Source organism: Acomys minous (genome assembly GCF_964271855.1).
Source record: "Acomys minous genome assembly, chromosome: 20".
Lineage (NCBI taxonomy): Eukaryota > Metazoa > Chordata > Mammalia > Rodentia > Muridae > Acomys > Acomys minous.
The window spans coordinates 1,261,895-1,333,286 of NC_140502.1; the positions used below are offsets into that span (position 1 = coordinate 1,261,895).

The 71,392-nt window shown below is 45.6% G+C and overlaps 1 protein-coding gene, 1 long non-coding RNA gene and 2 pseudogenes across 5 annotated transcripts; 3 read left to right on the top strand and 1 right to left on the bottom strand.

Moving 5' to 3' along the window:
* The first annotated feature begins 2,847 nt into the window (after positions 1–2,847).
* Positions 2,848–5,426, top strand: LOC311590827 (F-box/LRR-repeat protein 19-like; annotated as a pseudogene). Its single transcript has 3 exons — positions 2,848–2,854; positions 4,424–5,352; positions 5,410–5,426. The product of its transcript is annotated as an F-box/LRR-repeat protein 19-like (transcript).
* Positions 5,427–5,579: 153 nt separating this feature from the next.
* LOC311590828 (F-box/LRR-repeat protein 19-like) lies at positions 5,580–6,452 on the top strand (annotated as a pseudogene). The gene has a single exon. The product of its transcript is annotated as an F-box/LRR-repeat protein 19-like (transcript).
* Positions 6,453–7,928: 1,476 nt separating this feature from the next.
* LOC311591335 lies at positions 7,929–53,981 on the bottom strand. 2 transcript variants are annotated; one of them, XR_014777062.1, is made up of 5 exons: positions 53,869–53,981; positions 52,483–52,575; positions 12,260–12,474; positions 9,364–9,442; positions 7,929–7,942 (listed from the first exon to the last, which is right to left on the bottom strand). It is a non-coding gene; the product is annotated as an uncharacterized lncRNA (long non-coding RNA). The 2 variants fall into 2 exon arrangements; XR_014777063.1 differs by lacking the exon at positions 7,929–7,942 and having other exon boundaries at positions 8,922–9,442.
* On the top strand, positions 33,125–52,312 carry LOC311590746 (uncharacterized protein). Its single transcript, XM_084770016.1, has 6 exons — positions 33,125–33,263; positions 38,385–38,415; positions 39,024–39,078; positions 39,676–39,771; positions 40,804–42,449; positions 42,546–52,312. Exons 1-6 carry the CDS (start codon positions 33,129–33,131, stop codon positions 52,262–52,264), a joined length of 11,682 nt encoding a protein of 3,893 aa, XP_084626142.1. The 5' UTR covers positions 33,125–33,128; the 3' UTR covers positions 52,265–52,312.
* Positions 53,982–71,392: the final 17,411 nt, after the last annotated feature.

The following is a 71,392-nucleotide window of genomic DNA, read 5'->3' on the forward strand; positions in this document are numbered from 1 at the left end:
CATGTGGAGAAACAAAAAGCCCAGAATATAAAAAACAATCCTATACAATAAAAGATCCTCTGGAGGAATCCCTATACCTGATCTCAAGCTGTACTATAGAGCAACAGTAATTAAAACAGCATGGTACTGACACAGCAATAGGCTGATGGATCAATGGAATCGAACTGAAGACCCAGAGATGAATCCACACACATTTGCTCACTTGGTTTTTGACAAAGAAGCCAAATCCATTCAATGAAAAAACAATAGCACCTTCAACAAATGGTGCTGGTCTAACTGGATGTCTGCATGTAGAAAAATGCAATTAGACCCCTATTTGTCACCATGCACAAAACTCAAGTCCAAGTGGATTAAAGACCTCAACCTAAAACCAGAGACATTAATCCACTTAGAGGAAAAAGTGGGGAAGAGCCTGGAACATATTGACACAGGAGACAACTTCCTGAACAGAACACCAACAGCCCAGGCCTTAACGTCAACAATTAATAAATGGGACCTCATGAGGCTGAGAAGCTTCTGTAATGCAGGAGACACTGTCAAGAGAACAAAGCGACAGCCTACAGACTGGGAAATGATCTTCACTAACCCTTCATCTGACAAAGGTCTAATATCCAAAATATATAAAGAACTCAAGAAATTAAACACCACCAAACCAAATAACCCAATTGAGAAATGGGGCTCAGAACTAAACAGAGAATTCTCAACAGTGGAATATCAAATGGCTGAGAAACACTTAAAGAAATGCTCAACCTCCTTAGTCATCAGAGAAATGCAAATCAAAACGACACTGAGATTCCATCTTACACTCATCAGAATGGCTAAGATCAATAACTCAACTGACACCACATGCTGGCGAGGATGTGGAGAGAGAGGAACATTCCTTCTTTGCTGGTGGGAATGCAAACTAGTACAACCACTTTAGAAATCTATCCGGCACTTTCTCAGAAAAAATAAGAATAGGGCTTCCTCAAGACCCAGCTATTCCACTCCTTGGAATATACCCAGAAGATGCTCTACCACACAACAGGGGCATATGCTCAACCATGTTCATAGCTGCCTTATTCATAATAGCCAGAACTTGGAAACAGCCTACGTGTCCCTCAGGAGAAGAATGAATAAAGAAACTGTGGTACATTTACACTATGGAATGCTACTCAGCTATTAAAAACAATTTCCAAAATTTGTGGACAAATGGATTGAACTAGAAATTATCATAATGAGTGAGTTCACCCAGAAGCAAAAAGAGTTAAATGGTATATACTCACTTATATTGAGGCACTAGTCCAAGGGGTACATCCTCATGAAAAACTTTACCTACCAGGAAAGTGGCTCAGAGGGGAGGACATCCTATTGAGACTTTAGGTGAGAGAAGCCTGGGAGAATGAGGAAATAGAAGGATCCAGAGGGTCCTGGAAAACTACAAGAGGAACTGTGTGACAGGTGGATCTGGGCCCTGGGGTCCTCCTCAAACTATGGCACCAGCCAAAGAGAATATAGGCAGTAAACTTCAAACCCCTACCTAGACTAGCCTATGGACAGGACATTCTCCACCATTAAGTGGAGAAGGAGATCTGACTTTCACACAAACTCTGGTGCCACATATTTGACCATGTCCCTTGGATGGGGAGGCCTGGTGGCACTCAGAGGAAGGATAACAGGTCACCAAGAAGAGACTCGATACCCTATGAGCATATACAGGGGGAGGAGGTCCCCCTCAGTCACAGTCATAGAGGAGGGGAGTGGGGGGAAGCGAGAGGGAGGAAGGAATGGGAGGATACAAGGGATGGGCAATTGAGATGTAATATGAAAAAATTAATAAAAAACACACAAACAAAATAAAATAAAATAAAGGGTATTTGAACTTTAAAAAAAAGATTATGAATAAAAAGTAACTTAGTAAAAATCATTAAAAACAAATGACAAGGGATTGGGGCATGTATACCTGTAAGAAGCCACCCTTAGTGGCTCTTGGCCTAAAACATAGGCAATTCCACCTTGCCTGTATGCTCCATTTTCTACACCTCTGTTTGGCATGTAGCAAGCTGAAGGTCAGCCCGGGGCCACACCACTCAGTCCCAGTCCGGAGAAACTGCTAATTTACCTTATCTCTGCAGCTGCATTCCTCAGAACCTATCCCCCCCATCCTTGAAGTTTTTACTACTGAGATATATAGCAGAGCATGCCCATTAGCTCCTAGGAACCCACTTGCTTATCAGCTACATTCTCTCAAAGTTTACTCCCTTATCTTGAAGTTTTTACTACTGGGCTAGAGAGCAGAATAGCTGCCATTAGGTTTCAATTACAACCCAGCCCTTGCCTCTCTGAGACCCTACAAAAACTCTGTGAAATTATTTTTCAATAAACGGGGTTTGATCAGGATCCAGACTTGCCCCCATTTCCTCATGTCTTCCTGTCCTGTCTCTTTTTCAGCCTTGCATCTCCCTCCCAGGTTCCATTTGAAGACCCCGCGGGCCGGGGCACTTCTCTCCGTTTTAGGCCCCTTCCTTGGCTTACTAATACTATCACTAGGTCCCTTTCTCTTTAACAAACTCATGGCCTTTGTCAAGCAACAAGTGGACGCCATCCAGGCCAAGCCTATACAGGTCCGTTATCACAGGCTGGAGCTTGCACACTAAGGCTATTCAGATGAATAGCAGGCCATACCTCAGGTGACCCCACCTAGGACAGGGCCAGGGGTCAAAAAGCTACCCTTGGACCCAATGACGGGCTATAGAGGGCACCAGGGGATTCAGAGCTACTGACGGGATTATGCACAATCGGGACTGTATCCAACCTAAGACAGAGATGTCAACCAATTTTCAAAAACATCAAGCTGTTGGCCTCTCGATGACGGGTAAGGGACAAAGTCTGATGAGATTGATGCAGCCTAAGACAGGCCTGAACCACACATCTAGCTTATATATATTATATAGAAAAGGGGGCCTGTAAGGGGCCACCCTTAATGGCTCTTGGCTTAAAACATAGGCATTTACACCTTGCCTGTAGGCTCCATTTTCTACATCTCTGTTTGGCACCTAGCAAGCTGAAGGTCAGCCCGAGGCCACATCACACGGTCCCAGTCCCAGGAAGCTGCTTGTTTACCTTATCTCTGCAGCTGCACTCCTCAGAACTAACCTCCCTATCCTTGAAGTTTTTACTACTGAGATATGTATCAGAGCATCCTCATTAGGTCCTAGGAACACGCTTGCTTGTCACCTTTGCTTACTTCCTTATCTTGAAGTTTTTACTGCTGGGCTAGAGAGCAGAATAGCTGCCATTAGGTTTCCATAGCAACCCTGCCTTTGCCCTTCTGAGATTCTATAAAAACCCTGTGAAATTTTTGAATAAACAGGGCTTGATCAAAATTCAGACTTGCCCTTATTTCTTCGTGTCTCCTGTCCATCTTTCACTCCGACTCCCACTCCTAGGTTCCGTTTGAAGACCCCGCGGGCCGGGGCACAGCATACTTTAGGATGCAGTGATCTATGATGATGTGCATGTGAGCTTCACTCGGGAAGAGTGGGCTTTGCTGGATCCTTCACAGAAGAGTCTCTACAAGGATGTGATGCTGGAGATCTACACAAACCAAGCTGATGTAGGTAGGACTGAATTATCTTTTGCTTCTTATAGTCACGGGAGAAATGTTTTTGTTCTTCTGTAATTTCAATTGAGGATGAGGAAGAATGAGGTCAATAAATCAGGCATGGTTCTAAGAGACTCTGAATATAATAATTTCATTTTTTTATAATTTCCAATAATATATATTTTTCTGGTACTATATTTTAGGCTACAATTTGGGAGACCATAATATTGAAGAACATTGTCAAGATCTAGAAGACATGGAAGGTAATATTCATGTACAAGCTGATAAATGTCCTGCAGAAGAAATTTTAATGTGCCCTGCAAGTTTTAAAGAAAAGCAACAGTTAAAAAAAAACGACACCCCCCCCTGCAAACTCTGTCTCTGTGGGTCAGGGAGCTGCAGCACAGGGGTGGATCCAGGGGAGGGTGGCAGGTTGCAGCAAATGCCCCCCTCCCTGGGAACCAGCAGTGGGAGGGGTTTGAATGCCAGAAATAGTGGGGGAGCCCAGGGTCTTTCCCTGGGTCCCTAGGCAGTTGGATGTGGGAAGGGGCCAGTTAAGGGTCAGGAGCTTTGGGGAGAGGTGGGGGTGGGGTGCTGAGACTCGTACCTAGGACTGAATGGGGCCCAAGCAGAAGCTAAGCAAGCACCCTGTGCCCAAGGAGACCCCCGTTGGCCCTCAGGGCAGCTGGTGGGAGGGCCTTGCCCCCAGGCGCTCCCAACCTTCACTGGCTTTTGTCGCTGCCTCTGCTGGAGGGAGGGGCTGAGCACCCTGGGTTGAAGGGGCTGTGGATCCCAGCATTCTGGGTGCCCGTGCCATGCCTGTCGGGAGCTACTGAGAAGGGAGAGATGGCTCCTGGGACACGTGTGAACCCTTGGTGTTGTTGTTGCCCCCAATGTCGTCGAGCATCCGGGGGTGGGACTGGAGCGTGTAGATGTGGAACCCGCTGCTGCCGCTGCCAGGCCCGTGTGCAAACTGAGTGTGGGGACTGCCATTTCTGTGGAGATATGAAATGGGATGGTGGGCACATGAAGCAGTTGTTTCTGCTTAGGCAGTGCACTATGCCTGTGCTCCCACACACAGCTGTATCCCTTCTGTGTGGGGAAGCTGGGAAGGACAATAGGGTGGATAAAGAGGAAGGGAAGTTTGGTTCGAGCCTCCGGGAGTCTACAATCTGTAACGAGATCATCCACCCTGACCTCCTGAAGATGGGAAAGGCTGGGGGTGCTATCAATTCAGAGATCCCCAACGGCTGGGCGTGCCCGCGATGTACCCAGGAAGGACAGACAAGCGAGGATGCAGGTGAGGGTCCAGGGCGCCACGGGGCTGACAATGGTGAGGGGGTGGATGGAAGCTGACAGTGGAACCACCACTCCACCTCTATCCAGAAGAAAGGGAGGCTTACTTGCCCACCTTCTCCCTTCTGATGGGCCCTAACCCTAACCCTGATGTGTCTGGGCCCCCAAACGGAAGGAGTGAGAGGAGGGGAATAAGACCCCCACCCCAAGGAAAAAGGTGAAAAGAGGCCAAGAGAGGCACTTGAAGAAGGTGGGTAGAGATGCCTGCCTCCTCCAAGGAGCAGACCCAGGCAACCCTGGCCTTCTGCCACCGCCCCCCCCCAGGGTTCTGAATCCAAGCCTGGCATTCTCATCCTGCCACCCTGGGCTCCCTCCCAAGAACTGGGAGAAAGCCAAGCCACCTATGGCTTCTGCTGAGGGCACGGCAGTGTCATCCCCATCACCACAGAGGGAGAAACTTGAGTGTTTCAAGCGTATGTGCCAGCTGCTGGAGCGGGTGCCTGATACCTCTTCTTCCTCCTCGGACTCAGACTCAGCGGGCACATAGCTTAGTAAGGACAACGCCCCTGGCGAGGCCTGGAATGGCCTTTGGCCAGCCCAGGGCAGCTGAAGGAGAACCATGGGAGGCAGTGGACTGTATGCCCTGGCAGTGGGGGACCACTGCTCAATTGTCCCCTGGCCCTGCCCCACCTCTCCTTGAAACCCCAAGCCTGACACTCTGCCTTTGCTGCTGCCTCGAGCTGCTTGTCTCCATGTCTTCCAGCACCTTGGACCCCAAGAGCGATGTGTCTGCATGCTATTCTGCCAGACTTGGAGCTGCTGGTGCTACAACAAGTGTCTGTGGCCTTGGATGGACCTAAGCCTGAAGAAGTTGCTGACCCCACCCATGTTTAATGGGGTGGTTTGCCGCCAGCCATGTGCTCTGGACCTCAGCTGGACAGATGTCTTCAAAAAGCTTCATGTAGCTTCTGAACCAACTGCAAGGCTTGCAGGAGTTGGTATTTTCTGGGTGCTCCTGACTCTCCATCTCTGCTCTGGGCTCCGCCCCACTGCCAGCACTGTGACTCCTGGACCTCCACTGGATTGAGGATGTTAAAGACTCCCAGCTTTGTGAGCTGCTACTGACTCCACCAGACACCAAACTGGGACAAATCGAGAGCCTAGGCTGACTGCAGGGGGTGCCATAACTTCTCCCCGCAGGCCTTGAGCTCACTGATGCCTCCCTGAGTCTCCTATTGTGCCATGCTCCCCAGCTCAGTGCCCTCAACTTGAGTAACTGCGTCCATGATAGAGACCCCAGTGTCCACCTCATTGCAGTGCCCACAACCCCTCTCCAGGAAACGCTGATGCACCTCAATCACTCTGGATGCCACCACCCAATGGACCACTGCCTTCCACTGTTTCATCGCTGCCCAGGTCTTTGCCACCTGGACCTAAGCTCCTGCTGCCAGCTCTCACCCGAAGCTTGTTCCATTTGGCAGCCGCTGGGCCCCCTACCCCCTTCCGTTGCCCAGAGTAGAAACTACTTCTTAAGGATAGCTCCTGGACCTCTTGCCTTCTTTTCACCCCCTGATGGGAGGCCAGGTTATTTTCTTCATGAATTGACATCCCTCAGTTTAATATCTTGGAGTTTCTGCCCAGGGACATGAGCCAGCCTTCCCTTTTCCCACCTACATTGATGTCTTTGGGAATCTTTGCTTCCTGTCTCTGCCTTCCACCTGCTTCATTGTCCATCCCCTTGGGGGCATGGGTCAAGAGGTATGGGGGAAGTCTGAGCCAAGAGGATGGTGGGAGGGGTGGTGAAGGTGCAGGTCTTGAGCAGGGAAGGGTGAGAGGGCAGTATACTGGGAGCCACAGTGCTGTGGGAGGTGATGGATGGGTGCGGGGAGGGCGGAGAGCAGACCAACAAGGGTTCAGGGAGCAAAGACCGGTTGGGTGGCATGGGGTCCAAAAAGAGGAAACCAGAGCAGCAGTTGGGATTCCAGGTGTCAGGAAGGGGGCTCTACAAGCCAGGAAATGCCAGGACTGGGGACTGGGACAGGAGCAGATGTGGGGCTCGTTCCATCTCTGGGGTTACCCCTCTCCCTTCCCTCTGCTAGAGTTCAGTTCTTTCCCTGACCCTGATTCCTTGAACGTCATTGAAAATGGCAGCTATTGCAAGGGGTCGGGGACTGCGAGTCAACCTGCTGTTCAGCTCATGGCCCAGGGGAGTGATGACGGGTAGCCTAGACTGCTGCCTGGCTCTCAACACAATACTTGAACATGCATCTGTACTGAAGTGTTACTTGAACCTGGGGAATCTCAGACCTAGGGGACTGAGATGTGAGGCGGCCAGCTTGACCTAAACTGGGCTAGTGCTCTCGGGCATTACTGTCTCCAACAGCTCCACCACTCCGACCTGGTGGGGGGATGTCAGCTTAAAGATGGGCAAGATGGGACTCCTCCAGCTTGGCTCATCCCATTCTTTCATCTTCATGGAAGCTTGTTTCTCATTTGCCCAGGGAACTGCCACTCTTGGTTGCCATGGAAATAGCAGCCAATGGACACCTCTGGGAACTTAGTTAAAAGACTCTTGGTACCTCCCCTCTCCCCACATCTTTTTATCTTCCAGTGTAGGGGTGGGGTCTGTAGAGCCTGAAGGAGGAATCGGGTCCAGATCACACTCAATTTAGGCCAGAGGGAACTGGATTGTATCACATGGTGGTGGGGAGAGGGGACTCTATCCACTTTCCTCAGGTAACAGGAAGGTGCTCGGGTTGGGAGTGGGGGCTGAGCAGACCAAAGGCAGGTGGGGGGAGCTGGGATTGGAGAAAGGCTTGACCATGAGACTGCTTGAGGGAAGGAAGAAAGCACCCCGGCAAGGGGCAAATGTGGGACCCAGCTGAGTTGGATCCCTAAACCCCCAAGTCTGTAAAATACAGGGTACTATAAAACTCAGGATCTTCTAAAAACAAAACAAAAAAACAAAACCCCATTGCTTTAAGTTCAGTGATGATTATTACGTTCTCACAAAACCACTCACCTCAATGTCAGGAATCTGATTTGTGTTCTTAAGGCGTTCATCTAAGAATGGAAACAAGGAAACAGTGACTTAACTGATGTTACCGTTTGAATCATGGCCCCATTAGAGCTGTGCTGTAGAACTGCCAGTCAGTTTAGTTTCATACTACTTAGATATTGCAAAAGGAATACACATTGAATATGTGATAGGTATATGCCCAAAACCTTCTGTAAGCAAAAAGTCCACAGCATTGCTAGTGCTAGTCATAGACTTGTAGTAATGTTGCTAAGATCAGTGAGAGGACAGTTTAAGATAATCATGAATGTTGTGGAGAAACCCTAGTCTCATACCATGTCTATGAGGAACAAGAATCAAGCTGAATCCAGTGTGGAAACCTTTCATATTTTATTCTTAATGGGTGTATCCTATGTCACAAGGGATACAAGCCATGTGAGCATAGGGATATTGAAAGAAGCCACATACCTCTCTCCAGAACAATGAGAAGATATGTAGGAGTTCTCACTTTGCTTAGACTTTATGAATGTGATACAAGTTTACAATTAATTTGTTTTCCAATGTCACTATGAACATCCACAAACTCACACTACAGAAAATCTCTATGAGTACTAAGAATGTGAAAATTCTTCTGTTTGTCCTGGTTCACTTTTCAAATGTGGTATGACTCACACTATAGAAAAATTTGTGAATGCAGTCAGTGTGATTAAACTCTGAGTTCTTCCGGTTCTCTTCAAATATACAAAAAGCATCATATAGAAAAATGATGCTATAAATGTGAGCCATGTAATAAATGCTCTCACTACCATAGGTGTCTTCAGAGACTCAATACATAAAGAAGGGGAACACCATGAACGTAAACAAAGTGATAAAACCTTACAATCTGGTTCCTCTTTACCATTAGACCCAATTGTAAAATTAATTCACAGAGAAAATTAATTCAGTGTAGTGAATGTGGGAAAGCTTTCACATGCTCTAGTTATCTCTGCAGGCATGAAAGAAGTCACACGGGAGAGAAACACTCTCTGAATATTCTCAATGTGGTAAAAGCCTTCGCACATCAGAGCCATCCTCAAAAGTATGAAAGAATTCACTGTGGAGAGATGCTCTAAAGGTATTTAATATGGTGAAACCTTTGCACATCACAGTAGTTTTCAATATCATAAAAGAACACGTACTAGAGAGAAACCCTATGAGTTTAATGAATATAGTAAAGCCTTCACATGTCCCAGTCATCTTCGAAGGCATGAAAAAGTTCATACTGGAGAGAAACCCTGTGAATGTATTTAATACGGTGAAGCCTTTGCACATTTCTGTAGTCTTCATCATCGTGAAAGAATTCATACTGGAGAGAAACCTTATGAGTATATTTAATACGGTGAACCCTCTGCACATTTCTGCTGGAGGCCAGCTTGAACACTACAGGGTAAACTGAGGCAGGACATAGAGTTGGTGACTGATCACTCACCAGACTTTTCTCTGATGGGATCTGGCTTGATTTACTGGAGCCGGTTCTCCCTTTGGCCAGCAGCTGATGGCCAGTATTGCTTGTGAATAGCAAAGAAGAAAAATAAAAAAGGAGGGAATATTCACACACACACACACATTTGGTGAATGAAGCAAAGGAAGCTCCAACAACTTTATTTTTTCTCATAGCTTACATATCCCAACAAACACCTTCCAAGCAGTATAAAAATTACAATTTGATTACATTCTATTTTTCTTTTAGTGAATGGTCATTGAAAAACAGTATATACCCCAATATTTTTACACGAAAAACTTTTTACACATTACAATTGAAGAAAACAAATTATTCCCAAGAGCCCACATACATTCACAACTAAGCAATGCATTATAGATCAACAAAGTTTAAGCAAGCAAGGTAATTTTTCAGCCACTTGCTTCTTTTTACTGACAGACTGCAATTTGTGATTACAAAGAAAGGATCAATTATCTAAAAAAGTAATCTTTTTAATAACTTATTTATTTTTATTTCAATGTTCATTAGTGTTTTGTCTGCATATATGTCTGTGTGAGGATGTTAGATCTTTGAGTTACAGACAGTTGTGAGCTGCCATGTGGGTGCTGGGAATTGAACCAGGGTCCTCTGGAAGAGCAATCACTGCTCTCAACCCCTGAGCTATGCTGTAGAACTGCCAGTCATTATAGTTTCATACCAGTTATGAACTACACAAACTCTTAGAAGAAAAGGTAGGAATGGCACTGGGAATATAGCTCAGTGGTAGAGCAGTTGCCTAGCACACACAAAGCTCTGAGGTCAACCTCCAATAATGAAAGAAAAAAAGGGCAGGGGGAGTCAGTCATCAGATCATACCTTGGGTAATGGATTAGAAACAAAGGGAAAAAGCAGATGAGGTAGACGTCATCACTGGGCATGGCAGTGCAGTGATCTCAGCATTCAGCTCAAGGCCAGCCAGCCTGAGCCACATAGTGAGATCCAGGTGAGCACAGACAATAACAAATCCAAACCAAACAAATACAAAACGTTTAAGCCTTGGGGCCAGCAAGATGGCTCAGTAGGTAAAGGCACTTGCTGCACATGCCTGAGGTCCTGAGCTGGATCGCCAGGACTCAGGAAAGGAGGGAACCAACTCTAGAAAGCTGTCCTCTGGTCTTCACACGTGCAACACATGCAGCACACTCAAACACATTAACAAATGTAAGGGCCAGAGAGCTGTCAGCAGGTAAAGGCACCTGGTGCCATGCCTGACAACATCAGTTTGACCCCTGGATCCATGTGGTGGAAGAAGAGAACTGAGCAGTCATCTGACCTCCACACAGGTCATGGTTTTCATTCAACCCCTACCCCTACCCCCCCCCCACCATGCATGCGCAAAAAAGTATGCATTCGTGCACACTAAATTGGTCTTAAAAGTGAAATAATAGGCTGGGTAGGTGGCTCAGCATCTAAGAACAACTGTTGCTCTTGCAGAGGACCAAGGTTCCATCCCCAACACCCACATGGCAGCTCACTACTGTAATGCCAGTTCTGGTCCCTCACTGGGCAATAGGCAGGCACATTATACACAGACATATGTACAGGCAAGACATCCATACACAAAAAATTGACAAGTTTTGTGCTTTAAAGGGCACCATTAAGAAAGTGTAAAGAGGCTGGAGGGACAGCCCAGCTTCTTGCTCCTGCAGAGAACTCAGGTTTGATTCGCTGCGCTGGCTCACAACCATCTGTAACTCCAGAGCAGGGAGGGGACTGATGCCCTCTCCTGTGACCTCTTCTGCTGCAAGCACCAGGAACACATGGTTCACACACACACACACACACACACACACACACACACACTTATGCAAGCAAAGTACTTGCATTTGTATAATATAATAATAAATCTTCAAAGAAAGGGGGGAAACATAAAGAAAGGGAGGGCATTATATACAACTCATAAAGGCCTTAGAGTTATAATACATAAAGAATTTACAACTCAACAATCAAAATCAAACTTTTAAGTGGGCAATTATGCAAATAAACACTTCCCCCCAAGGAATACACGTAATCAACTAATAAGCAAATGCAAAGATACTCAACAGATTAGCCATCAAAGAAACACACACTGAAGCAACCAGGGCGGCTGGAGCAAAAAGAGAAAGTAGCAAGTGCTGGCTAGGATGCTGAGAAACTGGCATCCTTACGCACTGCTGGCAAGAATATGTAAAAAGTCCCCTGGAAAATCCTGTCTGGTCCTCTAAGGTTTGACCGCATGATCCAGCAGCTCCACCACTACTATATACACTAGAGAAATGGAAACACGAGTCCACCTGAAGCTGGCAAACAAATGTTAATAGCAGAAGCACTGAGAAGTGCACCAACGCCGAAGAGATCCCAATGCCGTCAACTGATAAGTGGATACATTTGATCTGCCCAAACAATGGATCATCACCAGCCAATAAAAAGTTAATGCAGCACTGATGCAGTCTGCAGCATGGACAGCTGTCAGACACTAACGTACGTGGAAGAAACTAACCTCTAAGTCCACTTCTAGGAAATGCCCAAATCTGGAAATCTGTAGAGACAGTGCTGTCTGGTGCTAGAGAAGGGAAGGAGGTTACGAGGAAGGAATGGGCAGTGGCTGCTGATGGGAGCTAGGCTTCTTTTTAGGGTTATAAAAATGCTCTAAGAATATGATAAGACGGTAACTCTGAATTAAAGCACTCAATTATTACTCTAACTAAATTCACGGCATGTAAATGATCGTGTCTACAAAATTGTTAAGCAGAGAGTGACACGGCACACCTAGTTTTAACTCAAAAAAAAATGCTTACCAAAATTATTTACTAATGAAGCCATGGTATTATATGATTCCCCCGAAAAAGCATTTTGACTTATACACCACGTACCTTGCGTGTGACTTTCCATCAAATGTGTGTTTCCGCCACAGAAGCAACTGCTACTCTAAGCTGTACAGAACAGCTCAGATAACTTAAAAGATCACAAGGAGCTGAAGTAAGTAAGGGGGCAACAGACTTACGTCAGGCTCGAGGGTCACACGGTGCTGGAACACCTTCACCGAGCTGCCATAGTCTTCCAAGGCCAAGTAGATGCAGCCTAGGGAAAACCAAACCCCAAGATGCAAAGATCAAAAGTCAGAGTTATTCAAGCACAGACCACACTTAGAAGCTACAATCTGAACAGATTTAAGATACTATGGAGGAATACATGGCTATGCAGAATTCAGAACTATATAATATTTGCCTTGTGTTAAGTTTAAATGTAGGAAATTTAGTGGAGATGAAAATGTCAAAGCACTTATAGCAATGAAAGCACTGCAATGTTGATATCATTTATATGCTCGGTGTTAGTTAAAGGTAACGGGCAGCTTTTCTTTTTAGGCCTTTATATTTGGGTCTGGTATTCTACACCTGGAACTGATGATGTAAAAAACCTTTACAAAGTATCAGCAGATTTACAACTGTTTGTGTACCACAAACACAAGGACAGAGTTCTGCTTTCATCCTTCGGTCCCACAGAAAACCTCCACTATTCAATCAAAAACAACCTCCCTAGTATGTATCTGTGTAGGCACGTCTACAGAAAACTTGGAAAACATACAGTCCTAATCTGGCTGATATTTGGAAAACAGGTAACTAGTTTCTTTACATCACAGGGTTTCCCTAAAAATCTAACAGACCCTGTCAAAGGAGCTATAACTGGTAAAAAAAAAAAAAATCAAGAGCATTAGTCAGGAACCCTTGTTTTCCTTTTCAGTCACCAAGCCCTCACAGATGGAAGCCTACTTTCTTACCGACTGAGCACAGAGCAAGGGAGAGCTCTGGGAAAGGGATGACACACTCCACAACTGCCCCAGCCTCTCCCAGGACAGGGGAGGAGCTACCTCCAGTCCCTCCTCCCAAACCTGCCCCACAGACACCTGTTCCACAGGGAGGGCACAGAGACCAGAAAGTTCTCTAAGCAAATAAGGATTGTTGGCTGATAATTAGAGATAAAGGCTTCCAAACCAAATGTCGCAGAGCAACTTGACACTTCTCAGAATTCACAGGAGGCTGCCAATGACCACCAAGGGCTTCCTCTATGCAGAACAGATTTGGTAGAGGCTAGGTGAAGGCTGCAGGGGTGGTGTGCATCTGGTGGGGGGAGGGGCAAAGAGACTTGCTGGAACCTAGTTCGCTGCCCTGAACTATGGCTGAAAGTCAGCTCACCCCTCGGCTTTCACCTGGCTATTTATAGAATGAATAAAAAGAACCATTCAGGGAAAAAACACATTCCCTGAAGTGACATAGTTTAAAAGGACCCAAGCGCTGCCCTAACCTATGTGACAATATGTAAAACGAGTCCCTGCCACCCAAACATGTTCATCCTTGAAGTCTTCATTCGTTGCATCAGTTCTAGGGCACACCCTTGCTTTTAACATCTCCAAAACAAAGACATACCTGGTTTTATTTGTTTACAGTTATTTCTGTACAAAATGCTACAAAATGCCGGGGCCCCTTCCAAGACGGCAAGTTAGAGACAATGAATTCTAAGTCACTTGGAATGAGGACTATCTCACTGAGACTAAATTAAGAACACTGCAGTCTCCTGCCTGAGCCCCAACAGCAATACATAGATAGATAGATAGATGATAGATGATAGATAGATAGATAGATAGATGATAGATAGATAGATAGATAGATAGATAGATAGATAGATAGATAGATAAAACAAATATTCTTCCTCACATGTTGATATAAAAAGGAGGCTGTGTAAAGTCAAGATACTAATGAAAAACCTTATTTTTCAGTCTTTCAGAAAAGATCAGCAAATACTGCAAATAACAGCACTTACAATAGAGCTCTAACCCATACTGGTCAGGTGAAGTTTATTACCTACCTTTAAATTTTAAAACTAGCTAATGTTACCAGCCAAGGACCATACAGGCAGTAAACTTTAAACCCCTACCCAGATCTAGCCAATGGACAGAACATTCTCCATAGTTGAGTGGAGAGTGGGGTCTGACTTTCACATGAACTCTGGTGCCTCATATTTGACCATGTCCCCTGGATGGGGAGACCTGGTGGCACTCAGAGGAAGGATAGCAGGCTACCAAGAAGAGACCTGATACCCTATCAGCATATACAGGGGGAGGAGGTCCCCCTCAGGAACAGTCATAGGGGAGGGGAACAAGGGGAAAATGGGAGGGAGGGAAGAATGGGAGGATACAAGGGATGGGATAACCATTGAGATGTAACAAGAATAAATTAATAAAATAAATTTTAAATTTAAAAAATAAAAATAAAAATAGCTAATGTTTTATACTTAGCATATTAGAAAATATTAATAAAAATTTAGATATATGACTTAATATAATATAAAGTATTAATATGGTTCTGTTATCCTTTACCTTTGCTTATTTTTTGCTTTGTTTTAGTAATTTGCACGGAACAAAATCCTATGATCAATACCAGGTAACCATGAAAGGAGAGGCCTTTAAGCATGCCATCCCTTGGACTCACAAAGCTCTCATTTTTAAACTTACAGCTGACTCACTACATCCTCTTTATTTTTTATTTCTCAATTCAGGGTGTTGGACTTTGAAGAACTGTGTACGATCCTTGGCATCTCTTTTACTTTATATTCAAGCTATTACTTAAATTACCGTTATCAGTAATGACTGATGGGGCCAGCGCGATGGCTCAGCAAGTAACAGCCCTTGTCCCACAAGCCTGACAACCTAAGGTGAGTTTGATGGCCAGAAACCATGTCAATAAATAAATAAATGAATGAAAGAAAAAAAAGAAGCCAGATGTGGTGGCACATATCGATAGACTAGCATTCCAAGAGGCACAGCCAGGAAGCTTGTAAGCTAGCTAGCCTGAAACACTCAGAGCAGCAGTGACAAGAGACTGCACTGAAAGATGAAATGGAAAAATCGGCTCCTGCAAGATGAGTTAGTTACACATGTGTGAAAACACACACACACACACACCAGCACAATGCATATAATAATGAAATCAAGAACCCTCAAAACTTTCACACAAGTCCTTAAAACACAATTGAGTTCTTGAAGCTCCAAGATCACTTTACTTTGCCCAGAACTGTCAGGTGAGTAAGAGCATAGCTTCCTTGCATGTTCTAGTGGTACATTTTTTAGTTCATTTTAATAATATTTAAATCTAGATACCTAAAATGAGACTGCTTCAACATGCTATTAATATATAAAATGCTTGACCTATTTTACATCCATCCTCTTCCTACTAAGCCTTTTAAATTTGATGTGTGTCCAACGTCTTTCAGTATCGCCTCCGAGCAGACACATGCTGTTGTCTCCTCCCTTTAGAGTTACTCCGAAGACCTTGCTAAGGGGCCATCCCTCAGGAAGGCAGGAGCAGCTCCTGGAATGAGAGCTTACCTTAAGCATACTAAGGGCATGGGGAGAATAAGAGACCTTTAATGACATACAGAATCCTATCCTATCCACAAATGAGCCATGACTTATGACAATGCCACTCTTGCTACCAGTAAAGAAAGAAGGGAGAAAAATAGCGCATATAACATGTACTGGGGCACCCAAGAGGTCCGCTCATTTGCTTTCTCCTTCACCTTCAGACCCCAACTGGCTCCTTTCCCCAGAGCCATGCAGATGCACAGAGAAGCAGCAACAAGGAGATGGGCGTGGCCAGCTGGAAGGAAGAGCTAAGATGGTCTGGCCAAGAATGGAAACCACTGCTGGGCAGAAGCTCTGTTGAGATTTCTATAGAGCTCACATATCTGGGGCAAGCCAGAAGGCCACTGCCACTGCTGGCCAAGACCTGTAGAAGCCAGAGTCCAGTGTGTGGGTGCCAGTGCAGAAACACAAAAGCAGAACGATTGCTTGTTTTGGATGAAATAGTGCTTTGTTTATTTACTTTTTAATTTTTTAATTTTAATTTTGGTTTTTCAAGACAGGGTTTCTCTGTGTAGCCTTGGCTGTCCTGGACTCACTTTGCAGCCCAGGCTGGCCTCGAACTCACAGTGATCCGCCTGCCTCTGCCTCCCGAGTGCTGGGAATAAAGGAGTGTGCCACCACACCCGGCACTAATAATGCTTTATTTAAATGATTGCTTAAACATTTTAAGTTATTAAGGAAGAAAGAAGAGTGAGTGAGAGAGGGGGAAAGGTGGAGAGGGATGGGGAGAGGGAGAAGAGAGGGAGAGAAAAGAGCCACACAGAACAAAGGAAGTGAGAAGATGTGGCTGACTCAGGAGCTCTGAGCACCTGTGTGGCTTCAGCTGCAAGACTCCATCTCTGAGTCATGGCCCTGGGCACTAAGGTTGGGTGGGTGGGGTGGGGTAAATCAGGCTGTAACTCCAAGGCTCTGAGATGCCCCAGAGGTGATAGGGTTCAGAGGTGCACTGGTGCCATCTAGTGGTGGGATAAATACACTGGTCACACAAAGGATTCAGAATCAGCAGGCTTGAGGAGCTCTAGGGGGAGTTCATTCAATTAGAAAGGAAAATTCTGTTTCTCAAATGGAAAACCACAAAACCTCAGACTATTGCATAAAGAGATGTTATCATGTATCTGAAGGTTATGTTAAATATTGCTAATTATGAATTACATGAATGAAATGATTTTTAAAAAAAGAAATAAATTCAAAAAAAACCAAGAGAAAGTCACGGCCTAGAGAGAAAACAGCTCACTCAGCGCCTCACGATTATTAGTTCCTGGAGTGCAGTGACTACAGTACTCCCCAGACTTCAGCACCTGAAGTGGAAAGCAACCACTGAGGGGCTCACAGAGAGCTACTGGAGAACGGGTGAAGTCACTTTTACGTCTGAAAAGATAACCTTTACAAAAGCAGGGAAACACAGCGAGATACTCCCTGCTTGCATATCACAATCACAGTTTTCTATTTTGTTTTGTTCTTTCAAGACAGGGTTTCTCTGTGTAGCACTGGCTGACCTGGAACTCCTTCCTGTTCTGTAGATTAGGCTGGACTTGAATTGGGGCATGCACCTGCCTCTGCCTATGCTGGGCTTAAGCACATGAGCCACCACTGCCTGGCCAGTTTTCTGACTTGCTACTCAGATTTCCTTCTTCCAAAGGCTGGGTGGGTGTTTCCACATGAGTATCCAAGGTTCACACTTTTCTGCTAAGTCCCTTTAAGGCCAGTTAATTGCTGTGTAACAGTCTGTCACATGTACTAAAGGTTACCACAACCCAGCGCTAATCCAACCAGTTCTCCGTTCTCTGCCTTCTGCTTCCTTACTTCAGTCCCATGGCACAAGTGCAAACGAGCTGCTGGATGTAGCTCAACAAACAGGGAGCACCCTGGGCCAAATCCCAGATCACCGCAACCACTGTTTGGTAGTGGCTTTTCCTGAGGATGCTTCACGCTCACTTCTTAAATATGTGCGCAGCAGTCTCAGATTCTCCTCACTGCAGGTGCACAAGCTTAACCTGTCCGTCTCAGCCTCCCTAAAGGGACAGTTTCCTCTGTTTTCCCATCACTCTGGGCTATGGTTGTTGAATGCTGTTTCCCTTCTTGTTTGGACCTGGTTACAGCTGTCTGTTATTTGCTTACTCATTCTGGAAAAGTCCGTGTGTTTACGTTATATGCTTCTGAGACTCTCCTGCTAGGTTTATCATCCTATTGGTCTGGGAAAGTAGGCAGCAGTAATCTGCTACCATGGCTCGTGCAGTTCAGTAGGCAGGAGAGAAAAGTCCCATGTTTATTATAGGGGGCTGACTTGGGACCAGAAGTGTGCGAGCCCCGCACATGTGCCTGCTCTGTTTTCCCAGCAGTGAAATGATGCGCCAACCAGAATCTCCACCCCATGCAAGGACAGAATAGACTGGCCTGTGCCATGTTACTTGGGGGTCCTAAGACTCAGAACTAGGTGTCAGGCAGCAAAGTTTTGCCCTCCCCACTGTACTTAGTCTCTCAGTCAGCCCAGATGCTATTGCAGGCCTCAAATCTCTAGATAGCTCTGCAAGTTAAACTTTAGGAGTTTTTTTTTAATTGCTTACCTATATAAGAGGAGGGGTAAAAGGAGGGAAGGAGGGATGAAGGGAGGAAAGGAGAAAGGGAGGGGAAGAGAATCTCTTTTTTTTTCTGTGTATATTATTCACATATTCCATCCTTGAAATGTGAACACCAACTTCCTTGAATCTTCTACTACAAGTAATACAACTTTATGAAGAGACTATCAGATTATATTTCAAATAGAAACATTTTATTCTTTTGAAAACTAAAATGAGTCAGGCATAGTGTCACATGCCTATAAGCCTAGTATTAGGGAGCTGGCTGAGGCAAAAGAATGACAGCCTCGAAGCCAATCTAGGCTATGTAGTGACAATCTGTCTCAAAATTTTAAAAAAAACCCACTAACTTGGCAGGGCACATTTGCCCCTGCAAATGAAGGGTGAGCATGGCCTGGGCCTGGGGATTGTTAAAACCACAGAGCACCGTGCTACAAAGGTCAGGTTGGCAGGGAGGTGTGCTGAATGGCTCCTGAAAATCAGCCAACCAACTTCATTTTGGTTTTGAAGGGAAAAGAGTTCTAAGATGACAGCTTGAGGTATCCGGGGCTCTCTACCACTTGGCCTTGGCCAGTATAGCATTGTGTCTTGTCATGATCTCCTCAAGAGGTAAGCTGGGAAGTTAAGAGCTCTAGATCTGGGACAGAAGTCCAGACTGAATAGCAGCTCCAGTCCTCATGAACTACACGAGCTGGTACAAACTACTAACATTTCTATTTCTTCACCTATGAAGTGGGTAAAAACATTAAGGACCTTGGAGACTGTGCTTCTGGCTAATGAAACCCCCAGAGTGCTTTCAAAACAGTACCTGGGACTAGGTCACATGCAATACTAGTTCCTGTATTACCATTAGGACAGAATAAAATAAAGTCAAACTCTACAGTCACCAAGAATCTCTGCTTTCTAAATGACTGCTGTTTGCATATGCAGGCTCTCAATTCCCAGGATACATGTTCCCAGTTTTCACTTCAGTCCAAATCTAACGCCCTCTTTACAGCCACATCAGTACTTTCTTCTCCTTCAGGCCTTTTCTAATCATCAAAGCCTCGTTCATCCCTGGGCAGCACCCTGCCCATCTAGTGTACCACATTTTATGTGTGACTCATACCTCTTCCCTCTCCATTTAGCACACGGAAACCAAACACTTGCAAGTCTGCATCTTCACATCATCTTTTGCATCTCTCAGTACCACTAAATGGTCTAAAGGGAATCCACACTACATACTCTCTTAGATCATCAGTGCTCAACAAGCAGAAACTATGTCCCTCCAGTCTCAAGAAAGCACTGTTGCCTGTTTTGAGCTGATATTTCCTCTCCTCTCGTCCCAGTGTCTCCTGGTGACTGGCAGCTCTACCACTCAGCCATGGCCACCAGCCTCCCTCCATCTCTGTCCAGCAGAGTGTCTCATTTCTGCCTGAAGCCTCGAGTATCTAAAAGCTCTGCTTAACCCTTCTGCAGTGAGCCCAACACTGCATGTGATCCTCATCACTTTGGCATGGCTGTGAGTAAAAAGTGTGTTGATACTAATCTGCTGCCTGACCCATCACTCACTCTCCAGGCCAGAGTCTGTTTCTGAAGGGCAGCAGTGAGCTTCAAAGCCACTGACCTTCTAAGAATGGGGTGGCTTTTGGCATCACTCGCTGATGCTTCCTCCCCTTGGCTCTCTCCTCTCTGACCAATTCTGCTGTGTTGACCCCAGTGTGTTCCATTTGACTTGTATTTCAGTAGTGTCTTTTCTTCTACATTCCTCCAATTACTAAAGATGTCCAGAGGACAAGACTCTGCCTAATATTCTCAGCTGGTACAGTGCTCTCTAAGGAATTCAGTTACTATCACAGTTTCAGCACCTGCCAGCTCCAGTCCACCTCACAATGGGCCTTCACTCTGGTTTTTGCTCTAGAGGACCATCACTATCTTTGCTTGAACGCAGCACCATCACCTCAGATGCAACATCCAAAACCACATCATCTGCCCTGCAAAAGGGTGTTCTCCTTCCTCCTGAACTTCCTATGGCTAATTTAAGAGTCTGGGTCTGGCGATGTCATTCAGAGGTATAATGTATAGTTAGAATGTGCCAGCACCAGGTTTCAATCTCGTGTCCTACACACACGCACACAGGCACACACACACACACACACACACACACACACACACACTCACACACACACACACACAGGCACACACACATACAGGCTCACACACACACACACACACACACACACACACACACACACACACAGGCACACACTAATCCCAAGTCTTCCTTCAATCCTGCCAACCTAAGAGTAAACTCAGAATATTTTCCTTTGTAACAAACGTCAACCTCGGCCTGCTTGTGCTTATTGCTAAGGTCGCTGGTACTCTCCTGTGACCTTCATTCTATAGTTAAACTTTGAACAGTACCACTTGTGACATATTGGTCAATTACACAAAATCTATTACAATAACGTCTCCTATCCAGGGCCTTGAATGGTTCTCCCTTTGTCATTTTCCTGCACAAACTCTTTGCTCTCTGCTCATGGGTTGGCACAGTGTAATGCATCCCACATCTGCATCTGGTACACTACATGGCAGGGACTTGATACTGTTTAGTCGGGAGACCGCACAGCATTCTATCCAAACAATAACCCTTTCAAGGAGACAAAGAACACAAACTCAATGTAAAATAAATGCTATGTAAAAGCCTGTCTATTAACTAATCGCCAAGTGTTGGTTTTATCATGTTAATAGGGGATTTAAAGATCAGGGTATTTAAAAGCCCATATTCACAAGTGGTATTATTGCCAGCTATAATTAAGTTTGAATATAATTATAAAGCATAATTCCAGGACTCAGGAGGCTGAGGCAAGAGGACTGACCTCTGGGCCATTTGGGGACTGCAAAGTTAGACAGTATCTCAATATATCACCGCCACTACTGTTAATAACAACTCCGAAGCTACTTACTGGGAAATACATAAAGCAAAAGTGCATCTTATTTTTTGTAATTTGTATAATCTAAAACAAAGATCTTCATCTACAATGTTTGTTTAGCTTAAATGAATTTATAGCAGCACTTACAAATGTTAGATATGCCCCCATGACATTGAATGTCTAGTACTTTTTGTCCAGAAAGCATTCACAGTTCAAAAAACTAAACTTTTACAAGAAGTTAACCCATTGAAGCCAATTTTCTCATTTTCATTTGTCAAACATAAAAAGTGAAGTGTTAAAGAATGACAGAAAACAAAATTCATCCCTCACAGGTACATGTTCCATTTGGATATAGCCTTCTCTTCTTTTTTAAGATTTATTTTTATTTTCAGGCTCTGTATATGTGTATCTGAGCATAGCTCTGTGCACATGAGTGCAGGTGCTGCTAGAGGCCAGAGGAGGGCATTGATCAGCTGAGGTGGGGTTACAGGCACTTGTGAGCTTGTCTGTTTTCCTCCCCTTAATCTCTTCCCCTTAACTCCCTGAACCCAAAATGGAAATAAATCTTTAAGATTTTAATTAATTAAAACAATTTTAATTCTTACAGAGTTAAAAACAAACACTCCTTGGATGGGCCACCCAAATAGCAAACAACGTATAAACTCCCGAATCCACGCCTTTCCTCAAGCTCTTTCTCCACCTGAGAAACCAGCTCCCCTCCAACCATCCCTGGACTTCCCCTCATTCATTCATCAACTACCCCCGCCTCGCACCAGCACTAAGCGTCCCCTCACCCACCCAGCAGGGACACTACTGGCCTCACCAATCTCCTTGATTATCTGAGCCTCGAGTCCACACTAGAGTAGCATCGCATGACCTCACAAAAGTGAGTAATCCATTAACCAAGTAGAAGAGTGAAGGAGAAAAGGCGCTTTTCAAAAGGCAGAAATTCATTTTTACTTTTTGTATAAAAGTTGGGACAACGGGGAAATGACTAACAACAGCAATAACAACTCAGATTTTTAACTGGTCTATATGTCAGCAAATCCTGCCTTGAAGAATCGGTTAGATGTCTCCCCTACTTTCTTCAGCTTTTAGTACCCTCCAGTCAGAGAAGTCCAAGATTATGTTTTACTAGTGTCTTGAGTCTCATGGAAAACCAAACAAACAAAGAAGACAGGCGGGTGTGGGTGATGGGAGCTAGCAGTCTCAAAAGCACTGAGGCAAACGCTGTGTGTCTTCCAGCTCCCCAAGAAATGCACCATAAACAGTATGTTACTGTTCAGCCCAACCCTGACATAAAGCAAGTGGTGCTATTTTTTGTCACACACATGAGGACAAGTTATAGAGGCTTTGTTTGACAAAGTCCCAGAGACCTGTGACTGTCCAGCATGATCTCTAGACAGCCAGAGCAGCTGTTGAAGCTTTGCTTGGCAAAGTTGCAAAGATCTCCAGCTGATCACCACTGCACCCCAAGTATGTATCATCCAGGCATAATGTTGTTTAGAAATCTGCTATTTCTCCTAAAACTGGTTTTTCTCTTTATTTCTCAGCACTTAGGAAATTCATACAGGGAAAACTTTTTCCCACAGAGAATGTTGAAAGAGGGCATCGGGCCAAAGGCTTGAAACAATGATAGAGTTTTTTTGCTCTGACTGTGAGCACCCAAGCAGAAACTGCATGTAAGAAAGTTAAGACCTTCACATAGCAGCACCTGGCTAGATACTGTTACCTGTAGAGAAGTTTCTTTAGAATCTGCTGTGAGAGCAATAGAAGGTGGGCTTGGAACATCATGCTTTACAGATACTTTACAGTAGAGGACCCCTTGGCAGTTAGCCTAGGCTTGGATCGCACACCTGTTGGTCTGGGACTGGAAGTAGGTCAAGTTTTTTCTTTAGAGAACATTTAGCTCAAGCTATGTTGCTGTGACCATCTTGTAATCACATTGGCTTTAGCCTGGGGAAATTTATGATTAAACTTTCCTGTGTCTTGTTTAAAAGATAACAAAAAGATTATGCTGACCATTGTCTGGAAATTAATTGATTTTTGCTGTATGTGTCAAAAGCTCTCTTGATTGTAAAAGAAAAAAAATTTGATGTAATATATAATGAAAACAGTTGAACTTCATTTCAATAAAATACTGGGGTTGGCCCATGGAGTTAATTAGTTAGTTGGACAAACAGACAGCAAGCAAGCAAGAAGATAGATAGATAGATAGATAGATAGATAGATAGATAGATAGATAGACAGACAGATAAATAGAAGGCAGGGGCAAACAAGTAACAGACATGAGAGAGTAAGCTAGAGTGAAGGGAGGAACAGCAAGAGAGTCAGATAGATGGGGCATGGAAAAAAAAGGCAAGCACATAATAGACATGGGGGGAGAGAGAGAGAGAGAGAGAGAGAGAGAGAGAGAGAGAGAGAGAGAGAGAGAGAGAGAGAGATGGGTAACAGCAGGAAGACAGATAGATAGATGGGGAACAAGCAAGCAAGGAGATAGAAAGACAGGTAACAGCAAACTAGATAGACAGACAGATAGATACAGACAGACAGATGGATAGATGATAGATAGCCAGAAAGCTAGTAGGCAGGTAAGCGAGCAAGGAGCAAGGAGTCAGAGGGACAGCAAATGAGACAGAGGTGGAGACAGAAGAAAGGTTGTCCTGGGCTTTGTACCGCATACGCCTGAGTCTCTGAGTGTTTCTTTTTCCTCCACTCCTCAACCTCTACTCAACAGCTAGATCCTCTAGCTAGTTGTTCAACCAATGGTTGGTTTCCCTTAGCCATGCATTCACCGCCTGCTCAGTTCTCCCTACCACAGATCCTCTTCTCTTCCCTCCTCTTTGCCATTCCTGCAGCTGGTCTTGGGGAGTCTCAATTTGTGTATCAATGCTCTGGAGATGCCTTTCTCCATTTACCTAGATTTCACATTAAACCTAATCTTTTGGACAGATATGAAAATAGTGGTCAGCATTTATCTTTTTAAACTCTAGCTTCTCTTTCTTGTGGCATTTGAAGGAGACAGCACAGTGTAATGACAACTCTTTCTTCAGAGACACACAACCCTGGGTCACAAGTTTCTAAGTCCACAGTGTTTGAGTTATACCTCGTAACAGTTCTACACACCCAAAGCACCAAATGCCTGTGTAGTCTGGCATTTGTTTCAGTCTGCCTGAATTGAAGGCATATGGCAGGACGCAAAGCATCCTCATATGATCTTCCTGTAGTTAGACAAGCCCTGGCTCCAGGAAACCCTTTATTCCCAAAAGGATTCCAAGCCTCTACTACTTGGACAAAGCAAGCAAGCCTGGAGGTAGAACCTTGTTGACACTTTTATCATTTATATCAACATCACCTTTACCTCTTGTACCCTCCCATTAAATGGTGACCCATGGGTTCATTTGTCAGTCAGTGGTAAGTGCATTACCCTCAGTTCCTACATTAATTCTGAGATGTGGGTATTAACCTTGTGAGACAAAGTGAAAACTTAGATTTCTCAATCAAGTGGTTGGTCTCCAACCAAAAGCTACAAACCTGGAAACCAGAACCTCTTTCCAGGCTTAATACTACTCCATGGGTTAACAACAGTAAGAAGAAAGAGAGATAGGGGAGGAGGGAAGGGAAGAAGGGAGGGAGGGGGAGGGAGGGAGGGAAGAAGGAAGAAAGGGAGCAAGAACATAAGGACATCTGAAAATCCACCAGAAAGTAGACCAGCTTTTTAGTGCTCTCAAAGTTACCAAGTCTATGTGTGCAATAACACAAACCATATTCATTCCAAAGAAATGTCCGGATCGGGATGAGGACACGTGGCACTGTCCCATGTCTATTCCCTCCCCTCCAACTCTGTAGTGTTCCTTAGTGTTCCTTAAAATCCACGGCCCACAGCAGCAGTGGGAACTGGTCTAGCAGCCACCAGAGGAAGCCCACTGGGTTTGGTTCCTGTCATCTGCCATCTGATGAAGGCCTGGAGGGCCCACTTGCATTTCATCCAGTTCTGAGCTTGTGCAGGGAAAAGCCCTTGCAATCAATTAGAGAATACTGATAAATCTCACAGTTGCATGAGGTGGAGAATAACAGAATGACAACAAAACTGAAGAAAAGGTGTGACATTAAAAATGATTGATGAGTTGGGTGTGGTGGCACACGCCTGTCATTCCACTACTCTGGGAGGTGGAGGCAGGTGGATCTCGGTGAGTTGGAGGCCAACCTCATCTACAAAGTGACTCCGGGACAGCCAAGGCTACATAGAGAAACACTGTCTGGAAAAAAACCATAACCAAAACAACAACAACGAAGACTGCCATTTACCTATATCATCACTGATTAAGAAGAAAGGAACTAAATACTCCAATCAAAGGCAAAAACAGACAAAAAGAATAAAGCAATTATTCAACTAAGATGTCATCTACAGGAGACAGAGCTTGGATCTGAGCATACAAGCAGGTTGAAAGTGAAATTGTCAGGGAAGGGATGACCAGTAATCAAGAGAGCCAGGGTAGCTACACTAGACAGACAAAACAGAGCTCCAGGAAAAAAAACTGTTAGTTGACCAGGCCAGCTGGTCAGTTATTAGGGGGAGCCGAGGAGGGTCGCAACCTGTGCATAAAGAATGGGCAAAAGAGAGGCAGAGCTCAAGGAAACCGTAGCTTGTCAAGAGCCGTTTATTGAAAGCGGGGGGGGGGGGGGGGGGGGGGGTATGCCTTATAAAGCCTCCTTCAGGGAGGGCGGGGGGCAGACTAGGAGGGCAGTGGAAAAGTACAGAATCTTCTGGGCTCGAGCCTGGCACATCTGCAAGGGGAGGGGTTTCTCTCAGCCTTGGGTAAACAGGATGTCTGTTGAGTTTTATCTTCGGAGTCAGCTTGTTCTTACTCAAGGCCAAGCCGGATGCCTCGTGGGCCTAGTGGGCGGCCAACAGGACGTCTGTTGCAGGTGCAGAGTGGGTGGGGGGTTGGCTATGGGCCATCTTGGTCTCCGTCAGTTAGTAGGGGAAAATCACTTTAATGATAGACTGTTTGCTCCATCAAGTAGAGGTAACAGTTGTTAGTGGGTGCACCTACAATACATCCCCAATACATCTCTCAAGTTAATATTATTTTTTCTCTCTATTACATCCCAATCAGTTTCCCCTCCCACTTCTCACAGTGCCCCTCCCCCACCCCCAGGTCCATCCCTCCTCTGTTTGCCTTCAGGAAAGGACAGGCCTCCCAGGGATAGCAACCAAACGTAGCATGTCACGTTGCAATGAGACTAGGCATACACCCTTATATTAAGACTGGACAAGGTCACCCAGCAGGAGGAAAAGCTCCCAGAAGCAGGCAAAGAGTCACAGGTAGTGCCCACTCCCACCATTAGGAGTCTAATAATTCTCTTGATACGTATTTTTCACTTTAATCCTCAGAATGAGAGTTTGTTCAAGTTGGCTTCCTCGGGACTATTTATATGCATATTTAAACATACTTCGGGTGTTTCTTTTTGAAAAAACAAAACAGAAAAACAAACATGTCTTATTTCTGGGCAAAGGGTGGCACACATTTTACACCTCATGTACTACTCCACTGCCATACACAGATGTCATGTACATTGACAGCTGTGTGTGCATGTGTGATACTTTACCTGACTGGTCTCTCATGTGGGGCATTAGCTTGTTCTCAACATTTTCCTGTTGCCAATAGTGATGCAAGGAGTACACATGGGTCTAAGTGCTTCTTTGAGATAGACACCTGGGAATGTTAGCTCTTTGTCGAAGGGTAAATGCAAATGTAACTTTGTCACCTGTTGGGAATGCTTCTTCCATAGGTTTTGTGCCGCTTTGCTTTTCATAGCTACCGTTTATGAGAAGGCCAGCTCCGTGCAGCCTCCCAGAGAGTTTTGTCTAGCTTTTGAATTTGTCACCTTGATCAGTGAGAAATTCGGTTTCTGTGACATTTCCCTTTATGTTCTGTTATTTAGTAACATTTAGAAGCTGTGGGATGGTCCCAGCTTTACACATGCTGGGCAAGTGCTCTGCTGAGGAGCCACACCCCAGCCTGTATCTCTATCATGTGAGAAGCACAGTGCAGCATCTCTCCCTCTGCTCCCATTTCCTTCTCCTCCACCTCCCTCCCTGCTCTGTTTGGCTTTCTCTGCCTCTACCCACTCTTTCACTTGTCCTAGATCTCCCTCTGTAGATGAGGAGCCGCAAATCTACAGTGAGCCTTTCCTTTCTGCCTCCAGCATGCTAGGATTGCAGATGGCCTCCACCAAGCCCGGGTTTTTCTTCTTTTTCTAACAGGCTTTTAAATCTTTTCTAACCCTCTGACCTTGAGTTCTTTCTAAAGTAATTAGTGCCCTATTTCTGAGATGCATTGTAAATATTTTCTCGTGGCTTTTATCTGCAAGAAGTCAGCTTTAATCTTCCTGAGGGTGAATTTGTCGATCTCTATTACCATTTGGGTCGTGAAGCATAGAAAGCTCCCCCCACCCTACCCCACCCCACCCCACCCCCACCACGCAGCCCGCAGCCGACACCCATACTGGTGTGGCATGTGTGTGTTTCTTTTTTGCAATTCTCAGGAATTTTATGTATTCTTGTGTATGCAATAAGGCATGAACTCATTTATATTTTCCACAGCAGCTATCGAATTAATTATTTAATTTTTCTATTGCTGTGACTAAGCACTATGGCCAAGGCAACTTATAAAAGAAAGCTTACAGAGAGTGAGTCCATGACCATCAGAGCAGGGGACATGGCAACAGGCAGGCGTACATGGTGCTGGAGCCGCAGCTGACAGCTCACATGTTGAAACAACAAGCATGAAACACAGAGAGCTAACTGGGACTGCTGTGGGCTTTTGAAACTTTAAAGCCCACACCTCCTCCAAAGCCACACCTCCTAACCCTTCCCAAACTGTTCCGCATTCAAATATATAAGCCTATAAGGACAATCCTCATCCAAACTACCATAGCAATTGTTTCAGTCTAATTTTTAAGCCTAGCTTGAAGGATTTAGGATGTTACGTGTGCCATATACTCAATTTCCATGTGCACTAGTCCAATAACAATACGATAAGTTTGTATGTACTTTTTGTAATTTGAGAAACATTCAGGATTTTCCTTCCTTCCTTTCTCTTGTGTGTGTGTGTGTGTGTGCTTTGTTTTACCTTGATTTTTTTGTAGAAATTCTTTCTAGATCTTCTGCAGAGCCTACTTTTCAATCTTCCCTGTAATTTCTTCTCCCGCAGCTGCATTTCCATCCCTCTCTGGTGTTTCTTGAACACCTTAGACTCACAGTTTCTTTTTTAAGATTCATATATTTATTATCTATACAGTGTCCTGACTGCATGTATGCCTGCAGGCCAGAAGAGGACCCCTGATCTCACTGTAGATGGTTATGAGCCACCATGTAGTTGCTAGGAATTGAATTCAGGACCACCGTAAGAGCACACAATGCTCTTAACCTCTGAGCCATCTCTCTAGGCCCCCGTTTTTGCTTTTTGTTTTGTTTCATTTTGTTTTGTTTTGTTTTGTTTTTCAAGACAAGGTATCTCTGTATAGCTTTGGCTGTCCCGGAACTCACTCCATAGACCAACTAGCCTTGAACTCAGAGATCTGCCTGCCTCCTGAGTGCTGGGAATAAAGGCATGCACCACCACAGCTGGGCACATTCTGGATTTTCTATTTTGTTCCACTAGTCTGTCTGTTGATATGAGGATGCCATGACCTTAATTATAGAGGATTTATGGCATAGGCTTCAGTCCTCACAAGAATAGAATAACAAGTCAAAAAGGTTGTCAAATCCCAGTCTCATCAGATGGTCTCTGTTTTGGTGTCTGATTTCATATCATGTTTTCTGTGTTATAATATGGCTCCTTCACCCTGGTGCTCTGCCAGCCACCGACTCCTGATGCCCCTGTGTGTCTGCATTTTAGAAGTTCCAGCGTGAGCTAAGTCCCAAGTGGGTGGTGAATACAGAGATCACTGGGGACCACATGCTGCTGGAGAAGATCCCACAGAACCACATGCTGGACCTCTGCATCGCCAACTCCAAGCTGTTTTGAAGGACACCGGCTATGTTGCAGGTGGGTGCGTGGTGAGAGGCTCCAAAGCCTAGACTGTCACAGAAAGTATTTTTGTAAAGTCAGGGAGCGGTGTAGGATTAAGGTCTTTTTTCTCCACGGCTGTATCTTTCTTGGGAATATCCTCTGGTCTGCATGAGTGCACACACAGGTACATTGAGGGGGTCCCTGCAGGTGTCACACAGGAAGTGCACCAGGTGAAGAGGTAAGAATGAAATCCTGGTGCAGACCTACTTCATCAGCCTGGACCGGACATGGGGAGCCCAGTGCCAGGCAGCTTACTGTCAGCTATTTGAAACACAGTACAATCTGAGGAAAGGTTTCCAGGCAACAATCATTGCACTTCCAGGTGCACACTAAAGCTTAAGGCGCGTCTACATAGAAACTCCTTTATAGGCATCATGAGGGAGGTTCTACAGCTAAAAGGCCTAGAATCTAATGTGGTCTCTGGCCAATAGCATAGAGGTTAGCAAGCCATAAAGTGCTTGTGACATCTCTCTTAAGGATGGGTAATGGAAGCCGGGCACGATGTTGCATTCCTGTAACCCAGCACTCGGGGAAACAGAGGCAAGCAGATCATCGAGTTTTAGGCCAGCAGGGTCGACAAAGGGAGTCCAGGACAGCCAAAGCTATACAGAGAAACCCTGTCTTGAAAAAAAAAACAAAACAAAACAAAAGTCTGGGAAAGGAAGAGTCTGGACCGGGCCGGTTTCACTTTTACTAATGTCTTTTGATTTCAGCAATAAAACTAAATGTCTTGTTTTGGAACCTAACCTCCAAAAAGTCAGTAATCAAACTCAGTACATGGGAAAAAAGGAAATTGGGGGCTTCATGTATTCCAGGCAAGAGAGCAGCTGTGTTCCAGATAGTATTCATGAGAGACAGACAACGCCAGTTAGACAGCCTCCTTGGGACTAGAATGAGTGCCACATCCACTCAGAGATCAGCGAGCAGAGGGCTTTGGTTACACCCTCTCCCTGTGTTTGCAAGAAATAGTATAAGGAGCTCTGGTGGTGCTGGGTATCCTTTGGTGGTTGGACCCAGCAAACACTAGGAAGGTGTCTCAACAGCCTTAGAGTTAAGCTGTCACAAGTTTTGATACATCAAAGGCACCCGAATTCATCCCCATCCAGTCTTCAGGTGTCTACAACCAAGGCTCTCACTGTTGAGATCTGGCTCCCCCTTGTGCCAGAGAAATAGCCAACAAATAGATGCTCCAGGACCTCCCCCATGGAGTTACAGGAACATTTACTGGCTAGGACTATCTTGGAATCCAGGACAACAAAGGAAAAATGAGACAAATAAAACTTGGAAATGTTTTAAGGCTTACAGGGGTTGTACGGAGTGAATAACAGAGAGTTGGGTCTTTGTCAGGAGATTCTAAAAGAGCTAAAGAAGTTCAGAAATTTGTTAGAATGGAGTAAGGTGTGGAGGCATGCGCCTCTGGTCCCTTCACGTGGGAGGATGTGGTAGGAGACTGAATTGGAGGCTGCCCTGCAAGATTTTCTCCCTGTTAAAAAATTATTCAGAGACAAATGGGCTACAGCGTGCTTCTCAATACTAGCACTCTTTGGAGAAACCAAACATCTGAGGGGATAAAAACATCAAGAGAGAAGGCAGTGATGATGACAAAATGATGACAGAGAGCTGACCCAGAAAACTCCAGGACTGAAGAAGATGAAGAAAATGATCTCTCTGATACCCATTTGCTGGATCAAAACAAGAGGACTTAGGGTAGGAGACAGATGGATATTGAACACGTTTGAAGCCTAATATATTAAAAATGGAACTCACGACCATTGTTATTTTCACAACTTAGGCCAGCTAGTATGGATCTTGAATATGCTATAGAGTGTGTAAGGTCAAAGAAGGGAGTTTGAACCTGGTAGGGGATGAAAGTACCAACCTGATTCCACATATGGTCTCAACACACACAGCTAAATGCCCAGTGTCCCACTTAAATTCAAAGCAGTGTTTGTCCACATAGATTAAATCTAGTGTGGAATATAGAAACTAGTTATAAAACACTCCCCTCAGGGGAGAGGGAAGAACTGGTCTCTTTTCAGCTGGTGACTGACTCCAAAAATGAGCTCTGTTCTATAGGATCCCCAAACTACACAGTGATGGCATATATCCAAAGCAAGTAGGCAGGAGAACTTACCACAGAAAAAACTGAAAAAAAAAGATGGAGCACCAAGATGAATAATGACAGTAATGAGCCATAACACAAAGCACAAGAGAATGTGCACACATCCAAAGCAATAAATATAATTGAACAAAGAATGAGGGGAGGGGAGGCAAATGTTTCGTGCACAAGAACTTCAAGTAATATGTGTGTCATGTTGTTCCTCCAGGACATGGGGACTCAGTCATGCTATCCCCTGTACCCCCAACAGGAGATCTATAGACCACTTCCAGGAATAGATTGTGAACAAAGGGAAATGGTAACTTCAGGTAGAGAAATGCAGCAGACACCAGCCTAAAAAGTACTTGGCAGTGGGGTCACAAATTGATAGCCCGTCGGTCTTGATATGCTGGAACACGAAGGGTGTACCACTGCTGTGTGTTCCCCATCCCCATCCACCCCAAACACATAATCTCAGTCTAAACATAAAGAGAACATCACAGACACTCAAATTTAGGGCCTTTTTTTTCTTTCCTTTTTCTTAATTTCTTTTTCTTTTTTCTTTTCTTTTCTTTTCGAAGTTTTAAAGCCTAGGGCTCAGAGGACTCTGGCCTTGGTGTTCACCAGCATGGTACTATGGATTAGATACTGAACATTTGTGGAGAAATACGAGATCCAAATAACAGCTGGAATTTACTTAATATAAAGGCACTGATTTTTTTTTAAACATAGGATTTGTGTAGCTCAAACTGGCTTTGGCTTTGCAGTGGAGGCCAAGGATGACCTTGAGTTCTGGATCCTCCTATCCGCCATCTCCCATGTTAGTCTCGTGGTCTTTACGATTATGCTAAAGTTATGTAAGATGTTAAGAATGGGGCTGGAGAGATGTTTCAGTGGTTAAGAGCACTGGCTGCTCTTGCAGAGGACTTGAGCCTTGTCCTAGCGCCCCCTGGTGGCTCACAACTGTTTGCAGCTCCAGTTCCAGGGGATCTGATGCCCTCTTCTGGCTCTCAGGCATGCGTGTGGTGCACACAGGTGCAGGCAAAATACTCATGTTAAGGATTCTTGAACAAAGGTCAATGGGACTTACTGTACTATTGTTTCAGCTTTTGTGGTTATTCCAAAATAAAAAATATAAACGCGGCAGTGAGACAGTAGGTCCAAGAGAGGGTACTCCTTGAAGGCCACTACTCACTGTGATGTGTCTCACGGCGACAGAAACTAGAGAACATGGAGACCCGTGGTCTTAGAAAACCAAGCACCTCGAAGTCTATGTGGGTTCCCACCTCAACTGTCCTAACTGAATCCGATTCTACATGACTCTGTGCGCTAAGCTACAGTGTGGAATTTATGGCAGTGTACGCAATCCAAACTTAGGACAGTTGCCAGCTCTAAGGAAAACAAGCCATTTTGGAGGCCCTTTGAAACTTTGCCTCATCACTCCTCCCTTAATGACAGTTTGTGTAGCTAGGCCCCAGAAGATTCCCGGGTGGATTCTTCCCTGAGCTTTGGCTCTCTGACATCTCAGTACAGAGGGCAACCACAGCGAAGGGCAGTGGCTGTGACCTGAGCTGTGTGCCTGTTGTGATGTCATTGAACCTCTGCCTGGAGACAGAAACTCTTCAGCTGAGAGAGGCATAGGCTTGAGAAATGGCATTAGGTTGGGAGCTGTGTATCCCACTGCCTGCCAGTCTCAGCTTTATAATTCTCGTTTTGTTAGTTAGTGGAATTTTGGAGGTGTTTTCTTGGTATCGGAGCCAGAAGCGGGTGGCACCCAAGAGAAAGGTAGGTAATAGCCACTCTATCCTGGGCCTCACGCCTCCACTGCTGAACCCCTGTAGGTTTGTATAAATGCTTAGCCTCTGGGCCATAGGAGGACATGACTGGAGGGAAAGGGGGAGTTGAGACAGCATGTCTCTCTCTAATTCACTTAGAAGCCTTTCATCCCAGCACTTGGGAGACAGAGGCGGGAGGGTCGCTCTGAGATCAAAGTCAGCCTGATCAGCATGTAGAGATCCAGGACAACAAGGACTACTGTCTAGAAAAAGAAGAAAAGAGGTGGAAGGAGGAGGAGGAGGCAGAGGAGGAGGAAGAGGGTGTTTTAGTGGTGGTGGCTGTAGCAACAGCAGCAGCTTTAGGATTATATTAAGAAGACACTGAGGAAGATTGTACTAGATTTTGAGATGTGTAGCACCCTTTCTAATCCTATCTTATTTTGGTTCCTACTGCAAATCCCTCCTAATACCTTCCAACACCCCAGTGCAAGGTAGGAGAGAAAGATCAGTGGGTAGATGGGGTGTACTTCCCTTTAGCTACCTCCTGCTAGTTAGGATTGCTGGGTTCTGTGGGGGCAAGTCCAACCTTTGTTTCAGGATATCTCCAACTTCTTTTCAAACTGCATCAACAGTAACCAGGAGGAGCAGAGTGGAGGAGGGGGAGTGCAGGGTGGAGGAGGGGGAGTGCAGGGTGGAGGAGGGGGAGTGCAGGGTGGAGGAGGGGGAGTGCAGGGTGGAGGAGGGGGAGTGCAAGGTGGAGGAGGGGGAGTGCAGGGTGGAAGAGGGGGAGTGAAGGGTGGAGGAGGGGGAGTGCAGGGTGGAGGAGGGGGAGTGCAGGGTGGAGGAGGGGGAGTGCAGGGTGGAGGAGGGGGAGTGCAGGGTGGAGGAGGGGGAGTGAAGGGTGGAGGAGGGGGAGTGCAGGGTGGAAGAGGGGGAGTGCAGGGTGGAGGAGGGGGAGTGCAGGGTGGAGGAGGGGGAGTGCAGGGTGGAGGAGGGGGAGTGAAGGGTGGAGGAGGGGGAGTGCAGGGTGGAGGAGGGGGAGTGCAGGGTGGAGGAGGGGGAGTGCAGGGTGGAGGAGGGGGAGTGCAGGGTGGAGGAGGGGGAGTGCAGGGTGGAGGAGGGGGAGTGCAGGGTGGAAGAGGGGGAGTGCAGGGTGGAGGAGGGGGAGTGCAGGGTGGAGGAGGGGGAGTGCAGGGTGGAGGAGGGGGAGTGCAGGGTGGAGGAGGGGGAGTGCAGGGTGGAGGAGGGGGAGTGCAGGGTGGAGGAGGGGGAGTGCAGGGTGGAGGAGGGGGAGTGCAGGGTGGAGGAGGGGGAGTGCAGGGTGGAGGAGGGGGAGTGCAGGGTGGAGGAGGGGGAGTGCAGGGTGGAGGAGGGGGAGTGCAGGGTGGAAGAGGGGGAGTGCAGGGTGGAGGAGGGGGAGTGCAGGGTGGAGGAGGGGGAGTGCAGGGTGGAGGAGGGGGAGTGCAGGGTGGAGGAGGGGGAGTGCAGGGTGGAGGAGGGGGAGTGCAGGGTGGAAGAGGGGGAGTGCAGGGTGGAGGAGGGGGAGTGCAGGGTGGAAGAGGGGGAGTGCAGGGTGGAGGAGGGGGAGTGAAGGGTGGAGGAGGGGGAGTGCAGGGTGGAGGAGGGAGAGTGAAGGGTGAAAGAGGGGGAGTGAAGGGTGGAAGAGGGGGAGTGCACGGTGGAAGAGGGGGAGTGCAGGGTGGAAGAGGGGGAGTGCAGGGTGGAGGAGGGGGAGTGAAGGGTGGAGGAGGGGGAGTGAAGTGTGGAGGAGGGAGAGTGAAGGGTGGAGGAGGGGGAGTGAAGGGTGGAGGAGGGGGAGTGAAGTGTGGAGGAGGGAGAGTGAAGGGTGGAGGAGAGGGAGTGAAGGGTGGAGGAGGGGGGATGAAGGGTGGAGGATGGGGAGTGAAGTGTGGAGGAGGGGGAGTGAAGGATGGAGGAGGGGGAGTGAAGGGTGGAGGAGGGGGAGTGAAGGGTGGAGGAGGGGGAGTGAAGGGTGGAGGAGAGGGAGTGAAGGGTGGAGGAGGGGGGATGAAGGGTGGAGGAGGGGGAGTGAAGGGTGGAGGAGGGGGAGTGAAGGATGGAGGAGGGGGAGTGAAGGATGGAGAAGGGGGAGTGCAGGGTGAAGGAAGGGAAGTGAAGGGTGGAGGAGGGGGAGTACAGGGTGGAGGAGGGGGAGTGAAGGGTGGAGGAGGGGGAGTGAAGGGTGGAGGAGGGGGAGTGAAGGGTGGAGGAGGGGGAGTGAAGGGTGGAGGAGGGGGAGTGAAGGGTGGAGGAGGGGGAGTGAAGGGTGGAGGAAGGGGAGTGAAGGGTGGAAGAGGGGAGTACAGGATGGAGGAGAGGGAGTGAAGGGTGGAGGCGGGGAAGTTAAGGGTGGAGGAGGGGAGTGCAGGGTGGAGGAGGGAGAGTGAAGGGTGGAGGAGGGGGAGTGCAAGGTGGAGGAGGGGGAGCGAAGGGTGGAGGATGGGGAGTGAAGTGTGGAGGAGGGAGAGTGAAGGGTGGAGGAGGGGGAGTGAAGGGTGAAAGAGGGGGAGTGAAGGGTGGAGGAGGGGGAGTGAAGGGTGGAGGAGGGGGAGTGAAGGGTGGAGGAGAGGGAGTGAAGGGTGGAGGAGGGGGGATGAAGGGTGGAGGAGGGGGAGTGAAGGGTGGAGGAGGGGGAGTGAAGGATGGAGAAGGGGGAGTGCAGGGTGAAGGAAGGGAAGTGAAGGGTGGAGGAGGGGGAGTACAGGGTGGAGGAGGGGGAGTGAAGGGTGGAGGAGGGGGAGTGAAGGGTGGAGGAAGGGGAGTGAAGGGTGGAAGAGGGGAGTACAGGATGGAGGAGAGGGAGTGAAGGGTGGAGGCGGGGAAGTTAAGGGTGGAGGAGGGGAGTGCAGGGTGGAGGAGGGAGAGCGAAGGGTGGAGGAGGGGGAGCGAAGGGTGGAGGAGGGGGAGCGAAGGGTGGAGGAGGGAGATTGAAGGGTGGAGGAGGGGGAGTGAAGGGTGGAGGATGGGGAGTGAAGGGTGGAGGAGGGAGAGTGAAGGGTGGAGGAGGGAGAGTGAAGGGTGGAGGAGGGGGAGCGAAGGGTGGAGGATGGGGAGTGAAGGGTGGAGGAGGGGGAGCGAAGGGTGGAGGAGGGAGAGTGAAGGGTGGAGGAGGGGGAGCACTAGCATTCTTCCTTCTCAGAGCCTCCACCTCTCTAGAGTCCTCAGGATTAAACTATCTGTAGCTGGCAAAGAGCAACTCTAAGAGCCCACAGGAGGCAAATAGTTTGCTACTGTGGACATTCTGAATTAGACCCATATCCCAAACCTGTGATTAAAACAAAAACATGTTTATATAACGTAACTGAGCTTTTTGTTGTTGTTGTTTTGTTTTGTTTTGTTTTTTCCATACAGAGTTTCTCTGTGTAGCCTTGGCTATCCTGAATTTGCTTTGTAGACCAGGCTGGCCTCTAACTCACAGCGATCTGCCTTCCTCTGCCTCCCGAGTGCTAAGATTAAAGGGGTGTGCCATGACTCTTGGCACCATTTAGGCTCTTTAAATGCACTCAGGACACTGATGCGTTGGTTCAAAGAAAAGGAATAAATATTTGTTTTATTTTTATGTTTATTTATTTGCTTACTTACTTATTTGGGTTTTTGAGATAGAGGTCTCTGTAATCTTGGCTATGCTGGACTTACTTTGTATAACAGGTTAGACTTGAATTCACAGCAATCCACCTGACTCTATCCTCAACTGCTGGGATTAAAGGTGTGTGCCACCATGCCCGGCTTTATTTGTTTTATTTTTAATGGTGACAAATACCATTAATACCCTTAAACTGATCCAGGGCATCATTGTGAAATCCCAGGAGTTTGCTATGTGCTAAGAAGGACTTACGGGATAGAATTGAAACTCTGTCTTCAAGCCTCACTCGGCTTCTCACCTTCCCAGCCCCATCTCCCACAGCTCAGCAAAAGTGCACCTGAAAAATGTAACAGGGCCCAGACCTTAGCACAGCTGACTCCATGATGGAAGTGCCACTCAGGCTGTAGAACTCAGCACATAGACAGCACCTCCTGCCGAGACTTAGACAAGGGCCTGATCCATCAACGTCTTTAACAGTTCTGAGGAAACCTCAACATACACTAACCTCACTTTTTGGCTTCTGTAGTTCTGCTTCTGGGTAACTGTTCCTTGTTAAATGAAGTATTGCCAACCCAGAACACGCTTTTTTGTGCTTTAAATCTTATCCTGGAAAAGGCTTGAGGCTACAACTGGGATCCTGAACACCCAGTGTAGTTGCTGGCCAGGTTAATAAAAGCTTTCTGTTGGCTTAAACCCATGTCTGTCCAGTCTTCTCCAGTGACTACCCCACAACAAAAATCACAATTTGCCATTCTCGGTGACAGTCTCACTTGCTTGCCATGTTTTTTTCATCCAGAAATCTGATGACTCTTTATCTCTAGCACAAATGACAACTCATGGGGACATTAATCAAGGTCTTCTCTGTTCACTGACATCTTTCTATTACAACATTTACTACATTTAAAAAAATGTGTGTGTGTGTGTGTGTGTGCGCGCGCGCAGGTAGAAGTAGAGGACAATCTGAAAGGGTCAGTTCTTTCCATCTGCCTTGATGGTCCTAGGAATTCAACGCAGGCTGCAAGGCTTGGCAGCAGGCACCTTTACCCACTGACCACTGTTTAAGTGACTGTTTCCCTTGTTAATGCAAGTCTCTACAGTTCATGGCTCATATTTATCTTTAGAGCTAGTACTCCACACAGTAATCTAGAGCTTAGTAAAAAAAATAGTTCATTTGTATGAGTGTGCATGCATGCACACACAGATGCCAGGCCATGCACGGGGAGGTGAGAGCACATCATGTGGAGATTGCTTCTCTCCTTTTACTATGTGAGCTCCAGAGATGGAACTCAGGTCATCAGACATGGTGTCACAGATATTATCTTGCTGGTATCTTAGTATATTTAATAAATCACTCACAAATAAATAAAGGAGATGGTACCTAATGATATGGCTACGGAAGACAACTGAGTTGATACTTGATGTGGGACATAAGAATATCCCTAGATCAGGTGGGATGTATTGTCAATAAAATCTCCAACCTAGAACGTAAACCTGACTTAATGGTTCTTTCTGTGTGTGTTTCTCTAGGCTTCAAAGCAACAGACCCAGAAGCTCACAGGTCAGAACAATTCTACCCCCTTATTGCTACCTCAAGGCTGATGGCAGATCTGCTTTAACATTCTAGTCTTTAACAGCAGGTGGAGGAAAGTGGGGAAAAGGGATGAGACTGGAGAGTACACCATCTCTCTAACACCTTTCCTTCCAGAGTCACGCGAACAGTCCGTATCCCTCCTTAGCTCCTTTTCTCACACTTCTCTGTCCATATATTTTTATGTAAAGCACAAAGCATGGGTAGGAAATTCGGTGGGTCAGGAGAACGTATGGAGATAACCCCCAAGAGTTTGATGAGGGAGGTCTGTTACCTGTATTCCTCTAGCATGGGTTTGGGGTAGACATCTTTGAGGGAGAACCGTGTCAGGGTCTCTGTGTCCCCCACTGCCATGTACTTCCCAGTCCTGTGCTTCTAATGGGGGGGGGGCTTACAGTACATGATGGAGAGAGCATAGCATGGACTTTGAAAAGACTTGATAGCTGTGCTGTGTCACTAATTGGCTCTGTGATGGGCACGACTTCACCTTTGCCCTCATGATTGTTAAGTGAAGGGGGTTCTTAGATGACGTCAGCAGGCACTATGCTAAATAGCATCTTCTTTACTCCTGTTACCAGCTTCACAGGCAGAAGAAGCCAGGCTGCGTTTTATTGGTGGTGATGAAGTGACGGGGTAAGCAGAGTCTGACTTCAGTCTGTCCTATTGACAAAATGCCTGTGCTGGCTTGGTTCATGCCAACCTGATATAAGCCAGTGTTGTGTTGAAGAGGGCACCTCGACTGCCCCTTCCAGATCACCACGTGGGCAGGACAGGGTGCATTTTCTTAATTGATGACTGGTATGGTAAGGTCCAGCTCACTGTGGGTGGTGCCACCCTGGACTGGTGGGTGTAGGTGGAATAAGAAGGCAGGGTGAGCAAGCCATGAAAGCAAGCCAGCAAGCCAAGTTCCTCCACGGCTTCTGCATCAGCACCTGCCTCACGGATCCTGACCTGAGTTCCTACTCTGGCTTCCCTCAGCAGTGGAATATGATCTGAGAATTGTAATAGGAAATACATCTTTTCCTCGCTAGTTGTTTATGTTTAATCACAGTGATAGAAGCCCTAATGAAGGCACCATCTTAATTGTAAATGCTATAAGTAAAATATTTGTACTTCATCTACTTTAAGAGCAATTATCTGCTTCCTAGATTAACTTTCTATTTCTCCTGGGTTAGCGTACTGGTACTTTAATATCACTTCAGTTCCATTGATGTTCTTCGCTGTGTCCAGTATTACAGGATTTCATATCGACTGGACCCAGCAATATGCACTATGGACAGTATACAAGCGTCTTGGACGGATCTTACGACAATTGGAAAATGCAAGGTCAGGAAACAGAGTTTCTGGGTGCCAGAGGGGGGGTGGTAGATAAAGATTTAAAATAAAGGAAGGGAGGAATAAAACAGAATGAAAAGGGAGAGATAAAGAGAAAAGTTCGAATAATAGAAAATTTTAGATGTATTTATAGTTAATGCTTATGGATGTTTTGCCTGCATGTATGTCTGTGCACCACAGGCGTGCCTGCTGCACCCAGCATCCAGAAGAGTGCATGTATCTCCTGGTACTGGAGTTACAGAAGTTTGTGAACCAACATGTGTGTGTTGGGAATAAAACTTGGGTCCTCTGGAAGAGAAGTCATTGCTCTTAACTAATGAGCCATCTATCCAGCTCCCACAGCAGTGAGGTTTTGTTTGTCTGTTGGTTAAAAGTACATTTATATTACCAGTATTTTTTCTTGTGTGTGTCTGTGTGTGTGTGTGTGTGCGCGCGCGCGCGCGCGCGGGCACGCACCTGTCCCATATCATGCATGTGGAAGTCAGAGGGCAAGCCAAGGCAGTCAGTTCTTTTCTCCAACATGTGTGTCTTAGTGATCAAACTCAGGTCTTCCGGCTTAATGGCAAGCATAGGGTGTGTGGGTGGGTGTGTGGGTGTGTGTGTGTGTAAAACGAGTGTGTCACTTCTTTGGTGCCATCCACATTGCTTACTGAGATAGAGTCTCCCACTTGGATTCACTGATTGGCCATGGCTGGCCAGTTAGTGAGCCCACGGATGCACTTGTCTCTGTTTCCCCAGCACCAGGCCACCCTGTCCATTCATTATCATGTGGGTTATGGGCATGGGCCTCAGCTTTTCTAATTGTGTGGCATGCACTTCACTGACTGACTTGTCTGTCACTGACTGCTTTGATGGAGGAATTCTTCATGTAAATGATTGATGTTTGTGAACGCAACTCCTTATCCCCCTCACATCTCCCTTAGACCAAGCATATTTTGGATTTGAAATGACTATTCCCTTTCTCCTTCCTAATTTTCCCTTACTGGCTCCTGAGAAAATGAAAACATCTCTCTTGTTTTTCAGGGTGTCACTTGTGGAGCAAAGTTTACCTGACTCCCAAACTGTGTCTTCTTCCTCTGTTTTTGACTTTGTGGCTCAGGAGGCTGTCTCACCTGGCTGCTGCTGTCGAAAGGGAAAGCATTCTAGTGAGTACAGCACATCCTCTGGATCCTCCAACAACAGCTCGAGCCTGTCTTATCTCCCTGTCCTTTCTGAAGGAACAACTTCGCATTTCCCCAGCAATAGTGGACCTGTTTCCCCGCCAAAGGCACACTCTGTGTCCAGGAACCAAGGCACACCCCAGACTACTTTTAAGATGACAGATCCTGAAAATTCAGGGGTTTTTCAGGATTTGTCAGCTCATCCTCCCTTACATGGGCCAAATTCTATTTTGAATGAGAGCCCGGGACCCCCAGTAAGGTCTCCACTCCAGTTCTCTCCTTTTGCCAGAGGAGACCTGGAAAGACACATATCTCAGAAGTTTTCTGCTTTGCGGAAACAACCCGTACCTCTGCCAGTGAAGAAATCCTGGGACATGCTCAATGATCTGGCAGAGGTACCAGGGGTCTCTGAACAAGAGAGACCCAAGACTCAGTTGCCTACACCCATTCCTCAGAGAGCTGAGAAAAATACATACAGATCTCCAGGTGTTTCATCACTTCATTTACCGAAAAAGGATCCAAAGCACGTGTCAGAACAGAGTATAGAACAGAGGGTCATAGGCCTTCCAGAAAAAAGGGTACATCCACAAAAGGCACAAGTACCTAGGGTGGAGCTGGCACCCAAGATGCCGTATTCAGCCAAAGACAGCATGAGGGTCACGCCACTGCCATTGCGTCAGGTTGTGGACTTAATGGGAATCAGCCCAGAACCACACTCGGAGGTGATCAAATCTGTGAGGTTTCCCCCAAAGCCATCGACTCCAGGACAACCTCATCAGGACATGGACCCTTCGAAATTCACCCCATGGCGCAAAGACTTGGACTATTCAGAGGTGAGCTCATGGCAAAGTCACAAAGTCGTGAAGACTGAAGTGTTGACCTCCAGGACCTGGCCACAAATGAAGACTACTCTTGAGATGGCACCGTCACATCACCAAGGTGTGAGAACAACCCCAGGGGCACCAGATAAAGGGGCAGCACCTATAGTAATGAGCCAACAGCATCCAGTTACAGAATCCAAAGTGGTGCCAGCTACGCTGCCACTTCAAGGAATGGGATATTTGGGAGGTCACACAATCCCACAACCTAAGCTCATGGATTCAGTGAACTTGCCCTGGGACTCACAGGACATAAAATATGAGAACCCAGTCCTGGATCCAAGATTGCAAAGTATGAAATCTGTGGACATAACAACAGATTTAGTCCCAGAAAGGGCAAAACATGGACTGCTGATCTCAACGATGGTTTCTACCAATTTGGCCCCAGAACTTCATCAGCAGAACGTACACCCTGAAGAATTAACCCCCATTCCACAATCACAGTGTAAGAATTCCATGCCATCAGCCCCAGAGTCTCAGCTTCAAGGTGTGAAGTCGGGTTCTGTGCAATCAGTCCCAGAGTCTCGGCTTCAAGGTGTGAAGGCGGGTTCTGTGCCATCAGCCCCAGAGTCTCGGCTTCAAGGTGTGAAGTCGGGTTCTGCGCCATCAGCCCCAGAGTCTCGGCTTCAAGGTGTGAAGTCGGGTTCTGCGCCATCAGCCCCAGAGTCTCACCTTCAAGGTGTGAAGTCGGGTTCTGCGCCATCAGCCCCAGAGTCTCGGCTTCAAGGTGTGAAGTCAGATTCTGCGCCATCAGCCCCAGAGTCTCAGCTTCAAGGTGTAAAGACGGGTTCTGCGCCATCAGCCCCAGAGCCTCAGCTTCAAGGTGTGAAGTCGGGTTCTGCGCCATCAGCCCCAGAGTCTCACCTTCAAGGTGTGAAGTCGGGTTCTGTGCCATCAGCCCCAGAGTCTCACCTTCAAGGTGTGAAGTCGGGTTCTGCGCCATCAGCCCCAGAGCCTCACCTTCAAGATGTAAAGTCGAGTTCTGCGCCATCAGCCCCAGAGCCTCACCTTCAAGGTGTGAAGTCGGGTTCTGCGCCATCAGCCCCAGAGTTTCAGCTTCAAGGTGTGAAGTCGGGTTCTCTGCCATCAGCCCCAGAGTCTCACCTTCAAGGTGTGAAGTCAGGTTCTGCGCCATCAGCCCCAGAGTCTCGGCTTCAAGGTGTGAAGTCGGGTTCTGCGCCATCAGCCCCAGAGTCTCACCTTCAAGGTGTGAAGTCGGGGTCTGTGCCATCAGCCCCAGAGTCTCAGCTGAGAGTTGGAGCACAACCCCAAAGTGTACAACCTGATGGGTCGTCCCCAGATTCACAGTTACAAAGAAATATATCAGTAGATTTAAATCCTGGTTCACAATCTCAAGGTATGGAATACATTCATTCAGCAGCACCGCAGGAGTTACAAGGGGATATCAATATGGTGGAGTTGACCCCAAGATCATCACTAGAAGATGCAAAATCTGTAAACTTGGCACCAAAACAATGTTCACAGAACATCAGCTCTGATAAGGTAGCCCACATTACGGTGCTTGAAGATATGAAAGTTTCATTGGTAGAAGGTACGAGTTTAATTCCTGAGGCCCTGGTGGAAACTGTGAAAGTTGATGAGTTGATCCCAAGCACACACCTTGACGCAGTAAAACTTTTAGAAGTGAGCCCCAACTCAAGTCATCACATCCCAGAACCAGAAGGGCTGACCCTACAGCAGCAAGCCTCAAAAGTGAGGGTGACCTCTGCTACCTGTCATCAGATGGTAGAATCTTTAGAGTTGACCCGGTCGTCATTAGCAATGACTCCAGCACCACTGACCCCAAACTCAGAGTCTATGGAATTGAGCCTGCCACCACTCCAAGAGGCTCTTGAAACCCAAGCTGTAAAAGGAAGGAAAGAGACTCCACAGTCACGACACGCAGTCAAAAATACTCCGGATTTGCTACCAAAATCAGAAGTGCCGAACATAAGCTCAGAAGGAGTGGCTCCAGATCCACAGCCCCCAGATGTGAAGTTGGCTCATGTGACTCTAGAATCACATTCAGAAGTTACTAACTCATCAGAAATAACTCTGAGATCAGAACATGAAAACCCAGTAAATATTAGATTGATGTTGCCTAAACTGGGTGACACACAGGGAACCACTGCAGAAACATATTCTGAAGTGGGGTCTCTGGGGTTGACTCTAGAACCGGGGGCACGATGCGAGAGATCAGAGTCATTGGCACAAAATTTGAAATCTTCAGAATTATCAGAATTAACCTCTGAACTGTCTACCCTAGTTGTAGAACCTACAGAGTTAACTACAGGACCCAAACCTCATATTAAAGATGCGGTCCCAGGGCCACAGCTCCATAAAGTAAGATTTAGGCAACTGGACACAGAATCACAGTTGCCAAATGAGCAATCTGTGAGTTTAACACAATTGTCATCTAGAGGAGTGGTAGAGCCTGAAAAGGCAAATCCAGAGACATGGCTACAGGGTTCATCACTAAAGGAATTGATGGAGGGGACACAACCTTCAAAAGTGAAATCCATGAATTTGAATGTAGACCCACAACAGCCAATTGTCAAGTCAGAATTGATTCCAGGACCACAATTACAAAGTGTCAGATTTCAAAATTCATATCAAGAGTTAAACCTTCAAGGGGAAACACCAGCAAATTTCATCTCAGACCCCTCGTATCATCCTGTGAGACCTGATGATGTGACATCATTTCCTCCATGGCCTGGAATCAAATTAACAGACTTTTTTTCAGATCCAAATGCCCTAGAAGCACAACCACACCACGTGACACCTGTGGAGGTAAACCGAGGGCCAAGCTTGCACACTGTGAAACTTTCTGATCTGACCCCAGAGCCCAAGCACCATGGTTTCAAAAACATACAGTTCATCCCAGGTGTTCAGCTTCAGGAGAGGAAGTCTCAGGGATTTACACCACAATCATTTTGGCCACTAAGGCAAGAGCCACCATTGGACAACAGGAAGCTTGCTCTGCCTACAGAAGGATGGGACCTTAGCAGAATGAAATCTGCAACACAAGCCTCTGAAGTTCGGTATCCAAATGGGATGTCTCTGGGTGTAAGCCCAGGACTGTGGCAACAAGATACTACGTTTTCTGATTTGGCTCCAGGGCCAAAACTTGAAGGAGTCAAATTTGGCAAGCAACGCACAGGACTGGTGCTTACTGGTGTAACTTCTGAGACTCCACAGTTAGTGACTCATGTTCCCAAACTAACAAAGATGACTCCAGGCTTACAAGATACGAGGCAGGCAAACTTTAACTCAGGGCCACGCCTGAAAGATGTCAAATTTTTTGATGCACCAAGAACTCAACTTCAAGGTGTGAAAACTTCAGAGCTAAACTCGGGCCCACGGTTAGAAAGTGTCAAAATTTCTGAATGGACCGAAGAGCCAGAGAGGCAAAGGATGAAGCCAGAGTTGACAGCACAAGAGTCTCTGTTTCAAGGCATAAAACACGTTACAGGGAATCAAGTACCTGGCTTTGAAGACAAAATGCCGTATAGAGGGGCATGTGATCCACACATAGCAAATGCAGGATCAATGAGATTGAATTCTGGGGTACACTTAGCACATGCAGATCATTCTGAGCTGATCAGAAGACCACAGGCCCAAGGGATAGGATCTTCTGAATTGATCCAAGGACCTGTGGAGGTCTCAAAGCGAGAAAAGCTGACAGCTGTAGAGATGATATCAGGGCCAAATTTGGGAGCTATGAAATCTATGCAGTTAAGGCCAAGTTCAGAGCTTGGACAAGTCAAATGTATGCTGTCAGCCACAGGGATGCAAGCAGGAGATAGGAAACAAGATAGGGAATCTGTGATCTCAACCCCAGGACAATGTCTAGGAAGGACAAAATCTACTGTGGTATCCCCAACCGGTTCCCAGGCAGTAGATATAAAAACTGTGAGGATTCCAGGTACAAGGATTCAAGACTTGAAAATTATGGGTTTGTTTGGTGATATACAGCCTCAGGATGCAAATGCCATGGGTTTCAAACTTGAATCACAGAAGCACGGGGAGCATCCTGTGACCTCTGTCCCAGGGCTGCTGTCTCAAGAGAATCCTATAGAGGGCGCTCAAGGGCCGCAATTGCAAGGCACAGAGCCCCAGGCACTGACCTCACAACCTCAAATTACAGATAGGAAATATGCAGTTACCTCATGTTTGGAACAGCAGAGTCTAAAACCTGGGGCTGTGGCCAAAATACAAGAGATCCAAGGGATGGAATTTGCAGAACTAGTCTCAAGACAACAGCGTCAAGGGATGGAACCTATCTGTTTAACTCCTGTACCTGGACTGGATGGCCAGATATTGATAAACTCACCTGAGTGGAAACATGGGATATTCAACCAACTGAACAAACAGTTTGACTCAGATCAAGAATCCAAACCTGCAGATGTCAAATCCAGAGAGATTAACTCTAAGGTGCAATTCAAAGATTTGTCATTTGAATTGGCTCCTAAACCAGCTGTGCACAGTGTAGAAGGTAGCGAGCAGCAACATGGCATACAGGTGCCAAGTGTGAAACCTTGCCAGTTGACTCCAGCATCACAGATTCACCAGGCAAAAGCCTCGGAGTTAAGGTTCCAGCCACAGTGGTCAGGTGTGAAAACTGTGGTACTAACTACAGAATCACAGACTGGAAGCACAAAGACTACTCAATGGGTACCATTATCTGAATTTCAAAGTGAGAAATGCAGAGGGTCAAACTTGAGGTCACAGTCTCAAGGGGTCGGACCTCCAGCACCGGAGCCATCTACACAATGGGGAGGTGTGAGGTCATCTGAATTGACTGACAGGTCAAAAGGTCGAGGAGAAAAATCTGTGGCATTTCATCTTGAGCCGCAGTTGCAGCACGTAAAAACCTCTCCGCTAGCAACAGGGCTTCAGAAACCAAAAACTTTTAACTTAACTTCAGAGCCACAGCCTCAGGGTCTCAAAACTGCGGAGGTAACCGAGGAGCCACGGGTTGAAAGTGTAAGATCTGTTCAGTGGATACCAGGACCTGAGTTCCACGGTGCAAAGTTCTTAGGACTGAACTGTGGCTTACCATCTCAAGGTGTCAAGTCTACAGAACGGAAACAACCCACACTGTTGGGAGTTGGGAAGTCACCTGAAGTGATTCTGGGGCCAAAACATCAAGGGAAAAAATCTGTGGATTTTAAACCAGGACCAGAGCTGAAAAGGGGGGAAAAGTGTGCATCAACCTCAGAGCCACAGCCTCAAGGTGTGAAAACTGTGCCATTACAGCACGGGACACAGCTTGAAAATACAAAACCTGTTCAGTGGAGTCCGCTGTCTGACTTCCAGTTTAAGAAATCTATGCTGAATCTTGGGGTACAATCTACAGCCACCACACACAAAGAATTAAAACCCTCAGTACAACCAATAGATGAGAAAACATCAGATACATTGACTACAAGGCCCAAGATACAAGGCAAACAACCTTCCATGCCAGCCCAAGAATATTCATCTCACGAGTTCAAAAGTATTGATTTTAATTTTGACCTACAATTTAAAAAGATAACACCATGTGACCCAGCCTTAAGGTCAAAGGTCAGTGATATAAAACCAGCGACATTCAAACCCAGGTTTCATTGTGAAGATACGAACTCTGCTGAATTGACCCCCAGAATACAGCCACAGGAAGTAAAACCCGTAGGGTCACGCCCAAGAACACAGACTCAAGATGTGACATCTTTAGTGTTGAAACCAGAGTCACAGTCCTCACAAGTGAAACGTGGGGTGTTTAGCCAAAGGCCACAGTCGCAAAACAGTAAAAACACAGAGTTGAAAAGTGCGAAAGTCTCTGAGTTGGCACTTCAGACAAAGCCTCACGGTAGGAAACCTGAGCCCCAGTCTGGGTCCCAGTGGCAAAGTGCAAAATGTCCTGACTTGACACCTGAAACAAAGTCCCAAAAGATGAAATGTGTCAAGCTAAGTCACAGCTCGCCACTGAAAGGTAAGCCATTTACTGACATAACCACAGGGACCAGAATACAAAATGAAATCAAACCTAGTCTAAAGCTAGAAGGTGAGAAACCAGATTTCACCCCAAGGAAATTGTTTTTAGGCACAAAGTCTGTAGGACTTGATTCACGCACCCATTTGCAAGAATCAAAATACCCTGAGCTGGTCATGGGCACAAAACTTCAAGGTGCAGATGCTGTGGGACAACACTTTGCAAGTATAAAATCTTCTCAAGTGGTAACACCGACAAAATCCCAAAGTGGAACATCAGTGAACTTCAGTTTTGGACCACAGACACTAAATAAAAATCCATCTGAGTTGGTTCAGGGAACAGAGACCGAGCTTCTAGATGAGTCATCTCTGGAATTCAAGCCTGAGCGTAGATTACAAGGTAGGAAATCCTGTGAATGGAGTCGCTGTAAAAATGTTATGTCATCCCACACTGGGATGGCGGATGGAGACTCCTCAGAGTTGCATCCTCGTCCAGACCTTCAAGGTATAAAATCTAAGGTGTTCTGCCTTGGGCCACATTTCGAAGATGTGAATTCTGCATGTTCTCCCAATACAAATTCTCAATATATAAATTCCAGCAGGTGTACACCTGGGTCACATTGGCAAGCCAGTAAATCTCCATGCATTGCAGAGCCAAGCCCACAGTGTATAAATTTGGTGTGCACTCCTGCACCACATTTGCATGGAATGAATTCTTCCACATGCCTTTCAGGATCAAAATTGCATTGTATAGATTCTACTGTGTGCAACTCTAAGCCACGTTTCCAAAACGTAAATTCTTCTGCAAGCTCCCTGGGGTCAAGTCCCCAGTGTGCAAAATCTGCTAAGTGCAAGCCTGAAGCACATTTTCAAAGTGTGAGTCATTCGTCATCAATTCCATCTGTTCCAATAGAATCACAGGATCAAATTATAAATTATGTAAGTATTAGTGCAAAGCCACTAGATCAAATGTTCAAATCTGTATTGATTCCCAAACCAGTGTTTCTGATGGCAAAACCTGAAGACTTAGCACCAGGACCATGTCCTCAGGTTATCGAACCAATAGGAGTCACCACAAGATCAAGCATTAAAGTAACGGAGTGTTTGGATTTACTCCCAAGACCACATCTTCAAGAGCAGGAAACACCTATGGAATTAACGCCAAGGGCAACTGTTGAAATGCATCCTGCAGAGTTCATCTTACAGCAAACACCTCCACCTGAGGAACCGACAGTGTTAACGCACGAGCAAAGGCTTCATGCTGAAAGTCCTCTAGGGCTCAAAACAGAATCGCCTAAGGCAGTGGAAATTGAGGATTTGAATGAAGAACTGGTGTGTCCGAATAGCAACAAAAAAACGATCACATCAGAAAAACTACAAGCAGAGAATTACTTCTCTAGATTCACAGACAGCCCTTCAAACCCATTTATTACAAGCTCTGTCAAATCGACGGAATTTGGGCACCTTCAGGGATCTGGGATAGCAAAAGTATCAAGAACTTTGTCTATGAAAAACCTTGGGGTTGGTATTTTACAGCCTGCACAGTCCTATACAGACTCTATCATTTTTAAATTATCAGCTCTTCTCTTGGCTCTCCATAATCAACCCCGCAACAAAGCAGAGAACACTGTGGGAGCCCCATATCCTGAGATGTGGGAGAGGGACCTCATATCTAAGGAAGGAGCTGAAAAGAAGCACAAGGAGGAATTTGGGGGTTCACTCCAGAGCGCTTCTCCGTATCCACTGAGATTCCTACCAGAGGAGTTTCAGACAGGACTAGGGACTCGAAGAAGCCCTTTGCGTTCTTTTCTGGGCAGACGACAGAATGTGTGGGAAAGCCATGTCTGCAGGCAGCGACTACCTAGGAAATATCTCTCCAGTATGCTGATGCTGGGGAGTGTTCTCGGAAGCACGATGGAAAGGAAGCTTTGCTCTCATCCATTTTTAACAGAAGGATCCACTATGGAGATCTGTCGATCTATCCAGAATTTATTTGGGGTTCCAGATGAACTGATGGAATGTTCCCAGCGCCTGCTAGAGAGGGGTCCAAGAACTGTTTCCCAGAATTCAGTTAAAAACTACATTCAGAGACATATTTGTTGTCACAAGAAGAGAACACCTTTGAAAACGTGGACACGCGGCTCCACCTCTTCCATAATACGGCAATACTCTGGCACTAGATTGGGAATAAAGAAGACAGACTCGAAGCTCAGTCAAACATTCCAGGAAGTCCCTCAGCAAGAGCCTGCCTCCTGTTCAGGGCCCCAGTCTCCTGCATTAGTGAGACCAGAGTCTACTCTTGGGATATTTTACAATATGGATGATCATCCTCTTTCCAGGAAGGAGAGTAAAACCTCACAGAATGATTCACAGGCAAGGACTTCTGAGACCCTCACAGCAAACTCTCTCCCCCTGGCCAACACTGATATCTCAGAACAGCTCAAAAGCCTAAAAGAACTGAAGTTAAAAGTAGCAGCGAAACTCCTAAGGAGTCAAATACCCAACAACGTCCCTCTGCCTCCATCGTCAGGTCTTGTCCTAAAATATCCTACTTGCCTAAAATGTGGCCGATGGTCAGGGATTAAATGCTATCATAAGTTCCAGTCTGCTTTTGGGCCCTATCTTCTTATCTATCCGACACTCCACCTTGTAAGGACCCCTAAAGGCCATGGTGAGATTCGGTGTCATCTTGCTTTTAGAGTGGAACCTGGGAAAAGACCTCAAATCTCAAAGTACCGCAGAAGAAACCGAGCGGGTCCACGGAAGGGCACTACATTACCACCACGACGGAAACCTAAAACCTCGAAGGTGGCTTCTACAAGTCCTGCTCTTAAAAGAGATTTCCAGTCCAGTACATCCCCGTCTGCTGCTTCTGTCCAAGGCCACATGAGACAAACGCAATGGGGCAGCAGAGGTGTGGGAGCAAAGACAGAGGCCAAAGACTATAAAATTTGTCAGGATGGAACACGGGACAAATCAAGGCTCAGAAAGAGCTCTCCCTTAAAATACCCAAAGAAGACAACCACTAAGGGACCTAAAACAGAAAACACAAACCTCTACAAAAACAGTCGCATGACCGAAGAGAATCCTCCCGGAACACGGACAGATCTGTCTAAAAACAAGAGTATTACACCCTGTCAAGAAAGCACCAGTTCTTCAAAGAAACAGCCTGAGAAATCCTCCAAACCCAGGTTCATCCAATTGCCTTTTCAGGGCCTAAGGTCTAAGATACTCCAAAAATCACTTAGAATTTTGCGTAGTTTTAGACAGAAGCTTGAGGACAGGACAAGGCCAGACAATTCGTGCTCAAGCAAAAATATGCGCCCCAAACAAAAAGCCAAGGATTCTTGCCCAACACGGGCCAGCACGCCAGTTGCCAAGCACAGGGCAACAGGTTTGATCCCTAAGCAAGAGAACATATTGCAGGAGACAAGTGAACAATGCACACAAGCTCAACAGTCAAAACATGTGAACACTCTCCAACCCAGACCTCTGCAGCTGCAGAAGACCATGATCTCTAAAAGAGACGTCTCTATCCAGGATAAAGACAGTAGTCAAGCAAAGAAAAACTACAGTGATGAAATCCCCATCTCAGAGCTTAAGTCCCATGTAGGAGCCGAATTTCAGGCCCAAGAGAAAATAGTGGCTGACTCCCCCTTGAAGAAAACCCTGCAGAGTAACTTTAAAGAGAAGCGCACACAGGAGGAGGAACATCATGGCTTCTTCGGGGAGAGAGCCCTATGTTATAAGTCTGAAAGACCCCATCGCAGCCTCTCTGAGAGAACTCCTCGAAATGTCTCTCAGAGGAGAAATTACAGTCCTTCTCAGAGAAAGCACAGCAGTCCCTCTGACAGAACCCTCAGAAGTCTCCCTGACAGGAGGCATCGCAGTCCTGCCCATCAAAGTCTCTTCAAGGAAAGAGGTCACAGTCAATCAGAAAGGAGACAACCTAGTCCTTCTCAGCGAAGCCGTCAGAGTCCTTCAGGGAGAAGCCCTCAGAGTCCCTCAGGGAGGAACCTTTGTGATCCTCCAGAGAGAAGAGGACACAGTCCCTCTGCAAAGAGTCCACACAGTCTTTCTGGAAGGAGCCAACAGAGTTCCTCTCCTCAGAGGTGTCCCAGTCCCTCAAAAAGCTTCTACGTTAATCTCACCCAGAGGACAGGAGGCAGTTCTTTGGAAAGGGCCCATGGTCGTCTCTCTGAAAAAAACTCTTCCAGCCCCTCTGGCAGGAAAAGTCATACCTCTTCTGAAAGAACACCCTACTTAATATGCAATAACATGGTACACAGGCCTTCTTCCAAACTCATCCGCCGTCCTGAACAGACTCACTCCAGTCCTGAGCCCTTCAGCAGTCACTCTGAGAGGAGCCAGAGCAGTCCCACTGATATAGATACACAGTTGCTTTGGAGCAGGTTGTATGCACAAGCTGGCCATGAATCAGGGAGTGGCAGTAGCTGGTGCCATCTGGGCACCTGAGTGGACCCCATGGGATTATGTCTGTTCCCAGCATCCTCTAATAAATACCATGTAACGTAGCAGTGCAGCAGCATCTTTTTTTCTTATGCTAGGCTTAGCTCCCAGACCACTCCCCTGCACAGGCAGTAGGGATGGGAAGCCCAGTGCCTGAGTGCTCTTGGGGCCAAGATTAGGCTCCTGAGGGTTGGTGAACCTAGACAAAGAGAGCATCCATTTACCTCAGTGGCAGTCTTGAAAGGCTGGTCAGGAAGGGTTCTCCACAGCTGGCCTGGAGCAAGTGAGGCTAGCTTAGTCTGCATTCTGCCCTGGATCTTGGAAGAAAGGGAAGCAGTAGGAATTTATCTCAGCTTAGAATCGTGGTCTGATGGGAAGGCAGTGATGGGTTAAGAGGGGGAATGAATGGAGATTTAGAATGAAATTTGGAGGAATGGAGTTTAGTATAAAGGATTCCAGACTTGTTAGTCATGGAAGAGCCTTTTTCATACAGGGCCACCAATTTTATAATTAATAATAAAGATATAAGGCAATAAGATAACGTACCAGATACCAGATATTATGTTACAGAGTTTATTAAATGAGCATGGGGGGAGAAAGAAAGGGGAAAGGGGTAGCCCAGAGAGAGAGGGAAAGAGACACAGATAGAGACAGGAAAAGTGAGGAGGAGGAGGAGGAGGAGGAAGAGGAGGAGGAGGAAGGAGAAGAAGAAGAAGGAGGAGGAGGAGGAGGAGGAGAAGGAGAAGAAAGAAAGAGAAGGGAGAGTAAGAGAGAGAGGCGAGGGAGGGCTGTCTTTTCATATAGCCTTGGGCAGGGCCACGCCCCTGTGGCAGGTAGGCAATGACATCACAGGTAGACTGAAGCAGAATCCTAACAACCACACCAACCATTTCAAAAGCTGGACAAGTTTACAGGCATGAAGTTAGTGGGTAGGAGAGATCTGCCCCTAGTAAGTGCATCCTAGCTGCCCCTTCCTGCTCAGCCACTGCTACAGTGAAAGAGCAATCTAGGAGAGAAGGGGCTGAGAATGAGTCTGAAATTTGAGATCAATAAAGTGGCAGTACTTGAACTCCATTTGCATCTGTAAGACCCCTTGTGGGATGGCTGGGACTCGGTATGCAAATGACAGGAACTCAAGGTTGGGGTTCACGAGGACCCCTTAAAATTTCAGACTTCTCCTATTGGCTCCAACCCTTCCCCCTTACACAATGACCTCCCTAGCCTGCTGTGGAGATGGGAGGGCAGGGTCTCAACAGAAGAGGAAGCCCAGTCATCACGTGACTCCTTCCCTGCTACAGCCCCCTCCAGAGAAGCAAGGCTGAAGTAGATGTTCAGAACAGAGCTAGACCACACCCTGTAGAGGGGAGGAGAGCAGAAGTGGTGTTGGTCTGGCAGGAGCCCCTGGGTGAAATTGTTAGGTGTGGAGGGGGAGTGATAGCTTCCAGACTCAGTGCAGTCACCGCTGTGATGTTCTTGGTGTGAGCATTATACTTTAGAGACGAAACTGTGGAGCCGAGAACACACACAGTCCTTTGCTTTTGTCCCATACTCAAAGTTGGATTTTTCAGAGCCCATCATAAGCCCCACATAAGATCCAGTTTGCCACTCACCCTTCTGCCTAGGAACTGGAATAGGGCTTATCGAAATGGTGGCAGGAAGTCAAGCTCTACTCCCATTCTCATCTTCAAAGAAATATTTCTCGTTGCCACCAGATCCTTGCCAGGCTATCTGCAAAGTGAGGAGAAAACAACAGAGATAATTACCCGAGACAAGGCTGGAAGGATGTCAGTAGGGAGGAAGAGAGATGGCATTCAGGGAGGTCTGGCGTCACACAAAAGATGCGCTGCATCAGAGTCTTGCCCTGATGTCTACACTTCTGAGAGATGGCCGCACAAATACAGTGTGACTAGGGAAATCCATACTCCAGGATTCCAGACCTCTCTCTCCTTGAAACAGCATCAGAATGGCAGGGCCTCCTTTGGGGATCTTGCTTCCTGGGGTCCTGGGTCCCCAGAAAGCAAGCCAAGATGTCCCATTACCCATCCGTCCATTCTCGGTTCCCGCCTCACTTAGGTGGTTAGTGTTCAAGTCTCCCAGCAGCAGCGTTCTCCACAGCACTATCTCCACAGTTATGTGGAGAGCAGGGACTGACTCTGACATGAACTTTGCTGCCCCATAATTGACCACCTCCCCTTGCTGGGGAGGCCTGATGGCACTCAAAGAAAGAATAAGCAGGATACCAAGATGAGACTTGATTGCCTTTGACCATATAGTGGGGGAGGAGGTCCTCCTCAGTCATGGACCTAGGGGAGGGGAATAGGGTGAAGGTGGGAGAGAGGGAGGAACGGGAGGATACAGGTGATGGAATAACAATTGAGTTGTAATCTGAATAAATTAATAAAATTTAAATTATAAAAGAGAAAAACAAACAAAAAATTTTGTTTTAGAAAATAACATATAAAGCAAATCTCCTACCATCTTTCTCTACTCAAAATAAAAAAAAATAAAATCCAGACAATTAAAAAAACAAAAACAAAAAGAAAATACTTGAGTTTCTATCTTTCATATGAAACACTATCAAAAATCTATTCCCCTGGAGTAGTAATTAACACTTACTTTTCTTAAAAAGTTTTCATGATCTGTTTTTGTTTTTTTTTTAATGCCTACAAAATACCTAACTTTTATTCAGAACCTTGCATAAAACTGGGTCTGGCTCTGTCGGTTATATGTGTTACAGCTGTATTAGTTTCCTATTACTGCTGAGACAATTTGCCATAGATTCAATTGACTTAGTAGTATTGCAGCTCTGGGGGTCGTAAGTCTGGCTTCGCACTCACTGAGCTAAAACCAGGAGTCAACAGGGTGGGGTTCCTTTCTGAGGGGTGTAGGGAAGGATCTGTTTTCTTAACTTTTGTAGCTTCTCTATTGCCTGGTTAGTCTGGGCCCCTTCATCTTAATAGCCAGCGATGGCCAGGTGAGTCTTGTTGCACAGCACCAATCTGACTCTTACTCTACGTGCACTATAAGAACACAATGCGATTCCATTGTTCCCAGCCTGATAATTCAAGACAACCTCCTTCCTTTGTTGTATCTTATCGGCCTGTTCACCACCGTAATACTCCCTGGCTGTATACAATGTATTTGGAACTTGTAGAGATGAGAGTATGAACATCTTTTGAGAACATTTTACGCACACTGTATATTAGCATCAAATAACCATATAAGATCTCTTAGGGAACCTCTGGATTTTTGCAGTCCATCCTCCCTCCCACTCACAGATGAGGTGACCAGGAGCTTAAACAGCTCACCCCTGATCACAGAGCCAGTTAGAGGCATAATGCAGCCCGGAGCCCAGGTCTCCCAGACTTACCTTTCCTTCCTGTCATTCTGCCTCTTAAGAGAACAATAATCCTGCCTTTTTGTATAAAGTCGGTGTGGAAACTTATAGTCTCTGTTTTCACCTTTTATCTTCAACACTGATAAGGAATAGTAACTAATCTTCAGATATAAAAATAGTATCTTCAGGGGATGGAGAGAGGAGATGGCTCAGAGGTTAAAAGCATTAACTGTTCTTCCAGAGGTCCTGAGTTCAATTCCCAGCAACCACATGGTGGCTCACAGCCATCTACAATGTGATCTGATGCCCTCTTCTGGCCTGCAGGTGTACATGCAGGCAGAGCAGGGTATACATAATAAATAAATAAATCTTTTTTTCTCTTTTTATTTTTATTTTTTCTGTTTTTTTATTAATTTATTCTTGTTACACATCAGTGGTTATCCCATCCCTTGTATCCTCCCATTCTTCCCTCCCTCCCATTTTCCCCTTATTCCCCTCCCCTATGACTGCTCCTGAGGGGGATTACCTCCCCCTGTATATGCTCATAGGGTATCAAGTCTCTTCTTGGTAGCCTGCTGTCCTTCCTCTGAGTGCCACCAGGTCTCCCCCTCCAGGGGACATGGTCAAATGTGAGGTACCAGAGTACATGAGAAAGTCAGACCCCACTCTCCACTCAACTGTGGAGAGTGTTCTGTCCATTGGCTAGATCTGGGTAGGGGTTTAAAGTTTACCGCCTGTCTTGTCCTTGGCTGATGCCTTAGTTTCAGCAGGACCCCTGAGCCCAAATCTGCCTAGCATAATGTTCTACTTGTAGGATTCTAGGACCCTCTGGATCCTTCTACTTTGCCATTCTCCCATGATTCTCTCATCTAGAGTCCCAATAGGATGTCCTCCCCTCTGTCCCAGTTTCCTGGTAAGTGAAGGCTTTCGTGGGACATGCCCGTTGGGCTAATATGCAGATATGAGTGAGTATATACCATTTGAGTCTTTCTGCTTCTGGGTTAACTCACTCATTATGATCATTTCTAGCTCAATCCATTTATCCACAAATTTCAGGAATTCCTTGTTTTTAATAGCTGAATAGTATGCCATAGTGTATATGTACCACAGTTTCTTTATCCATTCTTCTACTGAGGGACACTTAGGCTGTTTCCATGTTCTGGGTATTATGAATAAGGCTGCTATGAACATGGTTGAGCAAATTTTCTTGTGTGCTGGAGCATCTTCTGGGTATATTCCAAGGAGTGGAATAGCTGGGTCTTGAGGAAGCCCTATTCCCATTTTTCTGAGATAGCACCAGATTAGGTTTCCAAAGTGGCTGTACCAGTTTGCATTCCCACCAGCAATGAAGGAGTGTTCCTCTCTCCCCACATCCTCACCAGCATGTGGTGTCACTTGAATTTTTGATCTTAGCCATTCTGATGGGTGTAAGATGGAATCTCAGAATTGTTTTGATTTGCATTTCCCTGATGATTAAAGAGGTTGAGCATTTCTTTAAGTGTTTCTCAGCTATTTGGTATTCCTCTGTTGAGAATTCTCTGTTTAGTTCCAAGACCCATTTCTCAATTGGGTTATTTGGTTTGGTGGTATTTAATTTCTTGAGTTCTTTATTTAGACCTTTGCCAGATGTAGGGTTGGTGAAGATCTTTTCCCAGTCTGTAGGCTGTCGCTTTGTTCTCTTGACAGTGTCTCCTGCCTTACAGAAGCTTCTCAGCCTCATGAGGTCCCATTTTTTAATTGTTGACATTAAGGCCTGGACCATTGGTGTTCTGTTCAGGAAGTTGTCTCCTGTGCCAATATGTTCCAGGCTCTTCCCCACTTTTTCTTCTAAGTGACTTAGTGTTTCTGGTTTTATGTTGAGGTCTTTAATCCACTTGGATTTGAGTTTGTGCAAGGTGACAAATATGGGTCCAGTTGCATTTTTTTACACATAGACATCCAGTTAGACCAGCACCATTTGTTGAAGATGCTATCCTTTTTCCATTGAATGGATTTGGCTTCTTTGTCAAAAATCAAGTGACCATATGTGTGTGGATTCATATCTGGGTTTTCTATTCGATTCCACTGATTAACCAGCCTGTTGCTGTGCCAGTACCATGCGGTTTTAATTACTATTGCTTTATAGTACAGTTTGAGATCAGGTATGGAGACTCCTCCAGAGCACCTTTTATTGTACAAGATTGTTTTAGCTATTCTGGGTTTTTTGTTTTTCCATATGAAGTTCAGAATTGAACTTTCAATGTCTTTTAAAAATGGTGTATTTTGATAGGGATTGCATTGAATCTGTAGATTGCTTTTGGTAGGATGGCCATTTTTGCTATGTTAATTCTCCTGATCCATGAGCAAGGAAGATCATTCCATCTTCTCATGTCATCTTCAATCTCTTTCTTTAGAGTTTTGAAATTTTTTTCAAACAAGCCCTTCACTTGCTTGGTTAGAGTAACTTCTAAATATTTTATATAGCTTGTGGCTAATGTGGAGGGTGTGGCTTTCCTAATTTCTTCCTCTGCAAGCTTGTCATTTGTGTATAGGAAGGCTACAGACTTTTTTTAGTTAATTTTGTATCCAGCCAATTTGCTGAAGGTGTTTATCATCTGTAGGAGTTCTCTGGTGGATTTTGAGGGTCACTTATGTACACTATCATATCATCTGCAAATAGGGATAATTTGACTTCCTCCTTTCCCATTTGGATACCCTTGATCTCCTTTTGTTGTCTTATTGCTCTGGCTAGAACTTTGAGTACTATATTGAAGAGATATGAAGAGAGTGGGCAGCCTTGCCTTGTTCCCGATTTTAGAGGAATTTCCTTGAGTATCTCACCATTTACTTTGATTTTGGCTATTGGCTTGCTGTATATAGCCTTTATTATGTTGACGAAAGTGCCTTGTATCCCTGATCTCCCTAAAACTTTAAACATGAATGGGTGTTGGATTTTATCAAATGCTTTCTCTGCATCTAAAGAGATGATCATGTGGTTTTTTATTTTCAGTTTGTTTATGTGGTGGATTACATTGATGGATTTCCATATATTAAACCATCCCTGCATGCCTGGAATGAAGCCTACTTGGTCATGATGAATAATACCTTTGATGTGTTCTTGTATTCATTTTGCAAGTATTTTATTTAGTATTTTTGCATCGATGTTCATAAGAGAAATTGGTCTGAAATTCTCTTTCTTTGTTGAGTCTTTGTGAGGTTTAGGTATCAATGAGACTATGGCCTCATAGAATGAATTTGGTAATGTTCCATCCAATTCTATCTTTTGGAGTAACTTGAAGAGTATCAGTATTAGCTCGGCTTTGAAGGTGTGGTAGAATTCTGCACTGAAACCATCTGGCCCTGGGCTTTTTTTTTTTTTTTTTTTTTGGTTGGGAGACTATCAATGATTGCTTCTATTTCTGTAGGGGAAATGGGACTATTTAGCTTGTTTATCTGTTCTTCACTCAACTTGGGCAAGTGAAATTGATCAAGAAAATCATCCATTTCCCTAAGATTTTCAAATTTTGTGGCATATATGCCTTCAAAGTAGGATCTTATGATTCTTTGTATTTCTTCAGTGTCTGTTGTTATGTCTCCCTTTTCATTTCTGATTTTGTTGATTTCAATACTGTCTCTCTGCCTTTTAGTTAGTTTGGCTAATGGTCTGTCTATCTTGTTGACTTTCTCAAAGAACCAGCTCTTGGTTTTGTTGATTCTTTGGACTGTTTTCTTAGTTTCTAATTTGTTGATTTCATCCCTGAGTTTGATTATTTCCAGATGTCTACTTCTTTTGGGTGTTTCTCCTTTTTTTTTTTTCTAGGGCTTCCAGTTTGTCGTTAAGGTGCTTATGTGCGATGTTTCCAATTTCTTTTTAAAGGCACTTAGTGCTATGAATTTTCCTCTTAGCACTGCTTTCAATGTATCCCACAAATTTGGGTATGTTGTTCCTTCATTTTCATTGAATTTCAGAAACTCCTTGATTTCTTTATTTCTTCCCTGACCCAGGTGTCATTTAGCAGAGAGTTGTTTAGTTTCCACGTATGTGTAGGCTTTTTATTATTTCTGTTGTTGTTGAATTGCAGCCTAAGCCCATGGTGATCTGATAGGATACAAGGTATTATTTCAATCCTCTTGTATCTGTTGAGGCTTGCTTTGTGACCTACAATGTGATCAATTTTGGAGAAGGTCCCATAGGGTGCAGTGAAGAAGGTATATTCTTTCTTGTTTGGGTGAAAGGTTCTATAGATATCTGTTAGATCCATTTGACCCATGGCATTGGTTAATGATGTTATTTCTCGGTTTAGTTTCTGTTTCAGTGACTTATCCTTCAGTGAGAGTGGGGTGTTGAAGTCTCCCACTATTATTGTGTGGGGATCGATGTGTGGTTTAAGCCTTTTTAGCAGATCTTTTATAAATGTGGGTGCCCTTGTATTGGGAGCATAGATGTTCAAAATTGTGATGTCATCTTGGTTGACTTTACCTTTGATGAGTATGAAGTGTCCTTCCTCATCCCTTTTGATTAATTTTGGTTGAAAGTCTATTTTGTTCGATATTAAAATGGCTACGCCTGCTTGCTTCTTGTGACCATTTGCTTGGAATATTTTTTCCAACATTTTATCCTGAGGTAATGCCTATCGTTAAGGGTGAGATGTGTTTCTTGAATGCAGAAGAATGTTGGATCTTGTTTATGCACCCATTCAGTTAGTCTGTGTCTTTTTATTGGAGAATTGAGACCATTAATGTTGAGAGATATTAATGACCAGTGGCTGTTAAGAGTCTTAATTTTGATGTTAGTTCTAGTCGAGCGTTTGTGTAGTTGTGTTTTTGCCATGGTATAGTTATCTATTTCCTGAGTAGCTTTGGTTGTAGCCTGGCCCTTTGGGATGAAGTTTTCCTTCTAGTACCTTCTGTAAAGCTGGATTTGTGGATAGGTACTGTTTGAATTTGTTTTTGTCATGGAATATTTTATTTTCTCCATCAATGGTTATTGATAGCCTTGCTGGGTAAAGTAGTCTGGCCTGGCATCTGTGGTCTCTTAGGGTTTGTAGGATCCCTGTCCAGGCCCTTCTGGCTTTGATGATCTCTGCTGAGAAGTCTGGCGTAATTCTGATAAGTTTGCCATTAAATGTTATTTGGCCCTTTTCCTTTGCAGCTTTTAATATTTTTTCTTTGTTCTGTATGTTTTGTGTTTTGATTATTATGTGTCGGATAGTTTTTCTTTTCTGGTCAATTCTATTTGGTGTTCTGTAGGCCTCTTGTATGTTTATAGGCATCTCTTTCTTTAGATTGGGGAAATTTCCTTCTATGATTTTGTTGAGAGTAGTTTCTGGACCTTGAAGTCTGATCTCTTCTCTTTCTTCAATGCCTATTATCCTCAGATTTCTTCTTTTCACGGTGTCCTTAATTTCTTGGATGTTTTGTGTCAGGAGTTTTCCAGATTTGGCATTTTCTTTAATGGTTGCTTCAAGATCTGTGATTGTATCTTCTAGATCTGAGATTCGTTCTTCCATCTCTTGGATTCTGTTAGAAAAGCTCACCTCTGTGTCACTCGCCTTCTTCTCTGAGGTCTCACGTTCTCGTTTTTCTTCTATCTGTGTGTTTATCATTGAATCCATTTTCGTCTTCAGATTTTGAACAGATTTTTTTATTTCTTTCATCTGATTTTTTGTATATTCCTGAGTTTCTTCCATTGTTGCTTTATAGGTCTTCAGAGCTTGAACCGTTTTTTATTTATTTATGTCATCTGGTTGTTTGCATTTTCCTGAAATTTTTCCAGTTCCACTCTATGTGCTTCTTTTACATCTCTCAACTGTTTGGCTGCGTCTTCCTGCATTTGATTATGAATTTTATTTGTTTCCTCCATTAACATCCTCATTACCAAGGATTTGAAGTCATTTTCTTGTGTTTCCGTTGTATTTGAGTTCTCTGGGTTGTTTTCTTTGGGATAGCTGGAAACTGGAGACGCCATGTTGTTATGGGGTTTCTTGCGTATGCTTTTACGCTGTCCTTTAGACATCTTGCAGTCTCTGTTTTTGTTGGGTAACTTCCAGAGTCGGATGGAGGGAGTCTGATGATAGATTCACTTGTTTTCTCCCGATTTCCATAGGCTGGAGGCTCTGATGCTTCACTGGTGTGAATGGCAGGAGGTTAGCCCTATCGTTTTGGGCTCTCACAGCCAGTGATCCTCAGCTCCCCTTTGCTGTGGGTCCTGCAATCGTTCTGGGTCTCTGAATGAGCATTGGGTCAGGCCAAGGTATCCACAGCCTTCCGGGTCCCCTGCCAAGTCCAGCCAGGGGCACTGGGCCCGAACCACGCGTCAAGCTCAGCTAGACTCTCAGGGCCTGAACTGTCTGCCACAGCAGGAGAACTGCAGCTGCGCTGAGCAAGCGCCTCTGGTGGAACTGATCGCTCCGCCCAGCCTGTGTGACAGCAGGCGAACTGCGGCTGAGCTAAGTTGGTGTCTAGGGTGGAACTGAACGCTTGGCCCAGCCTGCATCACAGCAGGGGAGCTGTAGCTATGCCGAGGTAGTGCCTCAGGCAGAATTGCTTGCTGAGCTGAGTCAGTGTCTCCACGGCACAGCGCACTGAGCGAACCTGGGACTCTGGGGCTGAACTGTCCGCCAAGTCCAGTTTGGGTCTCAAAGCACCATGCAACCTAAATCCTGTCCAGAGTCCCCTCTCCTGCAGCAACTCCCACCGGCCACCACACCAATCGCCTCCACCGGAAGGCTCTGAGCTGCAAATCTCAGACGCCGCTGCTGCTGACGCTGGTGCCGCTGGTGCCGCTGCTGCTGCTGCTGCTGCTGCTGCTGCTGCTGCTGCTGCCGCCTTTGCCACTGCTGCTCCAATCCGAGAAAATCTGCACTCCTCCCGTGTGCAGGGGCACGCAGGTCCTCCACACCCTGGTCCCTCTGAACCATGGTGCACTCCTGCTGCCGTGGTGTGGGGACCTTGGTGTTCCTGGCTCAGAAATCTGTGCAATTCCCTGAAATGTTCACTGGAGCACTGGTCCAGACTGCTGCCACCATCTTGGATCTCCAAATAAATCTTTTTTAAAAAGCATCTTCATTACTCTCATTTTATTCCTGTGTTTAACTCTAACCAGCCTAGACATCATGCCTGTGCTACAGAATCTCTTATTTCCAAATCTGCTTCACTAAGCCTTTCTGGAAGGCATCCAAGTCCAACTAACTTTGTATGTTACTGTGTGCCAGACACTACTAATTCAATCAGTGAGCAAATTTTTTTCATTTTTCGTTTTAGTTCTCTGTGTAGTAAGAGCCATGTAGTAATAACTTTTCAAACTCATTAGCTCATCCCTCTGACAGAGTTTAATACCCATGTGTATTTACCATTATCCTTTCTTCTTTGAGCACAATTGTCTAAGGGTTTGTGTGTGTCAGGCCTGATGGTGCATGCCTGTGATCCAGCACTTGGGAGTGGGAGCACAAGAATCAGGACAGGAAGGTCACCCTCAGCCACACGGAGACTTGAAGGCCAGCTGGGGCTACAGGAAACCCTGTCCTTAAACAAGGCTTCACGTTTCAGAGGAAAAGGAATCAGGCCTGCTCTTACAAAAGGTACAGTTCTGTGAAAATACATGGTCAGTTTTCATATGCTCAGCTTATAAACTTCATTATTCATATGGTAAGTCCCTATTTCTTACAACATGTATTACCCATTTTTTTTCAGCCATTCCACTAATTTTTACTGGATTTACACTATGCATCATTTCTTCCCCAGGTAGAAAACATACAGAGACAAAGATTTCTGCCTTACGAAGCTACAGAAGGAGAAACAGCATCAATAAAAATAAATGGATGGCGTGATATGCTAAGCTGAATGCTCGAGAAGAAAATCACCAAAGGGAGGACAGGAGCCCCAGCTGAAGAAAGCTCCATTGAGAAGTGTGATTTTACATAAATACCTGAGGTAGAAAAGAAGCGAGCCATACATGAACTGACCAACACTCCAGGCTCAGGGAACGGCATATGCAAAGGCCCTGAATGGTTAACAAGGAGTCTGGTATTGCTGAAGAAAAAAACGATTGGGAGCTAGGGGGTCCACAGTGAGTCGTTAAAGAACATTGGTTCATACTGGATAGATAAAAGGCCGTTGGATTTGAGTGGAAGAGTAGCATAATTTGGCTTAGACTATAAGAGGGTCACTGGGGACTGAGGACAAAGAGTAAAGTCCAAGTTAAACAAAATCAAAGTTGACCTCACTAACCTAAGTCAGCCTAGAAGCACTGTGAGTGGGGAGCAGCAGGTATTTTTTTATTGCATTTGGAACTGTTGGAACTAAAAAGATTTGTTGAGGGTAACAGGCCAGAGATGACTCCAAGTTGTGTGGCTCTGCAGCTGCAAGGGGGGAACTGACCTTTGCAGAGAAGTGTGTCAGGAACTCAGAGTTCATGTGTAAAGATAGGAGTACCCGTTACATATCTGACCTATTAGATTGAGGGGTAAAGGGACAGATACGGGAAGCTTGGCAGTCAGAGAAACCCAGTCTGGAGATACAAATCTATCAATGTGCCACTGCAGTATAAATAGTACTTAAAGCTGTGAGGCACAATGAGATCACTGAGCTCTGGACTCCAAGGGCACTTCACTATTTCTAGGATACATTTTATTTACTGCCCCCCTTTCAGCCTCTCTGCACCCCCAAACACCTGCTCCAAGACAGGTTTGAGACACATTTCCATAACAATCGACTGTGGTGTCAGCTAACACCTAGGATGTCTTCTTACATGCTGCCAATGAAAAGGGACAGCTTCAAACCAAAGGCTCAAACACGCAACTTTGATCCTTAGCAAATCAAAAAACAATTGCTTAATTCTCAAAAGACTTTAAGTAGGTACTGGAATTAGTGAAGCAGTAAAAATAGATTACTTTAAATTTTAAAAAAAAAACTGAGGCTAGAGAGACGATCCAGCAGCAAAGAGTACATACTGCTCTTGCCTAGGACCCAAGTTTAGTTCCCACCAACCATGTTAAGTGGCTTACAAACCACCTCCTCCCCCACTATATGGTCATAGGCTATCAAGTCTCATCTTGGTATCCTGCTTATTTTTTCTTTGAGTGCCATCGGGCTTCCCCACCAAGGGGAGGTGGTCAATTATGGGGCACCAGAGTTCATGTCAGAGTCAGTCCCTGCTCCCTACATAACTGTGGAGAATGTGCTGTCCATTGGGGTAGATCAGAGTAGGTGTTTGATATTTACTACGTGTTTTGTCCTTGGTTAGTGCAATAGTTTGAGCAGACCCCCCTGGGCCCCAATCCACCCATCAAGATGCTCTTCTTGTAGGTTTCTAGGACTCTCTGGGTCCTTCTATTTCCCCATCTCCCAAAGAAACAACCAGGAGAACTCAAACACAATCGAAATACAAGAAAATAACCTCAAATCCTTCGTAATGAAGATGATAATGGAAATTCAAGTAGTTTATAAAGACAATGGCAAGGGAAATTAGGACATTTATCCATATTGTAAGCTTGTAGTCCCTGGTTTTCTTATCTATAAACTGAAGGGCTAGGGCCAGTATCCTCTAAAATTTCTCTACCACGGAAATAGATTTTAAATCCTGACATCATAAAATTAGCTTTCACCACTGCTTATCTCACACACTCTAAAGTCTAAAGGATAATTGCCTTAGGCAGCACTAAGCTGTCTGTAGACTCTGATGGCAAATCTTTACATGTGCTTCATGGCACCCAGGACTTCTCCGCACATGCCAAGCATGAACCCTATAACTGAGTAACAACCCCTAAACTTTGTGTGCTTTTGATGGACATATTCCTAAAGCTAAACATACTCCCTAATTTTATATAAAACAGCAACCACATTTTATCTTCTCTTGAAGAACCACCACTGGGAGTGTCAGTTAACTAGGATAGTGTCTTAACAGGCTGACACTACACACAGAGGTTTATAGACAGAAGTCTGTCTGCAGGCTGTTTGTATGACTTGGGAGACAGGAATGATTTTTCACATTTCTAAAAGGTTGCTTTAAAAAAAAAATGAGTCCCAGACCTTGTATGACTCACCAAACTTAAGACATTGAATATGTGGAGCTTTTGAGGAAGGTATGCTGACTTTTCCCGCTGAAAAAAGATGCATAAGCCTCCTCACTAAACATCTCCAACTAAAGACATATTGAGCTAGCCGCTCAACTATTTCCGAAGAAGTACAGTTTAAATGTTAGCGATACCAGGCGGTGGTGGCACACGCCTTTCATCCCAGCACTCAAGAGGCAGAAGCAGGAGGCTCTCTGTAAGTTCAAGGCCAGCTTGTTCTACAGAATGAGTTCTAGGACAGCCAGGGCTGCACAGAGAAACCCTGTCTGGAAAAACAAGACAACAGACTTGCTGCCGTAGGTCTGTAATCCCAGCTGCAGCGGGGTAGCAAGGTCAAGTCCCTAAGTTACTTCAAGCAAGTTCAACATGGGGACCTTAGTGAGAATCTGTCTCGAAATCTAGATTATGAGTGTAGGTAAAGGGCTCACTTGGTATGCAAGACACCTGAGTTCAACGTTCATCATCTCACACAAAATTATGTAACGTTTAATTATTTGTAGTTTTGTTATTGCTGCACTTTTACCAAATGATTTTTTTAGTTCTTAACTCTATGTATGTAGTGAAGCACTGCTCAGTCCTCCCTAGGGACGCAGGAGTTCCACACCTTAATGCCCGAAACGTCTGGCTGGTCTTGGTTCCTCTAGGACCGGTGTTCCTGCCCCACCATACAGCACAGGGAACAGCCGCCATGGTGAGCATCCCGTAGCTAGCCAAGCTAGAGGTGGGAGCTCCGGGAAACCTTCAGGTGCTACCTTGGGCGCCTTCCCCAGCTTCCTGCTAGACTCCCCGCGGGGATGCGCCCGTGTGGCAGGCTCCGGAGGGGGCGGGACTTCCATGGCAGCGCACAGGTCGGTGCATCCCTAAGGGGCGCGCTACAGTAACCTGTACCCTGCCTAGTCGCCGGTTAGTTCCAGGTACCTGGACCCAGCCTGGTCCCGGGAGGTTGGATCTCAGTCGCACAGGTGGCGCAGAGAGCCATGCTTGAGTATGGCCAGAGAGCTAGCCTCTTCAAGAGAAGGCCCGCGTTTCTTTGGTGCTGCTAATATCCAGAGCATTTAGTTTTAAGGAACTCAGGATCATTAACATCTTTCATTTTTGAAGAAGACAGAGGAGAAAAAGAATATACGTAGAGAAAGAGGGGAGAGGTAGAGTTTTAAGGCATTCTAGTCTAGGTTGGGCTGTGGTGGCGCACACCTTTAATCCCAGACTCAGGGAGGCAGAGGCAGGTGCTTCTGTGTGAGTTCGAGGCCAGCCTGCTCTACAAAGTGACTCTAGAACACCCAGGTCTTGTTACATAGAGAACCCCTGTCTCAAAAAATCAAAAAGAGTACTGACTGCTTATGACTGGGAGGTGGTGGAGCTTGCTGGTAGGCAGAGGCAGGGGGGTCTCTGAGTTAGAGGCCAACCTTGTCTACAGAGTTCCAGGACAGCCAAGGGTACACAGGAAAACCTTTAGTCCAAAAAAGAAAAAAAGAAAAAGAAATTATAATAAACAAATAAATTCTGGTCTATTCAATAGCCACACATCCTTTCTAAAAAATTTAAAAATTTGTTTTTCCTGATATTTATATGCAAATTAGGTTTTTTCCCATATAGAATGTAGAACAAGATCCAGACATAGATCTCCCTCCATATGGATAATTGATTGAGCCAGCATCATTCTTTGCTCATCTTCCTGCAGTGCCATTTCAAGTGGATCTCAGGTGTCATTTATGTCACACATGGTCTTGTTTTTAGGCTTTTTCATTTGCTTTGCCAACCTCACTGTCTTTGTGTCATTTGATACTGCCATATCTATTAAAAATGCTTTGCCAGTAGAACAAATTCTCTCCATCTACCCTGTCCTGTGCATAAAGATCACCTTGTTGAATGTTGCGTTCTTTTTTAAGTTTATTTTTTTATTTAATCAATTTATTCCGATTACATCTCAATTGTTATCCCGTCACTTGTATCGTCCCATTCCTCCCTCCCTCCCACTTTCACCCTATTCCCCTCCCCTAGGTCTGTGATCAAAGGGGACCTCCTCCCCCACCATATGGTCACAGGCCATCAAGTCTCATCTTGGTAGCCTGCTTATTCTTTCTCTGAGTGCCACCAGGCCTCCCCACAGGGGAACTGGTCAAATATGGGGCACCGGAGTTCATGTCAGAGTCAGAGTCCGCTCTCCACACAACTGTGGAGAATGTCCTGTCCATTGGCTAGATCTCAGCAGGGGTTCAATGTTTACTGCATGTATTGTCCTTGGTTGGTGCAGTAGTTTGAGGAGACCGCCTTGGGTCCAGATGCACCCATCATGATGTTCTTCTTGTAGGTTTCTAGGACCCTCTGGATCCTTCTATTTCCCCATTCTCCCATGCTTCTCTCACCTAGAGTCCCAGTAAGAAGTCCTCACATCTATCCCAACCTCCTGGTAAGTGAAGACTTTCATGGCACATCCCTTTTGGGCTAGTGTCCAATTATAAATGAGTATATACCATGTGAGTCTTTCTGCGTCTGACTTAACTCAGTATGATCATTTCTAGTTACATCCATTTGCCCGGCAAATTTCAGGATTTACTTGTTTTTAATAGCTGAGTAGTATTCCATAGTGTAAATGCACCACAGTTTCTATAACCATTCTTCGACTGAGGAACATTAGGTTTTTTCCAGGTTCTGGCTATTATGAATGAGGCCGTTAATGAACATGGTTGAGCACATGACCTTGTTGTGTGGTGGAGCATCTTCTGGGTACATTCCAAGGAGTGGAATAGCTGGGTCTTGAGGTAGACCTATTCCTAGTTTTCTGAGAAAGCACCAGATAGATTTCCAAAGTGGTTGTAGAAGTTTGCATTCCCACCAGCAATGAATGAGTGTTCCCCTTTCTCCACACCACATCCTTGCCAGCATGTGCTGTCATTTGAGTTTTTGGTCTTAGCCATTCTGTTGGGTGTAAGATGGAATCTCAGAGTCGTTTTGATTTGCATTCCTCTGATGACTAAGGACATGGAGCATTTCTTTAAGTGTTTCTCAGCCATTTGATATTCCTCTATTGAGGATTCTCTGTTTATTTCTCAGCCCCATTTCTCAGTTGAGTTATTCTTTTGGTGGTGTTTGATTTCTTGAGCTCTTTATATATTTTGAATATTAGATTTTTATCAGATGTAGGGTTGCTGAAGATCTTTTCCCAGTCTGTAGGCTGTCATTTTGTTCTGTTGACAGTGTCTCCTGCCTTACAGAAGCTTCTCAGCCTCATGAGGCCCCATTTGTTAATTGTTGACCTTAAGGCCTTGGCTGTTGGAGTTCTGTTCAGGAAATTGTCTCCTGTGCCAATGTGTTCCAGGCTCTTCCTCACAGATTTAGTGTCTCTGGTTTTATGTTGTGGTCTTTAATCTACTTTGACTTGAGTTTTGTGCATGGTGATAAATATATGAATCATGTATTCTACCTATTATTTGGCAGTAGGCTGTCCATCAGGTAACCTTTATAATGCAGTTAACAAAACTCCCTCTTTTTAATTCACCAAGAGAAAGAAAGAAAGGAAGAGTGACTTGGCCTGGAATTGGTTGAGAACTGATGTTCAGGAAAACTCCGAGGTGACATTTAACGTGAATAATGAGCCACATGAATAATTTAGCATGAAAGTTAAGGAATACGATGTTAAAAGGTAAGCATGTGCAAAGGCAGGAAGAAGCTTTGCAATTCCTGGGGCCTGAAGGACCATTCTGGATGGGCCAGAAATGGGAGACAGAGAAAGGAGATTCCTGAGGTAGTTGAGGGTCAGGTTAAATAGAGGCTGAGGGAGCAGGTTAGGAGCTGTGCTTTATTCTAAGTGAGGAGCTACTAAAGGTTTTTAAGTAGTGTGAGTGATCTTACTATGTTTAACAATAAAAGAACTGATTTGAAGGAACCTCTTGCTCACAGTGTACTACACGAGTTAACCGGCCATACAATAGGCTAGGTGAGAGATGGTGGAACTTAGAATGTGGTGCTGGCAATGAAGACAGAAAGAGATGAGGTTATAAGCTCTCTAGAAGGTAAAATAATGAAGACATTGAAGGTAGGTTTTGAGGGGCAATCAAGGGTGTCTACTTTGTTTTAGTCTTCGGAGGCCACTGCGTTCACTGCTTTCTTTTCTTCAGTCTATAAGTTTTCTCTGTGTCTGTAAGCCTTCATTTCTAGGTAAAGCACTGGCCATGTTGTATGGCTGTAATAACGGCCCCTGAACACCCTGCCTTCCTTTATCCATTGCCACTGTCCTTGGAATGTGACCTTGCCTTGTCTTTGGTCAAGAGGTACTCTGTTTCCTTACTTCTTTTGACTTTGTTTTTTTGTTTTTTGGTTCTTTCAAAAGAAGGTTTCTCAGATGCTCTGGCTGTACTAGCCTCACTTTGTAGATGAGGCTGGACTCATACTAAGAGACCCACCTGCCTCTGCCTCACAAGTGCTGTGCCACCACAGCCCAGGGTTGTTTTTTGTTTTGTTTTGTTTTGTTTTGTTTTGACAATTTTTAAGAAAAAAAATTTTATGTGCTTGTGTGTGGGTCTGAGTGAGTGTATGCATGTGCATCATGTGTGTTCAGACAGAGGCCAGAAGAAAGTGTCAGATCCCCTGGAACTGGAGCTACAGGCTGTTGTGAGCAGTCTGTTATATACACGTGTTAGAACCTGAACCCCAAGTCATCTGCGAGAGCAACATGCATTCTTCACTGCTGAGCCATCGCTCCAGCCGCTTCCTTAACTCTTTAGTATGGGATTCTTCGTGACTTGAATTTTACAAATACAACATGCGAAAGTGGTACTTGACCTTGGAGTCTTGGCCTTAAGAGCCTTGCAGTTCTATTTCTAGCCTTTTGAGATACATTTTTTTTGTTTTTTTTTTTTTGAGACAGGGTTTCTCTGTGTAGCCTTGGCTGTCCTAGACTCGCTTTTGTAGACTAGGCTGGCCTCGAACTCACAGCGATCCACCTGCCTCTGCCTCCCTAGTGCTGGGATTAAAGGAGTGCGCCACCACGCCTGGGATACCATAATTACGTGCCCACATGAGGGCTCCTTGACCCATTAATTCTGGCTATAGTTAGCTCCATACTCACCTTCAGCCAAGGCCTCTTTAGATCATGTGCAGACTGGAGGAAGGAGTTTTACCAAGAACGGCAGACATAAGTGGGAGGATGGTAGTGTGGGCACTGGATGTGGTCATAGACACTACAGGGGAGGAGTTCCTACAGAGCTCATGGTGCTAGCTGGGTTCCACAGACAGCTGGACACTCAAGGCTGTAGTACTGCTATTATTCTGGGTTCCCTTTAGGAGGATACTCTTTGGGTGTTTTTACTCAGATTAAACATGGCCTCTGTATGTTTCATGCTTTTTTCTTCCCTTAGATCTTTATCCCTAGTAGCTGTCTGTCTAGCTCCCTTCTGATTATAGTCACATGACAGAATAATACATGCAATGTGAATTAAGCCATTTATTGAGCTGTTAATACTTAAAGGTGCTGCCATAGCCACGATGATGTAATTTTGTAAACTCAGGTCTAAGTGGGGGAGGAGGATGTCAAGGCCACTTCAAGGCCCTGCTTGGCATGGAGATCATGCAGGCTCAGGGTGGGCAGGTTAGTAGGATCACATTTCAGATTAAGAAGTAGGCAGATGGCTGTGAGATAGTTCAGTGGTCAGATACAGCCAAACAGAATGCCAGATAAAGCAAGAGCCTTTCCTACCACTTGTGGCCTTTAATTTATATTTTGTACTTAGGATTGTAAGTGGTACT

What these genes read in the sequence shown, in the direction of transcription:
- LOC311590746 (XM_084770016.1), top strand. Translation starts at nt 33,129, where the DNA reads ATGGCATTAGGTTGGGAGCTGTGTATCCCACTGCCTGCCAGTCTCAGC. An exon ending in ACAGACCCAGAAGCTCACAG is followed by an intron (nt 38,416 to 39,023) that starts GTCAGAACAATT and finishes TCCTGTTACCAG; the next exon opens with CTTCACAGGCAGAAGAAGCC. An exon ending in CGACAATTGGAAAATGCAAG is followed by an intron (nt 39,772 to 40,803) that starts GTCAGGAAACAG and finishes CTTGTTTTTCAG; the next exon opens with GGTGTCACTTGTGGAGCAAA.